The sequence below is a fragment of the Leptodactylus fuscus genome, chromosome 2 (genome assembly GCF_031893055.1).
Source record: "Leptodactylus fuscus isolate aLepFus1 chromosome 2, aLepFus1.hap2, whole genome shotgun sequence".
In the NCBI taxonomy this organism is placed as follows: domain Eukaryota; kingdom Metazoa; phylum Chordata; class Amphibia; order Anura; family Leptodactylidae; genus Leptodactylus; species Leptodactylus fuscus.
Window position 1 is genome coordinate 96,417,958 of NC_134266.1, and position 72,089 is coordinate 96,490,046.

At 42.4% G+C, this 72,089-nt stretch overlaps 1 protein-coding gene across 1 annotated transcript; it reads right to left on the reverse strand.

Annotated features, from left to right (window-relative positions):
• Window positions 1–22,561: 22,561 nt before the first annotated feature.
• Window positions 22,562–33,200, reverse strand: PROK1 (prokineticin 1). Its single transcript, XM_075263095.1, has 3 exons — window positions 33,129–33,200; window positions 25,683–25,808; window positions 22,562–22,684 (listed from the first exon to the last, which is right to left on the reverse strand). The coding sequence occupies exons 1-3, from the start codon at window positions 33,198–33,200 to the stop codon at window positions 22,562–22,564; spliced, it is 321 nt and encodes a 106-aa protein (XP_075119196.1).
• Window positions 33,201–72,089: the final 38,889 nt, after the last annotated feature.

Here is a 72,089-nt window from a genome sequence, read left to right on the forward strand (position 1 = left end):
TATTAGACCCCCTAGGGTTCTTGAACCTCAGGGGGTTTGATCACTAATGCAATGCATTACAATGCTAGTGCAAAATACCAGCATTTCTATTGCAGGTTTGCGCCGTATGTCAGCGATCCCCAGCAAAATGACAGCTCCCACACGCTGCTGGTAACATGGCGCCTTGATCCGCTTTGACCAAAGGCACCAGAAGGGTTAAAGGAATCCTATCATTAAAACGCATTTTTTTTGTGACTAACATGTAAGCTATTCTTCTCCTACCTTTAGATGTCTTCTCTGTGACGTCATTCGGTAGAAATCTCGTTTTTTTTTGTTGTATGCAAATGAACTCTCTCGCAGCACTGGGGGGCGAGCTGCAGCGCTCAAACAGCACTGGGGGTGTCCCCAATGCTGCGAGAGAACTCTCCAGCGCCGCCTCCATCTTCTTCAGGAATGGCCTCTTCATGCGTGACCCGGCACTTGGGTCAAACTTTTAGGCCTCAGGCAGAGCTGACTGCGCATCCCACAGGCCACAAGAAAATGGCCGCTTACTTGCTGTGTATGCTGTTCTCAGCATACTGTTCAGGCTGGTAAGACTGCGAATACAGAGTTTCAGTTTTATGGGGGGTTTTTTTTTGGAAAGTCTAAAAAGAAAATTAAAAAATACTTAACTATTTATTTATTTTTTGTGACCTAGATGGAGTAAAACTAGGGATTGAGTTAAAAAAAGGATTGTCTAACGCATGCTATAAAAATGTTTTAAAAATAAATAAATTCACCTTTTTCACTATCTTTACTGAACCATAAGTGGTGACATTTTAATTGTGTTCAGATCACGACAGCAGTCTTCTGCGTTGTTCACATGTCGCTCGTGTTCAGACTATCATTGAGAATTCTCTATTTCGTTATGGTAAAGTAAGCTGTTACATGAAAAACACTGTTCAATCTTCAGGCAACATCTCAGCACAGAAAGAGCAGAAAAGGCTATCTTATCAGTGATTGACAGCTATCTCTGTATGCACAGTCATAGAAGGGAGGTTTGATCCCAATGGAAGTGCTGGTATAGACAAGCAATGCCTAAAGTGTCTGACCACCCTGTATTGTGGAAAATGGCACAACGTTTGATGCTAGGGTCACACCTGCATTAGGGTGAATTCACACTGAGTAAACACTAGCTTATTCTGAACGTAAAACACGTTCAGAATAAGCGGCGTCTAAAGCAGCTCCATTCATTTCTATGGGAGCGGGGATACGAGCGCTCCCCATAGAAATGAATGGGCTGCTTCTTTCACTCCGTGCAGTCCCATTGAAGTGAATGGGGAGTGCCGGCGTATACGGCAAGCTCTGCTCATGCCGGAGCGTACACGCCGGCACTCCCCATTCACTTCAATGGGACTGCACGGAGTGAAAGAAGCAGCCCATTCATTTCTATGGGGAGCGCTCGTATCCCCGCTCCCATAGAAATGAATGGAGCTGCTTTAGACGCCGCTTATTCTGAACGTGTTTTACGTTCAGAATAAGCTAGCGTTTACTCAGTGTGAATGCACCCTTACACTTAAAAAAGCAGTTGCCCGAGGGAACCCATGGACCCCATAGACTATAATGGTGTCTGCCGGGTTTCCACTGAAAAGGATGAGAAATGTGGAGAGAAAAGCTGCATTCTCTCTGCATTTTTTAAACTGGTTTGGGGATGGAAATCCTGAATGGAGTTTAAGCCCTAGTGTGAACTCAGCCTGACTTGCTTGTCAAAGCATAGCAAAAGTTGTGCAACAGTAACTGACACGTCACCTTGCAGCTCTAGCCTTAAAGGGGCTCTATCAGCAAAATCATGCTGATAGAGCCCCACATATGCGTGAATAGCCTTTAAAAAGGCTATTCAGGCACCGATAAAAAAAAAAAAAAAAAAAATGGCCTGGGCGCATGCGCAGTAGCTGTAGTAGAAGCCGCATGCTACTGCGCATGTGCCCAGGCCATTTTTTTATATCAATGTCAGTTCGCGAGCGGCGGAGGAGGACGGGACCCGAGGACATCGGAGGAAGAAGAGGCATGGATGAAGAAGACACACCCTGAATGCCCGCCCAGCGTGCACGATGCGTAAGTAGATGACATTCTTTTTTAGGGTTTTATTTTAAAACAGGGGGGTAGTTTAATATAACTTTTACGGTGTCTGAATAGCCTTTTTAAAGGCTATTCACGAATATGTGGGGCTCTATCAGCATGATTTTGCTGATAGAGCCTCTCTAAAGGGAGTCTATCATAATATTAGTCACAGTACCACAGCGTTGGATTCCCATTTCTATATAAATTGATATTTTATTCATATGTAAATAAGTGAAAACTGTGTTTTGGGGCATATCTTAGTTTGCCTGGGCTTCAGTCTCTAGATTCTTGGACAAAGCATTGTCTATCAATTGCATATGAATAAATGTCAATTTACATGAACATGGGTCTCCAAAGCTGAATAACAGAGTTATAACTGGAAACTATGGAATCACAACTATAAGGTACTGTGACTAGGTGTATAACCAATTGACTGCTGACAGACTCCCTTTAATCATTAGGCTGGGTTCACACAATGTATTTTGTCACGTAGACGCCACGGGAGGTTTTGCGGGCCGTATACGCTCCCATTGTTTTCAATGGGAGCCGATACCGTATATGCGGCGCTATTTTGCGTCTATGTGCCACATTACGTGCCAAAATACATCGTGTGAACCTGGCCTTAGAGAAAATAGGAGCATCAGGTTTAAAGGTAAAGTAAGGCCTGCTTTGCCTCCTGATGAAGCCATCCTAGGCAAAATGTGCGTCAGGCGTTCAGCAGTTTACTCCCATCTGCGCGGTGCAGTGGTCTCTGTTGCTCACTATTTTGCTATCTCTCTGGGTATGTAATTTTTGATATATGATGTTGCTAATTAACCGGCTAGCTGCTATGTTTCCTGGCTGGAGTGTTATACGCACATACTTTGTCTCAGAGACTCTCTAGTATACACCTATGACTAGGAGCTGCTGATTTATGTGTCTGCTCACTATTTTTAGTGAGTTATTTTTGTATGACTCCCCGTGTTTTTTTTTTTTTTGTTTGTTTTTTTTAACTATTTGGTTAAGATATATTTTTCATACTTTTTATATATATTTATGCCTTTATCATGTTTTCTTTGGTTGTTAGTACTTCTTAATTATTCCATTTTGGGGAAATGCTATTGCTCTGATCACTTTTTATTCAAATATTTATCAGAGGCAAAACAGTGAAAAAATGGCAGTTTAGCACTGCAGGGTTTTTTTTTTTTTTCCCGATACGGCATTTACTGTACAGGAAAAATATATTTATAGATTTGTAGAGTGGCGTTTTAGGACACAGGGATACCTCATGTATACATTTTTCACAGTATTTAAGTACTTTTATATGTGTTCTAGGGAAAGGGGGGTGATTTGAACTTTTATTATATTTTTAATGTTTTTTATGCATTTATTAGACACCCTAGGGTTCTTGAACCCTAGGGGGTCTGATCACTAATGCAATGCATTACAAAGCTATTGCATTACAATTTGCATAAAACCGTCAGTTCTATTGCAGGCTACATAGAGTAGCCTGCAACAGAACATATTGTATGACAGGTCTAGGAGCCTTCTCAAGGCTCCCGGCTGTCATGACAACTGGTTGCCAGCCCTGGAGCATGCTGCAGGCGCCGGCGATCCACGGGAAAATGGCACCTCGGACAGCTTTGACTGAGGCGCCTGTGGGTTTAAAACAGCAGACACCCGGTAGCTATGGCGGCCACCATAGTTAAACATTCGGCATGCTCCGCACTAATACGGCGGTTGTCAGGTTTAATATGTGCGACTTCAGGAAAGCTGACTATAAAAATTCCCCTACTGATAAACCTTCCTATATAATATATATATATATATATATATATATATATATATATATATATATATATATATATAATTTTATTTTGCTGCAGCTGTAAAATCATTTAGTAGCGCTGCTAAAAAGTTGTAGTGTGGCCCAGACCTCATTCACACGTCAGTGATTTGCATCAGTGATTGTACATCAAGGATTGTAGACACAGATACGGTAAAATGGAAATTGTTGCACCTGTGTTTTTAACTATTGCCTAGTTTTGGTTTTGTCATACAAACACTGACCTAAAACAGTGATATGTGAATAGGGCCATATTCTGATGCAGTAGAAACCACTTCTTGGCAGAAAATATGTGATTCCTGCATGAAGTAATACTATGTCCTCTATCATCTGTGTTACTGACACGAGGCCAAATTGTATTTTTCTTTCTACTCACCCCAAGTTCTCTTCATGGCCACACTGGAAAATGTATATTATTTGTACAGGTGTGAACACACACTTGTGAACAATACACCTAATAGGACAGAAAAACACGGTAACATCTCGGTATTTCAAATAAATAGTACCCAGCCACATCCTGTTCACATGTATTCTCCCTTCTGTGCATCGGATTACCATATTATTTACTGCTAGCAAAAAGTCTAGGTAGCAGTCATGTATTATTTTCCACAATCTGAAGGCACTGCATCTCACAGAACAAGTTTGACAACATTTGTTAGTCTTTGTGAGATGCTGTTGCCCTTAACACAAGTAATACAATTTCACTCTTTAGGCCTGGTTAATATCTGCATTTGGTATTCTGTTCGGGAAGTCCACCAAAGGGAATCCTGAACACATTGGCAAGCGGTGAGCTTATGAAAGCACACGGACCCCATAGACTATAATGGGTCCGTGAGTTTTCCACGCAGTGTCCGCACGAGTCATGCAGACAGGAAAGTATTTCATGAACTACTTTCCTCTCCGCGTGACTCATTCGGACACCGCTCAGAAAACACACGGACCCTAGTATGGGATCCATGTGCTTTCACTACGCACTGCTTGCCAATGCGAACTTCCCGAATGGAATACTGAACGCAGATGTGAACCAGGCCTTAGCATATATGATTATCTAGAATATTGGGATCCCAAACCTATGTTTTTTTAGAGATTTTTTTTTTTTTTTTTGATTTTTTTTAAAACAGTTAATCTGTGGTTATATAGCCTAGAAGTCTCCTGATGTGCTATTCTGATCCGGCAAGATGGACTAGAAAACGGCATGTTCTAAGTTCTATTTTGTGACAAGGACCAAAGTTTCTCTATAAAATGCCAAAGTGTTTATGGCCCCATTCACCTGAATAAGCCCAGGTGTAGTTTGATACTATTCCGCCATACTGGGACTGTACCACAAATGTTTAATGTCCATGATCTGGACAAAGCACAGAGGAGGCTGCGAGAGGTGTAATATAAAAAAACCTGTCCCTAGTGCTCCTTTATCTGCCACCACTGTCTGGTCTTATGCTGTGCCTTCACCGCCAGAAGTCCTACATCCCACGTGACTGCTGAGACTAATCGGTGGTCTCAGAGGGTGCTGGGGAAAAAAACAAAACAATGATCTATATGTCATTGATACCTTTCCAGCAACCACTGATTGGTCTCAGTGGTCACGTGGTATGTAGGACTTGTGTTGATGATGGCGCAGCGCAAGACCAAATAAGACATCGGCAGTGGACAAAGGAGTGCCAGGGACAGGAGAGTTTAAGTGTCTCTTTTGTTTTGTTTGAGGTTACATTACCTCCAGGCTTTGTCTCAATTCTGCACATCCCCTTTGAATTCAGTCTTCTGAATGGGTCATTAAAGAGTTGTCCAGACAAAAAAAAAAAAGATTTTTTTTTTTTTAAGTTGGCAGGGGAAGGTGAAAGGGGAAGGTGAAAAAATAAAAAAAAAAAAATAAAAATCATACTCACCTGGGCCTCATGTGGTCTAATCCTTCTGCTGGACTGTCTTCTTGAAGTGAAACTCCTCATCAGCTGTGACTTCCAGAATCCCTGCCGTTAAAGCCTCGGCATTGGCCTTGTTCACGTGCGGCAGGGACTTCTGACAGCAGACAATAATGGACCAGATCGTGCAACGCATGCAGCATTTTCTTATTTGTCTTTAGCATCAATAATTATTACCAATTACTGAGTTTTCCTGAATTTGGCCCGACATAGCACTAACCCTGGTGACCAATTGCTGCGTAAACTTGTGGGATAAACTGAAGTATTACACTAGGTTCACAGTATATTGCAGACACACACAGAGACCCATGGATGTCTCTCATTTTAGAACTGAAATGGGGAGGGAAAACCTTGCTGCAGGACTTTTTCATCTACAGATTTCCAGCGCAGATGTGACCTGTGTCCTAACTCAGTTGTGACCAAGGTGGGTGAGGCAGAGAATTTTTTATTGGTGTGGAGAAAGACACCATACCACATAGACACCATTGTAATGTCCCATAGCCTCCCTTCCACACAGTATAATGCCCCATAGTGGCCCCTCTACATAGAATAATGTCCCATAGCGTCCCCTTCATACTGTATAATGTCTCACAGTGATCGCCGCACACAATATAATGTCCTATGGCCCCTCCTCTCTCACAGTCTATTGTCTCACAGTGGCCCCTCCACACAGTATAATGTTCCATAGTGACCCTTCTACACGGTATAATATTTTACAGTGGCCCCTCCATACAGTATAAAGTCTCATAGCGGACCCTATACACAGTATAATGTCCCACAGCAGCTCCTCTACACAGTATAATGTCTCTCAATGGCCCGTGCACACAGTATAATGTCCCATAGCTGCCCTTCCACACAGTATAGTGTCTCATGGCGGCCCATTTACTCAGTATAATGTCCCATAGTAGCCTCTCTGAGTGGCCCCTCCACACAGTATAATGTCCCACAGCGGACCCTCCACAAAGTATAATGTTTTACAGTGGCCCCTCCACACCATATAATGTGTCACAGCAGACCCCCCCACAAAGTATTCTTCATAGTGATCCTTCTACATAGTACAATGTTTTGCAGTGGCTCCTCCGAACAGTATAATGTCTTATAGCGGACCCTATACACAGTATAATATGTCTCGCAGTGGCCACTGCACATAGTGTGACGTCCCATGGTGGCCCATCTACTCGGTATAATGTCCTGTAGCAGCCCCTCCATACAGTATATTGTCCCGTGGCGGCCTCTGCACACATTATAATGTGCCACAGTGCACCCTCCATACAGTGTAATGTCCCATATTTCAGAAAGTTCTGTGTCTGTTCTGAGTATAAGGAGAAAAATAAACCAAAGAAAGGGGGACACTGACATAAGCGAAATTTGGGTCAGTAAATCTGGTAATATACAAAAAGTTGAGCATACTTGTCAACTGCTACCCACTATAGCTCATGACTGTTAAAAATGGTGCAGACACACACCTTAAACAGTTAGTCTGCTACACATGGAATAGTTAAACCCCTGTCCCAACTGTGCCTGTAGGCAGGGTAAGATGGCAGTGGTATTGAGATGGTGTGTCACTTCAGTGGCCTCAGTGAAGGGCACGTGATGTAACTACCCGTGGCGTCCTGGGGTCCCTTCCTGAGACCTCTGATTGGCCTCAGTGGTCACGTAACCGTTAAGACCAATCAGTGGCTTCAGCGGAAGGTATCTGGGAACGTCACAGCTGGGGAGCAGTTTCACTTTGAGAATACGCTGGAGCATCAGGGACAGATGAGTATGATTTTTTTTTTTTTTTTCACCTCCCCTGGGCCTTTTAAAAATAATTGTATTGCCCGAACATGGGTTAGGGTATATCTGGTGCTGTATTTGCACTTCTTCTATAATGTCTTGCTTATGTTTTATCGATTGATACAGATCATTGTGCGGTCAATGTTCTAGTACTTTCTGAAATGGGGATCATATGGGAATTTCATGTTGGTTTTTTTTACACTCTGGTCCGGTGTATAACCCAGTATGTAATGTATGGACACAGTGTAAAGGAGCATTATTGTTAAAATGAACAAAAGTTTCGCTGTATGCGCATGTGTGCATCTATCATTATAAATATACATTACACACAGTAGTAGTAGTGCCTCCTCCACTAGTGTACAAAAAAATCTCTGTTATTTCAGCATTTTTGGGGAGATAATTAAGCATTCTATGTGTGTATAAAAATAATATCTGGGGAAAAAACATGGCATGGGTGCAGACAAATTAGATTTTTTAGCTGGTTCATCTCAGTTACAGTAGGATATCGCATCCAAGACTGATGTGATCTTGAGTCAAGATTCTGTGTGTTCCCCCTCCGCTTCCTACGTAACATGTAATTTACTGCATTGCCTTTCTTGACTGTCAACTGTGTCTCCTTCGCATTCTTCAATGACACAGATCCTTAGTAGTGATCTGACACCTGCAGAGCAATCTATTTTTCCTAGTTAGTGCAGTCTTCCTCCTCATTTTGATGAGCTAGGACAGTCAGCAGTGTGTGCAAATAGATGTCAGCAGGAGCTAGGGAAAGAGTTAGAAAATGGATAAAAGTTCAGGGAAAGAGTATTACAAGTGTAGGGAAAGTATAGGGAGGAATTTAAAGAAGAATTTGGGGTGGTTGCAGCAACATTAAGAGCAAGAATTGTAATACATATTGCAGCACTCACTGACGTTTTACTACTGCTCATTACTCATACCTATGTGTTCAAGCTGGCATACAACAAGCCTTTTGCAGTGCAGTACAGCAAAAAAAGTGAATTCTCATCCATCTCACCCCCCCCCCCCCCCCATATGAGGTCTTAATGTTTAAGGGACAAATTTTTCTGCATGATGCTGCCATTAATTATTCTGCACAATGTAATGGGAAGCTGGAAAAAAATTCAGAATGGGGTGGATTTGAAGAAAAAGTGCATTTGTGCAACTTTTTCCAGGCTTTGTTTTTATGGCCTTCACTGTGCAGCCAGAATGACCTATCACCTGTATTCTATGTTTCAGTACGATTCCAGGGATACCAAATTCATATAGTTTTATTTACAATTTAACCCCTTAAAATAATCCAAAACTGTGTTAAAAAAAACTTTCTTCTAAAAGTTGCCATAGGGTGTCTTTTTTTTGCGGGGCCGGGTGCACTTTTTAGTTATACCGTTTTGGGGAAATGCTATTGCTTTGATCACTTTTTATTCAAATATTTATCAGAGGCAAAACAATGAAAAAATGGCAGTTTGGCACTTTTGACATTTTTCTCCCACTACAGCGTTTACCGTACGGGAATAATATTTTTATAGATTTGTAGAGCAGGCGTTTTCAGACACAGGGATACCTAATGTGTATGTGTTTCACAGTATTTAAGTACTTTTATATGTGTTCTAGGGAAAGGGGGTGTGGTGATTTGAATGTTTAATATTTAAAAAAACAAATTTTTTTTTTTTTAAACCTTTTTTAAACTTTTATTTTTGCATTTGTTAGACCCCCCCACTTCCCCTAGTGGTCTTGAACCACAGGGGGGCTGATCATTAATGCAATGCATTACAATGCTAATGAATTGCAAAATACCAGGACTTCTATTGCAGGCTACATTGAGAAGCTTGCAATAGAACAAAGAGAATGACAGGTCGGAGAGCCTTCACAAGGCTTCTGGCTGTCCTAGCAACATGTTGTCGGCCCCGGAGCTTACTCTGGGTGTCTGCGATCACAGGGAAAATGGTACCTCGGTCAGTTTTGACCAAGAAGCCAGAGGGGTCAATGCCCATGATCAGTATATAAAACAGCAGCAACCCGGCAGCTATGGCAGCAACTCAGTGGCTATGGCGGCCACCCGGCTCCCAAGTGACCACCATATTTAAACACACGACATCCGCCGTAATAGTATGGCGGATGTCGGGAAGGGGTTAAAGGAGCCACTTCCAGAGGCCTGAGCTCCCAGTATTAAGTAGAGGTTATGTCTTGACCAGAATCCCAACGGTTGTAGACTGGTTGACTCGGTCATCCACTTCATTCCAAGTCACATCAGACATCCCCAGCCAAAAGTCGGTGGGTTCGCCAGACACAATCCCAACGAAGTCACACAGGGGAGGACCTGCTTTGTGTTCTCAATCAAAGTTGAATCTGGTTGTCAAGCGTTTCCCTAAGTGTTCCACCCATCTGCAAGACATCCTAAAAATGTCAAGGAAACTTTGCATCCACTTCAGCCACTTGTACACAGCCAAGCACACCCTCCTGTGCAGCGGCAGAACGGCCTCCCACAAAATAGGTTGCTATGCGATGTTTCCACCTATTAGAATTCAACCCTCCATATGTTTGATCGACTATATGAACAGAGAAAAGCCATAAACGATTCCTTGATGATCCAAGTGGACAGAGTGTTCCTCTGTGTAACTTTAACGTTAGCCAGTGGCAGCTCATGCGTGTCACCTGCCATTTGCTCATCCCCTTTGAGGAGTTAACTTTGTTAGTCAATCGCCAGGACTATGGGATGAACAACGTCGTTCCACTGATTAACATGCTGGAAAAGATGCTTTTTAATTTGGCTGGTCAGGGGACTGGAGATGTGGTACCTACATCTCACGGCCACATCAGCTGTGTGAGGGCTGAACTGGAGGAGGTGGATAAGGAGGACACTGGAGCACAAGTAATGTGCAGCCAAATGGATGATTTTTCTACATGGGTGACAGGAGAGGAGGAGCAGGAGCACCCAGAAAAGCAATAGGGAGATGAGGAGGACAAGGCAGATGACCCAGACACACTTTGGCACGATGCAGTGGAGATGGATGCAGGGAATCCCTCCAAATCACTTGTTCAAATGGCCCAATGCATGCTCACTTGCTTGTGCGGTGACAGCTGAATTATCACCATTTGGCAGAGGGATGACTTCTGCCTCTCCACCATGTTAGACCTTCTCTACTAGGAAAAATGTAGGACTTTTTTATACTTGCTGAGAGGGAGGACAAAATGAACTATTATAGAGACATGCTATTGTAGCAAGTTGGCCAATATCAATTTGCGTCATCGTCCATCCTCTTGCATGTCTGACCAGGGGGGCCTTGAGCACTCAGTTTGGAATAGCATGGCAGCTGTGGAAGGGGCTTGGGATGGCAGGAGCAGCATTGTCTCCATCAGCAGCAGCCTGAGCCTAGAGTTACTGATGAGCAGCTTTCTTCACCTGCATAGTGAAGAAGCTGCTCACCAGCAGCTAGACACATAGCAGAACCTGAACCAGCACATGGTGGCATTTATAGAGTGTACCCTGCCACCCATCATGGAAGATCTGCCAGACTACTGAGCAGCCAAACTTGATTTGTGGCCACAACTGGCCAAGTTTGCCCTGGAAAAGCTCTCCTGCCCGGCCAGTAGTGTGTCATCCGAGCAAGTGTTTACTGGGGTGGGGGCCATAGTTACTCCAAGGAAAACTCGCCTGTCCACTCAAAATTTGGAGAGACTGACCTTTGTGATGATAAATCAGGCGTGGATGATTTCCATGCACTAATGCCTGATGCATCAGATTAAATGATCCATGCTGCCTCATCACACTTTATCACCGGGTCACACTATTGCCTCCTAAGGCTGCGGCAACCTCCACACTCTTCCTCTGGGTTACTGTATGTCCTCCTCATGCTGCTGTTGCCTTCCCATTCTGCCACTGGGTCACTGTCATGTTGTAGGGTTAGAACACGGCTCCTCCACTCTCCCCTAGTAGCTGCCCAGGACTGAAATTTTGACAGGCTTTATAGACCTTTAATGAGGCCCAGCTCCCACCTGTTCTTGAAAGTTCCTTCGTGCTGTAGGATAAGAAGTAGCTAAGCGCACAGGTGAGGTTTTGCTACAACTATGTGATGACCTCAGTCACCACACATAAGTGAGGAATGTGGGGGAGATATAGCGTCTTTCCAGTACTTTACCCTTCACTTTCTCACAATAGCTATAAAATGCCCTCCTTTCTCGCTTTTGTTGCTTGTCTGGATACCTCTAAGTCGGAAGCTTTACCTATCCGTATTCCTCCTTCTAGCTTTGCTGGCCTTCATGCTTCTTTCAGGTACACATGGCAGTTCTTAAATATCTAGGTATATATTTGACAGGTTCCTTTTCCCAGCTGTATCAAGCAAATTTCCTCCGCAATATAAATACATTCAAGCCCTCCTTACTAAGTGATGGGGTTGCCTATGTCTTTCTTTGGCAGTATGGCCGCTATCAAGATGACTGTTTTACCTAAGCTGCTTTATTTGTTTGAGACCATCCCAATACCGGACCCCTCCACGACCTCCGTGCGCTTCAGGGCTCACTCCTTCAGTTTGTGTGGGCCAGGGGGAGATACAGGCTTTCTAAGCAGATTATGATGACTCCTGGGGTGCAGGGTGGCTTTTCCTTTCCCAACTTAGGCTTGTATTACTGGACTGTCCAGTTGCCCAGGATCCCAGCCTGGTCTACTCTCCATGCCTACTCCAAATGGATGGAGATAGAGAAATTGTGGTTGGCCCCGCAGCACCCTTGCTCCCTGATTTGATGAAGTCCATACACTCCCCCTGGTTCTGCCCTTTTGGGTCCTATGGCACTCACCAGAGACATTTGGCGCACTTGTCTGGCTCGTAGGGAACTATTTCATCCTCGCACTCATCTATGACTGCCTTTCTCCTTCACCCTAACTATCCACCTGGACTCACTGGACCCGTGGCTGAAGGCGGGCCTATTTTGGCTAGCCAATATAATTGATTATAGCACTCAGACTCTCTTGCCATTTACCGAGCTCCAGTCTAGGTTTGATCTTCCTGGGTCCAGTGAGTTTATGTACATCCAGGTCTCCCATCTTGCTTTCTCTATTTTTAGGGGGCCAGTGGCACCTAACCCCACGCTTTTTGAGAGGCTCTGTAAGGCTGGTGCTGGGACGCAAGGGCTAATCTCGGCTACATATCGCCTCTTCTCGGATCACACTCGTGATGCTTTACTTAGACATTCCTACATGTCATCATGGGAGACCTATTTGGGACAGCCCATCTCGGATACTGATTGGTCCCTTATTTGGAATAGGCCTCCTAAGATTTCGAGTTGTGTTCTTAAAGAAAAAATTTTTTAAAATGTTGATGCACTGGTACCACACTCCGGCTCTTCTCCACTCTTTTGACAGGCCTTTCCTGGATTGTTGCTGGCATTGTGGTACCCCTCCTGCATATAATTTCCATCTTATTTGGGCCCGTCCTTCCATTCAGCCTTATTGGCACCAGGTTCAGGGCCTTTTGGAGCAGGTGCTGGGGGTTAGTCTCCCCTTGTCTCCTAGGACCTATCTCCTTAATCTCCCTCCTATTAAACTGCGCAAGCGCACTCTATGCCTTCTATTACTTCTTCTCACCTCTGCTAGTCATTTGATAGCCAAGCATTGGTGGCAGCTGACTCCTCCAGGACTTGAGGAGTTATACTCTAGGATGAAGGATGTGCGGTCACTGGAGTATTTGAAAGCTTTGCTTAATAAGGAAGAGGAGAAATTTCATGGTTTGGGATCTGTGGGACGCGTTCTGGTCTACCCAGCGTCTTTGACCTGCTAATACCTGGACCTCCCCCTCTCCTGTTGATGTTTCTCCTTGTCTTCTCCATCCTTTTGTTCTCCTGTCCCGTCTTACCCTTGTTTGTTGCAGATTGTTTTATCAATGTGAAATGTTCCCTTTGTTTTGTTTTTTTTATTACTCAATACTACTATGGCTGTGTATTGCACCACTATGTCCTTTGTACAACTCTCTGTTCGGATACGGTTTGTTGTTGTTTTTCTTTATTGAAAAATCCTTTAAATAAACAGTTAAACAAAAAAAACCAACAGCTATAAAATATGCAGCCTGTGATTCCCGTGAGTTTGGAGTTTGAGATTTTTTTTTCAGGTTATGTAATTAATGTACATTAATTTGGAGTGACATACTAGTGCATCTCAATAAATTAGAATATCATCAAAAAGTTTTTATTTTTTAGTAATTCAATTGAAAAATTAAACTCGTATTATATTGAGTCATTAGAAACAGAGTGAATGTTTTCAAATATTTATTTCTGTTAATGTTGATTATTATGGCTTACAACCAAGGAAAACCCAAAAGTCATTGTCTTAGAAAATTAGAATATTATAGAAGACCAACTGTAAAAAAAAATTAAAATTAATAAAGAATTCTTGGCCAAATGAAAAGTATGGACAGTAAATTCACTCACTACTTGGTTTGGGCTCCTTTTGCATGAATGACTACATAAATGCAGCAATGTGGCATGGAGGGATAAGCCTGTGACACTGCAGAGGTGTTATGGAAGCCCAGGTTGTAGGATAGTAGCCTTCAGCTCGTCTGCAATGTTGGGTCTGGTGTCTCTCCACTACCTCTTGACAATACCCCATAGATTCTCTGTAGGGTTAAGGTCAGGCGAGTTTGCTGACCAAACAAGCACAGTGATAGTGTGGTTATTAAACCAGGTATTGGTACTTTTGGCAGTGCGGACAGATGCCAAGTTCTGTTGGAAAATGAAAATTCCATCTCCAAAAAGCTTGTTGGTAGAGGGAAGCATGAAGTGCTCTAGAATTTCATAGTAGATGGCAGCACTGACTTTTGTCTTGATAAAACACAGTGGACCTACACCAGCAGGTGACACGGCTCCCCAAACCATCTCTGGGCTGTCCCCAGCACTCCACTGTCAGTGTCCATTCTGTCTCATGCTGGCACCTTCTTTTTGGGAGTCTTTCGCCTCACGTGACTGTTGAAACCAATTGAGTACAGGAGGTACAGGATTTCCAAAAAATGAGGCACTGCCATGACAGACAATGGTGGGAAACAACTGGGTACTGCGGACTGGTGAGTATGTTTTTTTTTTTTTAAATTTGTTTATTTCTTGTGTTGTTTTTTTTTTAAATTTTACACCTCCCTGGCCACCACAGGAATTCCTCAATTTATGGAAAACCTCTTTATGGGGCCATTATATTGTTTTGGGGGCAGTTATGGGGGCTAACATCCTGTGGGGGGCATTAGGGGGAATATTAAAGAGGTTGTCTGAGTTTAATTTTTTATAGCTTATCCATCAGCGGTGCAGAGCAGATTCCAGCTCTCATCTTGTGCACAATAAGATAATCTTTTAATAGTCCCACAGTGGGGAAATTTCAGTGTGTTACAGCAGCATGATAATACAGATACAGGATAACAAACAGTAATATATTACAGAAGAAGACACATAAGTTGAGAACAAAATACTATGAATCCATAGCAGCTAAGGAAGAAAAAGAAAGAAAAGAAGACTTCAGGATCATTTAGTTATCTATGCGGAGTGATCTTTGCTTGGTCTGATGTAGATTATGTAGCCTGACCGCAGTTGGGAGGAAGGACCTCCAGTAGCGCTCCTTCTCACACTTGGGGTGAAGCATTCGGTTACTTACAGTGCTGCCAAGTGCCGTCAAGGTCTCATACATGGGGCGGGATTTATTCTTCCACATGGAGCTCACCACGGACAGTGTCCTTCTGTCACCCACCACCTGTGCTGGGTCCAGGGGGCTCCCCAGGTCAGAGCTGGCCCTTCTGATCAGTCTGTCAAGTCTATTTCTGTCCCTGGTTGATATACTGCTCCCCAAGCAGGCCACACCGAAAAAGATGGCTGAAGCTGGGACAATAATATAGACGTATGGAGCTGTTGTAATAAGGGGTCAAAGTGAGGAGCCCCCCCCCCCCCCGATGGTGGAGTAGGGGCTCAACACTCCCTTATTCCCTCACAGCAAATTGCCAGGAGGAGTTATCTGAGATAGAAGAGTTGTTTACCTTGCAGCTTTCTTGTGAGTGCAGGAGGATGGATGGATGGATCTGTGATGCTGCAGGTCTGGAGTTGCAGGGTCTATTATCCTGGTTGTTGTAGCAGGCCACAAGCTTACACAAGGTGCTGGACTGGTACTGAGAGTTTCTTTGCTGGTTAGCCACGCCCCCTAGTTGGTTCTGTAGAGTTATAACACTTATCTATGTCCAACTCAGCATATAAAATTTAAATCTAGGTCAAGAGACTAAGGAGGTGCCCCGCGGTACAGTCACCACTAATTCAATTCAGAAAAGCAGCTATCAGGGAGCTCCAGAGGAAGGAGGCAAAATTCGGGGTTGGGAGTCCCTTTCGTTCCTTACATAAGAAGGCCAAAGGGTCCATTTGGTCTGAAATTTAGAAAAAATGTGCCCTTTACTGGCCAGCATACACTCCAGTATAAAAGCTAGGTTGAAATGATAGAACAACTTGTTTACAGTCAAACATAATGCTGATTTCCATTGTCAGGCAATCATGGACCTAGCCGCTAGGATTATTTGGCCCAAGACAACCTGCGTACCCATTGGAAAAGAGCCGGGGTCCAAGAAACACAACACTAACCCTGGGGAGGGAGGACTAGGGAGACCAACAATGGAAGACATGAACTGAAACACTGCTATCCAAAACACCTGAATTGGGGGACACTCCCACCACATATGAATAAATGAGCTCATACGACTGCAGCCCCGCCAGCATAGCCTTGATGTAGAGGAATTCATATGAGCCAATTGAACAGGAGTCCTATACCAGCGCAGCATAATTTTTTGCGCCATTTCCCAATGGAAAGCACCCCTGGACACCTTCTTAACAAATCCAAAGCCCTCATGCCACTCCATCAGGGGAATGGTTCTGGCTATTTCAGCTTCCCAAAGCAATAGGCAAAGGGGTTTGACCTGTGTAGATGGAGTCGAGAGAAAACTATAGAATGCAGAGGTGCCACCTCGGGCAGGGGGAGACTGTTTCCATAACCGAAAGGCTAGTCTTGGAAAAACAAGTCTCGAGGCTCCAAGAGTTTGTAGAAGGTGCCGAATTTGGAGGTACTTAAAAAAATCATTGCTAGGGAGATCAAACTCAGGACGCAACATAGTGAAAGATTTGAGGCAGTCATTATCATATAATTGTGAAATCCTATAGAGACCTCTATCAATCCAACCATGGACTTTCAGCTGGGGAAGGAATGCGGTCATGTAAAGCAGAGGCATTTTTATCAAGGGGACCAGGTTGTCAATGGCAGTGTGTGACAGGAGATATCTCCAAACCCAAGTAGAGGCTTTAATGCTCAACAGAGGGGCCTGGATACAGGAAGGACTGGAGTCCCTGGAGTGAAGAAGACTCATGAGCGGGGCTTCCAACAACGTTTCCTCTATCTCTGCCCATCTCCAATCAGACGACTCAGCCCAGCTAACTTTGAGCTGTTCCAGGACTGTTGCTGCATAATATTTTTTAAGATCCGGGACTCCCGCTCCCCCACAAGACCAGGGCCTGTACATGACATGGAGGCAGATTCTGGACCTTTTATCCTCTCAAATAAAGTGAGATAAAATACACTGGAGTTTCGTTGAGTAGGAGTCAGGAAGGGGGATTGCCACGGTTCGAAACATGTACAATATCAAGGACAACGCCATCATTTTGACAATGGCTATTTGGCTTGCCCAAGTCAACATGGGTTTGGAGAATGGTGCCAGAAAGGAAGATTCCTTATTCAAAAGTGGGACATAATTCATAGAGTACAAATGAGAACTTGGGACAGTCAGAGCAATACCAAAATATGTAACACTGTCTCCTTTACATTGTTAGGGAAAGACGGGGCGGAGGACCTCCCGTAGGGAGGGGAGCACTACAATAGACAGGATCTGGGATTTAGTGGGGTTCACCTTGTAATAGGTGGGAAAATTCCATTAGTGGAAAAAAAAAGCTAGCAGAATCCATTGAAATCAATGGGAGGCTTTTTTTTCAGCATGGAAAATTCCTCACCGTTTTCCTCCGTGTGAATGGACCCTAAGATGCGAAAACAGAAAAAACTCATCCGAGAAATTACTACGATATTAGGAGAGGCAAAATCCACAGCTTGGTACATCCTGAGAAAGAAAGAAATCACTGGTGAACTCATCCGTGCAAAAAGACCTGGACGCCCATGTAAGACACGAGTAGTGGATGATCACAGAATAATTTCCATGGGGAAGAGAAACCTCTTCACAACAGCCAACCAAGTGAACAACACTCTCCAGGACGTAGGCGTATCAATAACCAAATCTATGTTAAAGAGAAGACTGTATGAAAGTAAATACAGAGGGTTCACTGCACGGTGCAAACCACTCTTAAGCCTGAAGAATAAAAAAGCTAGATTGGACATTGCTAAAAAAAAAATCTAAAAAAGCCAACACAGTTTTGGAAGAAGATTCCTTGGAGAGTTGAAACCAAGATCAACCTCTACTAAAATGATGATAAGAAAAAAGTATGGCGAAGGTGTGAAAAGCTCATGATCCAAATTATGATCCTCCAGTGATCTCATCATGGCATGGACGCTCCCCAGGCCTCATTCATCACCAGATGGCTACAATAAAAGGACCATGTCGATCTGGGGTCTGTTATGCCTCCTGAGGAAACCTTTTAGAAGGCGCTGAGGTTTCTCTCTCGCCGGTGTCTCTGGGCAGGCAGGCGGTCATTATGACATCAGGTAAATTCTATGCTACTTGGCATTCCTTTGCATGACTCATGTGCTTCAGGGCTTCTCCCTATGCCGCTTCTTACTTTCATTGACATTCACTTTTGTGTGGGGGTATTGGTATGTTATAGGCAGGGGTATTGGTACTATTGCTTTTTGTTCATTATTATTATCCAATGGCCCTTTGTACTTTGTTGAGTCTGTCAGGTAGCTTCTTTTATGCTTTCATTGCATGATATTATGTACCATATCTCTGCTTTATATTGGCATAATCTTTAATTGTTCTTTAATTTAATTTGGATGTTACAAGGCTTACAAGTGTAACAGCAATTTTCCAGGTTTACAAGAAAATTCCCCAAACTAATTTTTTAGGGACCACTTCAGTTCTGATGAAGATTATAAACTCCTATATATTTGAAATCCCCATATATCACCCCATTTTCAAAACTGAACCCCTCAAATAATTCAAAACAGCATTTGGGATGTTTATTAACCCTTTAAGCACTTCACAGGAATTAAAACAATATGGAGGTGAAATTTAGACATTTATTTTTTTTTTCACTAATACATTCATTTAGCCCTATAATTAACACATTCACAAAGAGTTAAAGGAGAAAATGCATCTTGCAGTTTGTTATACAATTTCTCCCGAGTACAGAAATACCCACATGTGGGTGTAAACTAATGTTTGGGCACACGGAAGTGCACAGAAGGGAATGAGTATCACTGGGCGTTTGAAAAGCAGATTGTGCTGGAATAGTTTTCAGGTGCCATGTCTCATTTGCAGAGCCCTTAGAGTACCAATACAATGGGAATCCCTCAAAAGTGACCCTATTTTGGAAACTACACCCCTCACAGAATTCATCAAGGGGTATAGTGAGCATTTTGACCCTACAGCTGTTTCACAGATTTTACTAACCTTGGGATGTGTAGGTTAAAAATTACTAAAATGTCACATTCCCAAAGTTTTCATTTTCACAAAGGGTTAAAGGAAAAAGGCCCCCCACAGTTTGATAATTGCTCATGAATGTGGCAATACTCCATATGTGGTTGTAATCTGCTGTATGGGAACATGGCAGGACTTAGAATGGAAAGAGCACTTTTGGGGTTTTGGAGGGCAGATTTTGCTGCAATAGTTTTCAGGTGCTATGTCGCATTTAAAGAGCCCCTAAATTACCAGTACAATGGAAACCCCTCTAAAGTGACACAGTTTTGGAAAACTACACCCCTAATAGAACATATCAAGGGGTATAGTGAGAATTTTAACCCTACAGCGGTTTCACAGATTTTATTAACATAGGGACTTGAAAATGAAAAATTTACTTTTTTACCAATAAAATGTCATTTTAACCCCAAATTTTTCATTTTCACAAGAGTATAAAGGATAAAAACCTCCCTAAAGTTTGTTACACAATGTTTTCTGAACAAAGAAAGGCCTCATATGTGGTTATAAACTGCTATATGGGAACATGGTGGGGCTTAGAATGGAAAAAGCGCCTATTTGATTTTTAGAGGGTGGATTTTGCTGGAATAGTTTTCAGGTGCCATGTCCCATTTGCAAAGGCCCTAAAGTACCAATACAATGGAAACCCCCCCCAAAAGTGACCCCATTTTAAAAACTTCACCCCTTAAGAAATTTTTCAAGAGGTATGATGAGTGTTTTGACCTTACAGCTGTTTCACAGATTCTATTAGCATACGGATGTAAAAATGAAAAATTACTTTTTTTTTTTCCAATAAACCGTCCATTTAGGTAGGGTTCATACTACTGTTGGTGTCTGTACAGAAGGTGTCCATTTAAATTAAAAAAAAAAAAAAAGACACCTATCATAACGGACACAAACGGACAGTAACTGATGGCTATCAGTTACTGTCCGTTGCCTATAAACCTCAATGTTAAAAAAAAAAAAAAAACTGACACTTGCTGTCTGTTTTTTCAAACTGACAGAAAAGTCCTGCATGTAGGATTTTTTTTTGTCTGCTTGAAAAAATGGACATGTTGTAAATGGACACTTAAGGACAAAAATGGGCACTAAAGGACAACAGATAAAATCTCATTGAAATTAATGGAAATTGTAACGGACACAGCTACTGTCTGTTGCTAAAATCTTGAACGAACAGTAGCTATGGACATTGCTGTCGGACACCAACGGTAGTGGGGATGCCACCTTAGCACAATATTTTTAATTTTTACAAGGGGTTACAGAAGAAAAAGCCCCCCACAGTTTGTTACACAATTTCTCCTGAGAACAGAAATTTCCCTGAAATGCCAGTAAAGTGGAATCCACAGACGTGTAGTTTCCAAAATGAGATCACTTATCAAGAGATTCCACCTTACTGGCATTTCAGGGTTCAGCAAAAGTGGTATGACGTCCAAAAAACAAAATGTCTAAATCTGTGCTCCAAAGTATCGCTCCTTCCCTTCTGTGCCTGGCTGTGCCCAAACAGCAGTTTATACGGCGGTGTCATACTTGTGGCATAAACTGCAGTTTGTGCATACAGCAAGGCGCAGATTTAGATGTTTGGAATCTAGATGCCATGTCACATCTGCAGAGCCTCTAAGATACCAGAAAAGTGGATTCCCCAAAGGAGTGACCCCATTTTGAAAACTGCATCTTTCAAAGAATTTCTCAGTGGGTGTAGTGAGCATTAGTATCCCAGATGTGACTGCATAGCGGATGGTTAGAGTGAATATGTAAGCTGTGCGGAGTACATTGGGAACAGCAAATTCCCTACTATATCCCCAGTAGCTCCTATGATCGGGGGGGGGGGGGAATTCTGGCGTCTTTTCCCTTGTAAGTTCTAAATCTCATTTGTCCCCCGATATGCTCAGACACACAGGCTGACTTCTTCCATTGCAGGCAGGATCAACCAGGTACTTGGGGGTCCTGGCAGCCTGGGGTCACTGGCCAGACCCCAGGCTGCAAATTATAGATGCCAGCATCCCCTGATCTCCGAGGGGCAAACTTGACCGAACCCTTTGGATGCTGTGGTCATGTTTGACTGTGGCATCCAAGCTCAACTCCAGTGGGGGGATAAGCAGCAGGGTGTTAGCTGTCAGATATAGCTAACACTGCTCCTAATGCCACCTGCGGCATTCAGGGTCTCTGACAAACCCCTAAGATGTCACGATCTCTATTGATCGCGGTATGTTAAGGGTTAAACAGTGGGGATCAGTGTTATCACCATCCCCGCTGATGCAGCGGGAGCCCGGCTGTCAGATACAGCCGGGCTCCAATGGTGATCGCACCGGCTATGCTTCTGAGCCCCTATGATAACCATCACGTACATGCACATGGGGATGCAGTAAGTAACCACATTCTCCCACGCACATGTACGTGAGAATTATGTGAAGGGGTTAAGGAAGGCACATAAGAAAGAAAGAATTAGTCAAGATTGTGGATGTCCCATCAGCTAGAACAGGTATACAGAATTGCCTTTAAACTATAAGTGTCATTTACTTCCTTTTATTTAGAAACCTCTTTACTTCTCCTTAGAAACCCACTAACTAAATAGTTGTCAGGTCAAACATATGTATTGCCAGCATCTACAGATGTAGCAGTTGCCAGGAAGGGAGGGACAGGGGGGAGGGGGCAGTCACTTCAAATAGTTGTATTTCTTTTATACAACCTAAAACAGTGGTTCTAGTGTTATATGAAAGCAGTCACAGTAATAGCTATAAAGAACCCAGAGACAGCAATAACTTAAAACACTGTTGGGAATATGAGCTTTATATGCATCTCTTTATGCTTCATATAAGAAACTGAGTCTTCAACTAATGATGAGCATCCCATCTTCCATATGACACCAAAACCACTATTCTAGGAAATATAATACTGGAAATACAGCTGTTTGAAGTAACTGGCAATATACTTGTAGGAGATTCACTTAATTAGAGCATTGCTAGGGAGAACTATAGAGCCAGTTTTCTATTGAGTTTAGAAGGCTAATAAAGTATATCCCAAAAATGTTCATTAAACACTATTTTAATACAATAGTAAAAAATAATAATAATTAATTATGCTGCCATTATATAGACAACACAATGTTGGACTGCTTCTTTAAACGTAAAATATTAAAAAATGGAATATTGCTACACAAATATTTGCTGCACAATCTACACCTGGTAAAGATACCAAATGCATTTTATTAGAGCTGCAAAATATAACTTGCAAGTGCATAAATGGCAATATTGCAATATAATATTCTTCTTCAACATTTGTGTACAACAGCTTTTAAATGAATTACCCACAATATGGAATAAACCAGAGGTGGATCTTTATTGAAAGTCCATATTCTTGAAATCAATTGAACACCGGTATTTTCCATTAAGAAACTTTGAACAAACAAGGCTTGGGATGCAGGGACACGTGTGATGTAGACGTTTACCATGGAAAGGAATCTGTGACAAAAACAAAACAAAACATAAAACAAAGATTTAAAAACTAGAGAACCATTTTAATGAAAACTGTCTACAAGAGAAACTGTCTTTGTTGCCCATCACTATCGCAGTACATCTTTCATTTTTTATGGAGCTTTTGAAAATTAAAGCTGCATTGTGACTGCTACAGGAAACTAAGAAGTTTCTTATTTAGACAGCTCTTATCAAATTTTGTCCATATGCAAACATATGGTGGTAAATATCCAGGTAAATATATCATATACTGATACCTGTATATAACAATAATATAACATATCCTGGTAAATATATTAAAGAATAAAGATGGATGGTGTGAGTGCATTACCTACTCAATTGTCAACACATCTAGCTAATTTTCATGGCAGACTCTGTCTAGGGCCTATATAATCGTATGACTAAGCAAAGAGAAAATATCAGAAAAGATTATTTTATTTCATGTTTTGTCCAAACACTGAACTATTCCACATAAAGAGGAGTCAAACTTAATTTGAGTTACCCTAATCATACATAACCCTGAAACTATAAACCACAGATATGGAATCTTATATAATAAGAAAATGTTTTGGCTGTATACTGGGGCGTAACTACCGGGGTAGTAGCAGTAGCAGCTGCCACAGGGCCCGGGACATCAGGGGGCCTGGCAGTAGCCGCTACCACTGCAGATTTTTTTTCTTAATAGGCCGTTACCTGCTGAAGTAACTCCAGCAGATAACAGGCCCTATTTACTTACTGATCTTGGCTTATTGGCTCCAGTATCAGTATGTGAGGCCGTGGGCCCGCGAACCCCACAAACACTATCATTATACTCGGGTGGGTCTTTTCAGACCCCCAAATATAATGATCGGAGGCCCAGGGGAGAGAAAATAAACACTGTTAATTACCTCTTCTGGCTCTGGGAGGCTTCAGGACTACTTGTGTGACGTCCTAGACGTCACATGTAGAGATGAGCGAACAGTGAAATATTCGATATTCGTTTCGAGTAGAGCCTCAATATTCGACTACTCGATTGAATATCGAATCCCATTATAGTCTATGGGAAAAAATACTCGTTTCAGGAGAAACCACTATTCGACTAAAGGAGAGTCACCAAGTCCACAAATCGCAGGAGGAGAGTGTTTAGGAGGAGCGCTGTGCAGTTAAAGCACAGAGACCCCTTTATAGTCTATGGGGTCCGTGCGCTTTAACTGCACAGCGCTTGCAGTTGCGCTGATATAAAGTAAGCTCCCTCGTAACCGCAAGCTGCCAGCTCTCCCAACTAGCAAAGATGAGCCTGTGGCAAATCAATGCTGGTTCTGCAGCAGGCTCATCCTTGCTAATCGAAAGAGAGCTGGCTGTTTGCTGTTACGAGCTAACTTTTTCTCATAGGAATGAATTGACCAGTGTTGATTGTGGTTGATTGGTACAGCATTCGGCCAATCAACGTTGGTTCTGCCGGAGGCTCGTCTATGAGGAGGCGGAGTCTAAAATCGGACCACGATGGAGACTGCACTACACAGTTAATTACTATAATTGGCTTTTGGAGGGCAATTTTTTTGCAACAATTTTTCAATACCATTCGCATTTCCAGAGACCCTAAAGTACGAGTACAATGGAAACTCCCAAGAGTGATCAAATTTTGGAAACACCCCTTGAGTAATTAATCAAGGGTTATAATGAGAATTTAGATTTTGATCCATAACAGGCAAAAATAGGACATGACCGTCAAAAAATCAGTTATGTGAATAGGTCCCATTAACTTACAGTGAATTTAATGCAGTTATAGGATGGCTGTAAAGAAAGGCACCCATCACAAGGCCAATTTTCAGTGTCATGTGAATGTAGGCTAAGAGTACGCAGTGATATAGCAGGTTTCGCACACCATTAATTGCAGGAGCTAGCTGTATTGTACAGCCAACGCCACGCTGTAACAGCTTGAATCAGAGATGCTGTAGTAACCCCTACTGAGACCAAAGAGCACGATTATAAGAAAAAGTTTTTAGAAAACTAAAAAGTAAGTTTAAGTTCCAAGTTTTAAAAAAAATCCCACTTTTTCAGCTATGACAAAAACTTATAATTGCATTCAAAGCAACCTATGCAATAACATAAAAATGCTATTTATCCTGCATGCTAAATTACATAAAAGGTAAGTCTAAAAACAGAAGTGATGATGAATGTTCATACCTACAACACTAAAGTGAATAAAACTTTATATATCATATGTACTGCAAAATAGCACCTCTGAAAACTACAAAAAATGAGCACACCATTACAGAAAAACAAATTATTCAGAAAACCAGTCTTTTATTGTGTATAAAGCAGTAAAACAAACAAACAAAAAATATGATATTGGCATAATTGTAATGACTCTCAGAATAAAGTTAAAAGGTTTTTCCCATCTCAATCCTTCACAAGCTTATCAGCTCAATTCTTTCTTGTTTAATCCCGTGTGTGGGTCACAGACTGACCGGTATGATGGAGTAAACTAGTTAAAGAGGACCTTTCATGTCCTCGGGCATATGCGGTATTATTTACCGCTAGAAAGCGAACAGTGCAATGAATTCAGCGCATTATCAGCTTTCCCATTATGTGCCCCTGGTGAAGAGCTATCGGTGCCATTACCAAAGCTCTTCAATGTCAGAAGGGCGTTTCTGACAGTCTGTGAGGAATGACCATAGCAGAATCCATAGCGCTGTACTATCAGAGGAGGCGTTCCTTAACACCCAGCCATGACGCTGAGGGGTGAGGAACACCCCCCAGTACTAGTCTATGAACGACTACTGTCAGGAGGAGGGGGGTGTTCCTCACCACTCAGCATCATGGTTGGGTGTAAAAACCGGTATTTCTACCAAACGGTAGGAGATGAATAGCCTTTCTTAAGGCTATTCCGACATGTCAACTAGAAAAAAAAGTGTTTAAATGATAGGATCCCTTTAAGTGTCAGTAGAACTTGGTGTCTGTTTAATTATTCATCAGTTACATTACAATAGTGGGGGCAGGATACCTTGTGGCTGAATGGATGACATTCCTCCCCTTCCTGTCCCATTGGAGTGCACATTCTTAGTCCACGTAACCAGAGGCTGATGGCACAGCAAGATCCAACTCCACATTGTAGATCTCTTTCACATGCCTGATACAATTCAAAATGATATATATTGTTTAAGATGCACTTTGTCACAAACCATCAGCAAATGAAATCAATACCTATTCAGGTCCTAAGAAATGGATAGAAATCAAAAAAGTATACTATTACTAATGAAGTAGAATGGATTGCAGCTTTTTAAAGAGAACCCGACATTAAAAAGGCATGCAGCAGATTGTAGAATAGGTCTGACCTCAGGAATTCGTGGATAGTCTTACTCAGTTATTGATAACAATCTCTGTATGTGACCTCATATAGGAAAGACTAGTTCACAGAGTGGGTATCCAAGGAAAAACAAATAAAACATATTAAAAGGCTTCTACTTGGAAACCCCCAATACCATTGGGAAGGGAAGTCATGAAATGTCTACTATTCAACCCCTAGTCACTCACTCTACTTGCCTGATATATACAAATGCCCCACTAACCACATATAGGGTAACTAGTGTTGCCAGTATGGTTAATAGTGAACATAGACCAATAAATCTAGTTCCCTAAACCAGTACAAGCTGATACAATAATAGCTGCTGACTGGGTATAGATAGAGCAAAACCCGTACCGATATTGAGGTTACTAGAGTTCCAAAATAAGGGAACTGCTATTAGCCAGACTGTACTAGATCGGTGATATTACTGGATAGTGTTCTGCGGGACCGACTGAGTAAATTCTCCAATGCCCCACTCACTACTTCCTACCCCGTCCAGGAACACTAATAAAACATCCCTGGGCAGTCTCCCAACTCTCTCTACGCATTAAACTTGCAGGATAGTTACAAGCTCATCAGGTAAAATCACCCCAAGAATCAGGTAAGAGAAGCTGTTAATGTGCCGTAAAAGTGGCTTTTCAGATTCAAATCGGTTAAACCACTGGGTCTCAATGATGCTAATTCCTTCACTCCATTTATTTAATGTGAAGGGTTTGTCCAATACCCGGAGTGGTGTGCTATGAGTTGTGTATGTCCCTAATACTAATGGGGTCTAACCTAAAGAAGTATTCCAGAGGCGTAACGAACATGTAAAGTAGGCCCTCAACTTGGACATGTTTGTATACCAATACTATCAGTATACGTTGAGCATCTAGTGATATATACTGGCTCTACACAGGGCTCTGCAGTCGATTTAGGTGACTACAGTACAGTAATATTTAGTGACTTACAGGTGTCGTCTCTGACTAATCATTCACATTCCCCATCTCTTTCATTTGGACGGCCATGACCACTTCTTCCAGTCTTCTGTAAAGTTTGCAGCACACACATCTTTGGCTTCTCACTTTTCCAGACACCTGACCCATATTGTCCTCACCTACACAAAGCCCGTCCCGTCCTCCTCCGGCGCTCACGAACTGACACAGATAAAAAAAATGGCCTGAGCGCCTGCGCAGTAGCCGTAGTAGAAGCCGCATGCTACTGTGCATGTGCCCAGGCCATTTTTTTATATCAATGTCCGCTCACGAGCGCCGGAGGAGGATGGGACCCGAGGACATCGGAGGAAGAAGAGGCGTGGATGAAGAAGAAGACACACCCTGAATGCCCGCCCAGCGTGCACGATCCGTAAGTAGATCAGATTCTTTTTTAGGGTATTATTTTAAAACTGGGGGGTAGTTTAATATAACATTTACGGTGCCTGAATAGCCTTTTTAAAGGCTATGCACGCATATGTGGGGCTCTATCGGCATGATTTTGCTGATAGAGCCTCTTTAAAAGGAAAAAAAACCCATGAACCATGGTATCTATGTAAGCGCTATGACCCCTCGTCTATTTACAATGTCATTCATTTCATAGCGGCCATGTCATGTAACTACAGCCTCATCCTATACAAGTTTATGTGACAAGACTGTAATTACATCACACGGTCACTATAAACACAGCGTGTGATGTACACAGGCGCCATGGCCTCTTCATACAGCTGATCATTGGGGAATCACTGATTTATTGATGTTTTATTCTGAGGATAGATCATCAATAAAAATGAGCTGGAAAACTCCTTAAGGCTAAGGCCCCATGTGGCAGCAAAAAAGGGCTACGGGAAAAACCACGGCGGTGACGCATCGTTTTTCTCCCCAAAGCACTTTGCACAGAAAGTTTGCAGAGGTTTCCTCAGACTTTCTGCTTCAATTATATCTACAGGGAAACCGCTGGCATTTCCGTAGGTATAATTAACATGCTGCGATTTCCAAAACCGCAACTGTTTTGGAAATTGCAGAGTCTCAACTGTACATATTTTACTGCAATGTGGGGATTGGATGAGGGCCCCATGTTGCAAAAAGTCCATGGGAAAAAAATGGGCATTCTAGCTAATCCCATCCACAAATTACAGAAAAATATGTGCATCAGACGCACTGCAATTTCCAGCATGTTACCACTGCAGTTTTTCCTGCAGCGCTTTTTTTGCTGCGGCCCGCTAGGTGGGGCTTTAGTCTTAGTAAAGTCCAAGTGCCACTTTAATTAAATTCATTGACCCCCTCATATTCTGCCCGATTCCCCCTGACATAAATACTGTGCCCCTAATGACCCCTTATATAAATGACCAACCCCTTATGTTCATAATGCCTTCTAATATAAATGATGCCCCCTATTGCCCCTTATATCAATAACCTCCCCCCTTGTATTTATAATATCCCGTAATAACCCTTATGTAAATGACCTTCCTTTTGTTCATAATGCCCCTTATATAAATGACCCTCCCATCATCATGATGCCCCCTAATGAATCCTTCTTTATAGTTATAATTCCCTCTCATAACCACCCCTTATACTATTAATATACCCACAACTGCGCTAATAAAAACTGCGCTTGAGTCCTTGGATCGAGTCTTGCCAAGGACAACATGTACAACGAGTTTGTATGTTCTCCCCGTGTTTGCATGGATTTCCTCCAATATTCCAAAGACATACTGATAGGGAAAATGTAGTTTATGAGCCCTATATGGGGCTCACAAGCTATGTTAAAAAAGAAAAAAGGTTATACTCACCTGTGAAACCTGTGATTCTGATGAATGGAGCCGCTGCCTCCTCCCTGTCCACACACAGGACGTCTGTGTCTTAGCACAGGAGCAGTGATGTTGTGATGTCATCACGCCGCTGAGAACCAGATATCCGTCTGTGGTCTTGGGGTCTTATAAACTGCAGGCCTGTATTGGCTTGTGGTTTACAAAACTGTTAAGTTGCAGGATAGGTTTTAACTAGATTGGTGTGTGCAGAAGTAAAGGATGTATTAATGGTGACCCCAGCGTGGGCCCCACAGAGTCAGTGGGCCCAGGGTAGCCGCCCCCTTTGCCCACCCCACTAGTTACACCTCTGGATTACTCCTCTCCAGACATTTACAGTGGGGCAAAAAAGTATTTAGTCAGTCACCAATAGTGCAAGTTCCACCACTTAAATAGATGAGAGGCGCCTGTAATTTACATCATAGGTAGACCTCAACTATGAGAGACAAAATGAGAAAACAAATCCAGAAAATCACATTGTCTGATTTTTGTAAGAATTTATTTGCAAATTATGGTGGAAAATAAGTATTTGGTCAACTACAAACAATCAAGATTTCTGGCTCTCACAGACCTGTAACTTCTTCTTTAACCCCTTCCCGCCGATGGCATTTTTTGATTTTCGTTTTTCATTTTTGACTCCCCTCCTTCTAAACCCCATAACTTTTTTAATTCTCCGCTCCCAGAGCCATATGAGGTCTTAATTTTTGCGGGACAAATTTTTCTTCATGATGCTACCATTAATTATTCTATATAATGTACTGGGAAGCAGGAAAAAAAATCAGAATGGGGTGGATTTGAAGAAAAAATGCATTTCTGCAACTTTCTTACGGGCTTTGGTTTTACGGCGTTCACTGTGCAGCCAAAATGACATGTCCCCTATATTCTGTGTTTCGGTACGGTTCCAGGGATACCAAATTTATATGGTTTTATTTACTTTTTGACCCCTAAAAAAAATTCCAAAACTGTGTTAAAAAATTTTTTTTCTAAAAGTCGCCATATTCCGACGGCCGTAATTTTTTTATACGTAAGTGTACAGGGATGCATAGGGTGTCTTTTTTTGCGGGGCCGGGTGTACTTTTTAGTTCTACCATTTTCGGGAAATGTTATTGCTTTGATCACTTTTTATTCAAATTTTTATCAGAATCAAAACAGTGAAAAAACGGCGGTTTTGCACTTTCGACTATTATTCCCGCTACGGCGTTTACCGAACAGGAAAAATATTTTTATAGATTTGTAGAGCGGGCGATTTCGGACGCGGGGATACCTAACATGTATATGTTTCACAGTTTTTAACTACTTTTATATGTGTTCTAGGGAAAGGGGGGTGATTTGAACTTTTAATTCTTTTTATATTTTTTTATATTTTTTTTAACTTTTTTTTTAATTTTTTTTTTTGCATTTATTAGACCCCCTAGGGGTGTTGAACCCCAGGGGGTCTGATCACTAATGCAATGCATTACAATGCTAATGCATTGCAATGCATTGCAAAAAAGCATCCTTTCTTTTGCAGGCTGCATAGACCAGCCTGCAAAAGAGAGGATTTGCAGACAAGCCTGGGAGCCTGTACAAGGCTCCCGGCTGTCATGGCAACAGGACGTCAGCCCTGGAGCATGCTCCAGGAGCCGGCGATCCCGGCCAAAATGGCGGCGCCCATGCGCCGCTGGGAAAATGGCGCCTCCGGCGCCTTTGACCGCGGCGCCGGAGGGGTTAATGCCTCTGATCGGTCCAGGGACCGATCGGAGGCATTAGAGCCGGTTGTCTACTGCTTAAAGCAGTAGACACCCGGCGGCTATGGCGGCCGCCCGGCTCCCGGGCGGTCGCCATAGCTACAGACCCGACATGCGCCGTACTATTACGGCGCATGTTGGGAAGGGGTTAAGAGTCTCCTCTTTCCTCCACTCATTACCTGTAGTAATGGCACCTGTTTAAACTTGTTATCAGTATAAAAAGACACCTGTGCACACCCTCAAACAGTCAGACTCCAAACTCCACTATGGTGAAGACCAAAGAGCTGTCAAAGGACACCAGAAGCAAAATTGTAGCCCTGCACCAGGCTGGGAAGACTGAATCTGCAATAGGCAACCAGTTTGGATTGAAGAAATCAACTGTGGGAGCAATAATTAGAAAATGGAAGACATACAAGACCACTGATAATCTCCCTCGATCTGGGGCTCCACGCAAAATCTCACCCCGTGGGGTCAAAATGATCACAAGATCGGTGAGCAAAAATCCCAGAACCACGCGGGGGGACCTAGTGAATGAACTGCAGAGAGCTGGGACCAATGTAACAAAGCCTACCATCAGTAACACACTACGCCGCCAGGGACTCAGATCCTGCAGTGCCAGACGTGTCCCACTGCTTAAGCCAGTACATGTCCGGGCCCGTCTGAAGTTTGCTAGAGAGCATTTGGATGATCCAGAAGAGTATTGGGAGAATGTCCTATGGTCTGATGAAACCAAACTGGAACTGTTTGGTAGAAACACAACTTTTCGTGTTTGGAGGAAAAAGAATACTGAGTTGCATCCATCAAACACCATACCTACTGTAAAGCATGGGGGTGGAAACATCATTCTTTGGGGCTGTTTCTCTGCAAAGGGGCCAGGACGACTGATCCGGGTACATGAAAGAATGAATGGGGCCATGTATCGTGAGATTTTGAGTGCAAACCTCCTTCCATCAGCAAAGGCATTGAAGATGAAACGTGGCTGGGTCTTTCAACATGACAATGATCCAAAGCACACCGCCAGGGCAACGAAGGAGTGGCTTTGTAAGAAGCATTTCAAGGTCCTGGAGTGGCCTAGCCAGTCTCCAGATCTCAACCCTATAGAAAACCTTTGGAGGGAGTTGAAAGTCCGTGTTGCCAAGCGACAGCCCCAAAACATCACTGCTCTAGAGGAGATCTGCATGGAGGAATGGGCCAACATACCAACAACAGTGTGTGCCAACCTTGTGAAGACTTACAGAAAACGTTTGACCTCTGTCATTGCCAACAAAGGATATAGAACAAAGTATTGAGATGAAATTTTGTTACTGACCAAATACTTATTTTCCACCATAATTTGCAAATAAATTCTTACAAAATCAGACAATGTGATTTTCTGGATTTGTTTTCTCATTTTGTCTCTCATAGTTGAGGTCTACCTATGATGTAAATTACAGACGCCTCTCATCTATTTAAGTGGTGGAACTTGCACTATTGGTGACTGACTAAATACTTTTTTGCCCCACTGTATACGTGTGACTCTTTGACTGCTAGCCTTATGATGAAGAAAGACAACTTAATCTCTTACAGTACAAGCAGCAGCGTAAGGTGCCTCTGTTCTCTCAATATCTGAGACGTGGAATACTAATACAACGGGAATACCCACCCATCATTTACACCATAAATGGTAGATCAGCAAAACAGGTTTCAGATGGGGCTATTACTTTACATTTTATTGCAGCTCTTGAGATTGGTACAATTTGATAAAATACACACTCCAAAAAATGATGCAGCTCTGCTCTTAAAAAGAGCTTGGAAGGAAATACAACATACACTTATAACTCAGTAATGAAACAGAATGCAGTAATATGTAGGCAGACAGGCTTTACAGTAAACACAGATACTGCGCATGAAAGTTAACTTAAAAAAACTAAGTATTGAGTTCAATGGAATGTTATTGTGGGCATGTACACTGACAAGTGCAGACGCTGCTCAGACTCGTATACAATCTCTTTCTCATATCATTACATATAGTAGTGTGCTACCAGCATTGTGAAATTCTGCAATCACTTAAGCACAGCTCTATAAAGATAACAGGTTTATATTGCTGCAAGTTATTTGTATTGATCACCTTATAAAAGACTATGGCATAACAGGAATAGGTTACACTACTGGACAACCAGAAACAAATTCAGCTTCAATAGACAATACAATCTAACCGTTTACCATGGTAATATTTTATGTCAAATAAATGGTTTTGTTTCAGCTACTGTAAATAGTGCATACAGTTGTATCTGTCAATGTATAAATAAAAGTACAATATAATAACATTAAAAAAGTATGTAATAATAGAAACCATCAGATTTTTTGCAAAGTTAAGAATCTAAATGTCAAATATTCTAAATAAAAATAATTCTAGTAAACTCAATAACATTTTTATTCACCCTGGAGATGGAACTTTTTTTTAAAATTTATATATATATATATATATATATATATATATATATATATATATATATATATATATATATATATATTCTAATTCATTATAGTGAATGATTAAAATGACCATTATGAACCATTAATAACAAGTCAGTAAGAATAAAATATTGCAATACTTACCCCAGTTATGACAGCACACTTTGAAAAAGCCACAATGAGCAAAAGGAAAAAAGCATGTGTTATCATTTTCATTTCTTGGTTGGGGTACAGGAAAATTCTCTTAGATTACTTTGTGCTGTCTGACAGCGGTTTCTTCAGCCCCTGTATATATGCCAGACAGTTCTTCAGTTTTCCCACTTGATCTGATGCTCCTCTGAATCTATAATGAACATTAAATAAAAAGGAGCCTCTGACAGGTCTGTCTATCGAGTGGCAAATAAGAGCCAGTGGTCGTAAGCGCTATCACAGCTCTGAGATGGTGACAATGAATAAACATATATATATGGCTTTTTACTACTCTTTTAATATTAAACTCATTTTGCTTTTGTGTTTGTATTGAATATTTATTCTATGATCTATTGCTATATGTGATTACATATTTCATTGCTTTTTTGTAAACATGAAAGTGCCAAAAAAGTGATGAACACATCCATTCCAGTAGAACCAGGAGATGCTACATTAATTAGAGCCATAGCAAACCCTAGTAACTATAACAGTTTTACGGAAAGATCTGACAGTATATAAAATCGTTATTTTATGTAAATTAGAAACACACATCAATATGCATATCATAAACTAGCAGGAGGACCCAGCTTCGCACGGGTATATTTCATTTTTTGTTTGTGTAGTGGTCCCATAACAATTGTCTATTTTTGCACCAGTGTATTTTGTTTGTCTTTGTTTGTCCTTTGTGTGTGTGTGTCTATAAGCGTCATGTGATCATGTGTATCTCATTTTGGATATCAGAGAAAAACCTGCGATCGGTTGTTATGGAGACCTGGAGTAAAGCTGTGTGAATATGACCTTGTGTATCAGTGTCATCCACAGTGCCCTGCTTCTTTAAAGCTGACATACAGCAGTGAAGAAAAATAGCTGGGTTGCTGTGGAAACCTGGAGTAAAACTCTAATGTGTGGTACTCTGTGCAGAGCCACATATCTAATCCTCTGGCGTGTGGTACTGTGTGCACTGGCGCGTATCTAATCCTCCGGCATGTGATATTGTGTGGAGTGGCGCGTATCTAATCCTCCGGTGTGTGGTACTGTGTGCAGAGGCACGTATTTAATCCTCCGGCGTGTGGTACTGTGTGCTGAGGTGCATATCTAATCCTCCGGCGTGTGGAACTGTATGAAGACGCACATATCTAATTCTCTGGTGTGTTGAACTGTGTGCAGATGCGCGTATCTAATTCTTCGCTGTGTGGAAGTATGTGCAGATGCGCATATCTAATCCTCTGGAATGTGGAACTGTGTGCTGAGGTGTGTATCTAATCCTCTGCCATGTGGAACTGTGTGAAGATGCGCGTATCTAATCCTATGGCATGTGGTATTGTGTGAAGACGCGCTTATCTAATCCTCCGGCGTGTGGTACTGTGTACAGACGCATGTATCTAATCCTCCGTCGTGTCGAACTGTGTGCAGACATGCGTATATAATTCTTTGTCGTGCGGAACTGTGTGTAAACGTGCATATTTAGTCCTCTGGCATGTGGAACTGTGGGCATACGTGTGTATCTAGTCCTTTGGCATGTGGAACTGTGTGCAGATGCTCATATCTAAGCCTCTCCGTGTGGTATTGTGTGCAGTGGTGCGTATCTAATCCTCCAGCATGTGGTACTGTGTGCAGACGTGTGTATCTAATCCTCCAGCGTGTGGAAATGTGTGCAGAGGCACATATCTAATCCTCCCCACATTGTATTGTGTGCAGTGATGCTTATCTAATCCTCCAGCATGTGGTATTGTGTGCAGACGTGCGTATCTAATCCTTTGATGTGTGGAACTGTATGCAGATGTGTGTATCTAATCATTCGGCGTGTGGAACTGTGTGCAGATGCTGTATCTAATCCTCCGCTGTGTGAAACTGTGCAGACGTGCATATCTAATCCTCTGGCATGTGGAACTGTGTGCTGAGGTGCGTATCTAATCCTCCGACATGTGGTATTGTGTGCAGACTGGCATATCTAATCCTACAGTGTGTGGTATTGTGTGAAGACTCATGTATCTAATCCTCCGGCATGTGGTACTGTGTGCAGGCCCATGTATCTAATCCTACAGTGTGTGGTATTGTGTGAAGACGCACGTATCTAATCCTCCGGCGTGTGGTATTATGTGCAGATGCTTGTATTTAATCTTCCGGCATGTGTAACTGTGTGCTGATGCATGTATCTAATCCTCCAGCATGTGGAACTGTATGCAGACGTGTGTATCTAATCCTCCGGCGTGTGGAACTGTCTGCTGATGTGCATATCTAATCCTCCGGCGTGTGGAATTGTGTGTAGACACGCGGATCTAATTCTTTGGTGTGTGGAACTGTGTGTAGACGTGCATATTTAGTCCTCTGGTGTGTGGAACTGTGTGCTGATGTGCATGGACACCATGTGGCATGGAGGAGAAACCTGCACGGAAGTGTGGACTTCTTCTTTCAAGGAGATGATTTTTTGGGTCTATTGCTGATGTGTGAAGATGCCTACAGCTGACTGGTATTTCTTTATTTTACTGTGGACACGTGGGACTCTGTTACAGCCTGGGAACCTACCATCACCCACCTACCCATGTGTTTATGGAAGCTTGGCAAGAGAGCAGCACCCTGTCTACCTGGATGGCTTCAGACCTCTCTGGGCAGTAGAACACAGTGATAAGACGAAAGGAAGAGGAGGGCTTGTGGTGAAGGATATTTGGGGCATTTTTTTGTGGTTAATGGACAATAGCGCTGATGCAAGATACCGAACTATCAGCTGTGAGCATGAGATCTCACCACCTACCAAAGGAACTGCCACATGTTATCATGATAGCTGCATATGTCCCCCACCTCTGGAAAAAAAACAAGGTTTTTTTGCCTGTTATATCTACATGCTGTGACCCCCCTCCTCATGTCCTCCAACCACGGTCGGGCTGTATTATTAACATCACTTCACACAGAGAACTAAATGATCCTGCAGTGTGTCTGTGTTTCTTTCTTTTTAGTTGCTATGATTCCTAGGATTTCTCTATCTGCCGTGAGCTTGTATGTGTTTTTCTCTCTTGTTATATGCTACTGTACCATCTATGAAACTATATCACTGAAATTTCCCCATTGTGGGACTATTAAAGGATTATCTTATCTTATCTAATCCTCCAGCATGTGGTATTGTGTGCAGACGCGTGTATCTAATCCTCCCCCTTGTGGTATTGTGTGCAGTGGCACTTATCTAATCCTCCGGCGTGTGGTATTGTGTGCAGTGGCGCGTATGTAATCCCCCAGTGTGTGGTACTGTGTGCAGATGCATGTATGTTATCCTCTTTTGTGTGGAACTGGGTGAAGATGCACGTATCTAATCCTCTGGCATGTGGAACTGTGTGCTGAGGTGCGTATCTAATCCTCCGAAGTGTGGTACTGTGTGCAGACCCGCGTATCTAATCCTCCGGCGTGTGATACTGTGTGCAGACCTGCGTAGACTTGCAGATTTTTATTGGATAATTGGGGGTCATTGTTTTGGGAATGCTGTATCTCAGCAATGGTAAGTCCAAGCGAGTTGGGGCCTTGTCTTAAACTTTCCTGGACACCTGAAGTATCTGTGTACCAAATATGGTGAAGATCGGTCCTGTTGTTTGCTCACACATAAAGAACAGACAGACAGACAGACAGACATAAATCCATTTTTATAATATAGAGAGACTAGTAAAAATATGTGAATTAGTGCATCACTTTGGGTGAAGCTAAAGATAATTAAAGGTAGTCTGTCAAGTCGAAAATGCCTCCCTGAACCAATAATAATGCCATGTAGGAGGCCTTGGAGGCCACAAGCCAATGTAACAATAATGAGATAATTACCTTTTTATAGACGTGGCAGGGCCTGATTTATCAGATCTGCCTGCACATCATCAAAATGCTGTGAAAGTCCTCAAAAATTGCTTCCAGTATCACCCCTTTAGTAGTGAACTACATTTTTCAGCTTTTGCCCTAGTCCCAGCTGTCTGTAGTTAAATTTGCCCCGATGCACTTGAGGCAGTATGTAGTCACAGAGGTAGGTTTCTGCTTGTATTAAAGGTCACTACAAAGCACTATTATTGGTTTGAGAGGCATTTTGGAACTGACTAACTCCCTTTATTGATGGTCCTATTACTGATGTACACATTCTAATTTGGTGGTAAAATTGTGCCTTTTTGCAGAGCTACATGTACTGTACTGCGGTCAACCAATACTAAAGTACTTGTACTGAATTACTCTCTATATGTAATACGTGTACTGTATTACAGCCTGTGCCAAGACCTGCTGCCTTTCAAATACCAGGCAAATGTGACTCCACTTTATGTTTCCAGAATTATGTATACTATGTAAGACCTAGAAAATGGATTCTTGTAGTTATTTATTGTCCAGTCCTTATATGTATGGATTGGCTTTATTTGCATTAGTTATATACATATTATTTTTTACTCTTCACTAGAGATGAGCGAGTAGTGAAATATTTGAAATTCGATTCGAGTAGACCTCAATATTCGACTATTCGTTCGAATATCGAATTCCATTATAGTCTATGGGAAAAACCATGCTCGTTTCAGGGAAACCATAATTTGACCAATTGGAGTCACCAAGTCCACAATGACACCCCAAGAAATGATGCCAACACCTCTGGAATGCAAATGGGACAGCAGGGGAAGCATGTCTGGGGGCATCTAACACGCCCAAGTCCCAGTATTATTATTGCTGCTGCTACTGATTTAGCCAGCCAATGACTGTATACGTTTTTCTTCAATTCCTACGTTGTCCTAGTTCATGTCCCACCCCCCCTGCATAGTTATTGGTGTAAAAAAAAAAGCGCCAGGGAAGGTGGGAGGGGAATCCAATTTTTACTGCGTTTACCACATGGTATTCAACGGAGTAAGAGTATTTAGAATACTGTAATATTCGATTGAATACCTACGAGATCGAATACTACTCGCTCATCTCTACTCTTCACTATTTTTTATTTTGGGGTGACGTTTTGGTAGATTGAAAAAAATTTCTGGTTTCCCATAAAAGTTCTAAAATATTAAAATTTCATTGGCCATTCTAGAACAAAGCACTATTGTAGCCACTGCACCGCACCATAACCTGGTCAATTCTGGGAATTGCTCTTGCAGACAGTAGTAAATCTGTTTCCCAAACTGTGGGTTGCAACTCCCTGGGGGAAAGGGGGGGGGTGTTGAAATATACTGGGGGGTTGCGAGCCATGAGTGATGTTTGCACTGTTAGGGCTAGTTCACACACAAATTACGTGTTGCACAAATTACGTGTTTCCAGAAAAAAACCTCTTCCTAATTAGGAAGTGGTTTTTGGACCTTGCCACATTTTTGGAGCATTTTTTGGTAAAAAAAAAAAAAACGCTTAAAAAAAGACAGGCAGTTTTCCTCTCCCCTAAAGTGAATGGCCGCAAAAAAAAAAGCGTCGTGGTTTCGGTCGCTTTTTTTTTGCAAAAAAAGCTAGGTTTTTGCACCTCCCATTCACTTTTATTGCCTTTGCTCAGGTGGAAAACGCCTAAAGAAAGGTCATGTCACTTTTTTTTTTTTTTTCTGCTAGCATTAAAAAAAAAAGCTAGCACTCTACATAGACCACCATTGTATGGAGGCAGATTTTGAGGCAAAATCCGCTGTCAAAATCAGCCTCCATAGCCCCATGTGAACCAGCCCTTAAAGCACTGCAGTCTTGATATTGCCAATAATAGGTTGGGTCACTTGATTTTTGTGCCCTTGTGATTCGCACAGCTCTGTTTGGGGCATGGGAAATGGTGGGTGAGTGGGGTAAGTAAATGGAATAAATAGGAATAGGGAGCAAAATGGGAGAGCGGACAGATGGGTGGAATGAATGGGCACTCTGCTGGAGGGAAGTAACAAAAGGATGAGGGGACACAAGAGCCAATGAACATTCATCTCATATATTTTGGCATTGAGCGCCCTGGGAAATGTAGTCCAGGAGGTGCTCCTTAATAATGGAGCTTCCTCTGAACTTAACTACATTTCCCAGAGGGCCAGTGGAATGTCTCTGCAGGATGCCTGGTCCTGCATGAATCAGAGCAGTCATTATGGCTTGAGTCTGTACTTTCACTAGAAGTGCTCAACTGCACAATCCAGTGGTAAAAACTAGAATAGGCAGATGGATATAGTACTAGGCTAAGTATGCTGGCGAGAGTCTCAAATAAAATTCTCATCAAAAAGAAGGTCCTTACCTCAAAGTTTGTGAACCATAGCTCTAGATAATCTGCAGTTTATTACTTCTTGACTACTGCTCAAAGACGAAAATGTCAATACTATTTCTAGCCTTGTCATAGTTGCCATTACTAATTCTAAAGTTAGATGCCTTTTCCTTAAGAAATCATTGTAACAATGGAATAAAGTGGACTGAAGTAATTACTAAACAAAGGTGAGGTCTATGTTATACCCAGCAGATTTGTGGCAGAAATTTTAGTGACCTTCCCATTCCCCAATTTAATTAAGTTTACAGGAATCATGCAAGAAATTATCTTAGGTGTAGGAACACACTAAACAACTTTGGACCATCTCCATATAGTATTAAAATCTGCATCAGAGGTAAGAAGCAGGATTGAAATGACAGCTTTGTGCTTAAACTCAGCTGACCTTCTGTATTTTATACTTCATTATGCATAGATTATGATAAATGTGAATTATAAACCTTCACATTGCTTTAATAACATAATAAAGAAATGGCATGCGCCAAAAAGCACAGCTCCTCCAGTTATTGCTGAGATAAATCAGCAGTGATATGCAGATCTAAACAGCTGAATGATGAAATACAGATTTATAAAGCCGCAAAAATAACGTATAAAAACCCTTGACATGGACTGAATAAAAATTGTTATATGTATCATGCTAAATGTGTTGATGATATAATAACCACTGGCATATGCAAATGCTTTTTGGAAAGTATTCCATGTCACTTTTTCACATTTTTTATGTTGTGGCCTTGTGCTAAAATACAAAGAAATCAAGTCTTCCCCATCATTCAGCACTCAATGCTCCCTACTGACAAGTGAAAACAGAATTGAAAAGGAAAAACTATTGACATACAGTAATAGCCCCTGAAAATGTAGTATTTCTCACAGAAAATTATTATCTCTGTTCTTTATTGGCTTTGTGCTGTATCAGAGTGCTGCTATACTTTTTTGTTTATATATACAGTGTGTGTATATATATATATATATATATATATATATATATATATATATATATATATTATATATATATATATTCAGAAGGGAATAGATTCTATTGCAGGCTGTGTTAGACAGTCTGCAATAGAAGAATAGGTATTATTCAATAGGCTGCCCCCTATACCCTCCCTTGTATGCTCTAGCTATCACCAATCGCTTTCATCCTCACATTATGGGGGTACGGATCGAGGACCATGAATATAAAACTAACCTCTTTGCTGATGACATGCTGTTGATCACCACTAACCCCTCATTTTGCTACCCTCTCCCATTTTGCTCACTTGTCAGGCCTTAAACTAAACACCTCTAAATCTTAAATAATAATAATAATAATAATAATGCATTTTATTTATATAGCACTAACATATTCCGCAGCGCTGTACTATTTGTAGGGTTCAAGTACAGACAAAAAGATACATTACAAAGAAATAGTCACTTCTCACAATGGGACTGAGGGCCCTGCTCACAAGAGCTTACAATCTATGAGGTAGAGGGGTGACACAAGAGATAACAGGGGCAAAATTGGAGGTAGCATTTCTTATACAATGGTCAGACAATTTTGTAATAGAGGTTACTGTCATTATACAAACATAAAACTGTATGACGCTGGGTTCACACCGTATCAGGTTTCCGTCTTCTGTCGGCAGAAGACGGAAACCTGTTAGACCAAGTGCGGCAGTAAGCGCCAGTGAGCGTTTTATGCTATCCGCGGCTAAACCATTTTTTTGAAACCGGACACAGAAACCTGCATGTCCAACTCTGTGTCCAGTTAAAAAAAACAGGTTTTGCTGCAGAGAGCATAAAAAATTAATGGGTTTGAAACATGACTGCAGGTTTCCATCTCCTGCCCAGTTTTGTGCAGGAAACGGAAATTTGCAGAACGGAGACCCCGGACGCAGATGTGAACGAGCCATGAGCCGTCACCAGTCGTATCCTTTAACGTGCAGTTGGTGCCTGGACATATAAAGTTAGTCTGAAACAGCCTCATATCCTGTAAAGTTCTGTGGAATATGTTTACTAGAGATGAGCGAACACTAAAATGTTCGAGGTTCGAAATTCGATTCGAACAGCCGCTCACTGTTCGAGTGTTCGAATGGGTTTCGAACCCCATTATAGTCTATGGGGAACATAAACTCGTTAAGGGGGAAACCCAAATTCGTGTCTGGAGGGTCACCAAGTCCACTATGACACCCCAGGAAATGATACCAACACCCTGGAATGACACTGGGACAGCAGGGGAAGCATGTCTGGGGGCATAAAAGTCACTTTATTTCATGGAAATCCCTGTCAGTTTGCGATTTTCGCAAGCTAACTTTTCCCCATAGAAATGCATTGGCCAGTGCTGATTGGCCAGAGTACGGAACTCGACCAATCAGCGCTGGCTCTGCTGGAGGAGGCGGAGTCTAAGATCGCTCCACACCAGTCTCCATTCAGGTCCGACCTTAGACTCCGCCTCCTCCGGCAGAGCCAGCGCTGATTGGCCGAAGGCTGGCCAATGCATTCCTATGCGAATGCAGAGACTTAGCAGTGCTGAGTCAGTTTTGCTCAACTACACATCTGATGCACACTCGGCACTGCTACATCAGATGTAGCAATCTGATGTAGCAGAGCCGAGGGTGCACTAGAACCCCTGTGCAAACTCAGTTCACGCTAATAGAATGCATTGGCCAGCGCTGATTGGCCAATGCATTCTATTAGCCCAATGAAGTAGAGCTGAATGTGTGTGCTAAGCACACACATTCAGCACTGCTTCATCACGCCAATACAATGCATTAGCCAGTGCTGATTGGCCAGAGTACGGAATTCGGCCAATCAGCGCTGGCTCTGCTGGAGGAGGCGGAGTCTAAGGTCGGACCTGAATGGAGACTGGTGTGGAGCGATCTTAGACTCCGCCTCCTCCAGCAGAGCCAGCGCTGATTGGCCGAATTCCGTACTCTGGCCAATCAGCGCTGGCCAATGCATTCTATTAGCCCGATGAAGTAGAGCTGAATGTGTGTGCTTAGCACACACATTCAGCTCTACTTCATCGGGCTAATAGAATGCATTGGCCAATCAGCGCTGGCCAATGCATTCTATTAGCTTGATGAAGCAGAGTGTGCACAAGGGTTCAAGCGCACCCTCGGCTCTGATGTAGCAGAGCAGAGGGTGCACAAGGGTTCAAGTGCACCCTCGGCTCTCCTACATCAGAGCCGAGGGTGCGCTTGAACCCTTGTGCAGCCTCGGCTCTGCTACATCAGAGCCGAGGGTGCGCTTGAACCCTTGTGCACACTCTGCTTCATCACGCTAATAGAATGCATTGGCCAGCACTGATTGGCCAGAGTACGGAATTCGGCCAATCAGCGCTGGCCAATGCATCTCTATGGGAAAAAGTTTTTCTCACAAAAATCACAATTACACACCCGATAGAGCCCCAAAAAGTTATTTTTAATAACATTCCCCCCTAAATAAAGGTTATCCCTAGCTATCCCTGCCTGTACAGCTATCCCTGTCTCATAGTCACAAAGTTCACATTCTCATATGACCCGGATTTGAAATCCACTATTCGTCTAAAATGGAGGTCACCTGATTTCGGCAGCCAATGACTTTTTCCAATTTTTTTCAATGCCCTCGGTGTCGTAGTTCCTGTCCCACTTCCCCTGAGCTGTTATTGGTGCAAAAAAGGCGCCAGGGAAGGTGGGAGGGGAATCGAATTTTGGCGCACTTTACCACGCGGTGTTCGATTCGATTCGAACATGGCGAACACCCTGATATCCGATCGAACATGTGTTCGATAGAACACTGTTCGCTCATCTCTAATGTTTACATTATATAACTAAATTGTATTAACAAAACAAAACTATAGACATTCCCTAAAATGGTATAAATAAAATGTACATCTGGAAATGCAAAAAAATGCCTTATGCATCCCCGTACATGGAAATATAAAAAGTTACAGCTGTCTATATATGGGAACTTTATGAATTTTATTTTTTTATTTCGAATTTAGCAAAAAACAAAACAATATAAATTAGGTATTCGCATAGTTGTACCAACCCACAGAACACATAAGACATGTCATTTTGGCTGCACAGTGATCACCGTAAAAAATTTGTGCAAACACAGCTTTCTAGAATTTCACCCCATTATGATTTTTTTTTTCTGGCTTCCCAGTACATCATACATAATATTAAATTGTGCCATTCTGAAATACAATTTGTCCTGCAAAAAAAACCCCCTTTGTATGGCTCTGTGAATGGAAGAATAAAAAAGTTATTGCTTGTGGAACGTGGGATTAAAAAACGAAAATTGGAAAGTTACATATTTATATAGTAGTCAATTTAAGTTTACAACATATCATTTCCTCCCATATCTACTTTTCATCTTGTTACCCTTTTCCTTGCCACTTTTCTTTCCATGTTATTATGGGGTACAAAGCCAGAGATTCATCTCCACAGCTCATCAAGGCTTAGTGTGCACGAAAAAACCTCCCGGTCTAGGCTAACAATCCAAACAGTGTAGTATAAATTCAGCACAACCAAGCCTTTAAAATATAACTTTTAATAGTCCATAAATATCCATAAAATAGAAAAAAGAATCAGCAGATACAAAAAATTATAAAAAATGGTAAGAGAAATCTTACATAGACATCAGTACAACGTGTGCATATGTGTGGAGCACCAGGATGGAAAGAGCCTACGCGTTTCGAGGCGTATGTCTCTTACTCAAGGTAACCACATGGTGCGCCACACATATGTACACGTTGTACTGATGTCTATGTAAGTCTTCTGGGTGTTAGCTCCACTCTGCGTCCCTGGTGTTTTTGCTGTATTGCTATTTGCTTCTGACTCCAATTCCTGCCTGCCAATTCTGTACCTCTGCCTGCCTCCTGATGTGACCTCTGCTTGCCTCCTAGACCACTTCTCCTTAATCAATGATTCTGTGCTGCGCGACCTCCTAATACTGACCCGCCTTGTTTTGACTTTGCTAACGTCTCATCCTTTAGTGACTGCGTGACCTCCTGATACTGACCCGGCTCGAACGACTATTCTACAGTACTGCTGCCATCATCTGGAGAATTCCTGCTACTGCATCCTCCTCTGCTTCAAGCCTCCACCTGCCTCCACAATTGTTCAGGTGAGCGGTTTTCGAGTTTCTGGGTCCTGCTGCGACTTGTGGTGCATTCAGAGCTCTTTGGGCGGTTGCGGTTCTGGCCGAAAGTACCAGCCAGGTCATTCTCCACCATCATAAGCTCTGGTAAAGACCTCTGGAGGCTGTTTCCACTGCGGCCCGGAGGGGAGTGCAGTGCGGAGGGGAGTTTTATTATCTGTCTTGCACTGCATTTGGTTCATAACAATGGTATACACATAGGTAATTACTTTGGGAGTAGTACTGTGCTCCTATACGTAGTAATATATTTATAGATACCACAAATATTATTATACCTCATATACACATATATGACAGTTTATTCTAATAAGCCACCTGAATTGACAGATTGGCAGCTAGTGTATTCTTCACTAATATAGAGAAGGAAATCACTATATACCCAATCTCAAAGTAAATGTCTATTTTTATTTTTATTTTAAATGTATTATAGGTAGCCGCAGTGCCCACTGATATCGCTGTTAAGAAAAATCCTGCCACTTCAAAAGACAGGTTAATTGTCTCAAGATGCATCCCGATAGCTTATTGGTCAAATTGTGGAAGGAATGTTGTACTTTTGAATGTAATCTGCACACATAAGTAAAGAATTATAACCTTAAATATAGCAAATCAATAACCTGACACAGCAAGTAACACTAATTGAAGACCTGTAAAGATTATCCATCAGTAAAGGTGAAGAGGCAAATGCTGAAATGTAAATATATTTATATTAACTGAGCTTTAATTTATTTTTTCATGTCAATAAATTTAATCTAAAACCAGTATTAATTCACCATTTTACTGCATTAAATCATGACACCGTGACAAGCAGAAGGTGGTATAGTACAGCTTATATATTGGAGTAGGCTAGTTTAATAAGAATGCTACATATAAAAATTACATCTAAAAGTACTGTACTCTTAGCCCACATTCATGCAAACATTCAAAAATATACATTTTTCTTAGCCATCTTGCACCAGGGGGTGTACATTTTAAAGCGATCCTATCATTCAAATGCATTTTTTTATGACTAACATGTTGGAATAGCCTTAAGGAAGGCTATTCTTCTCCTACCTTTCGTTGTCTTCTCCGCACCGCCGTTTGCCCGAAATCCCATTTTTGTTGGTATGCAAATGAGTTCTCTAGCAGCACTGGGAGCGGACCCCAGTGCTCAAACAGCACTGGGGGCGTCGCCAATGCTGCGAGAGAACTCTCTCCAGCGCTACTTCCATCTTCGTCAGCCATGGCCTCTTCATCTTCTTCTTCCGGCATGCAGTGGGTCAAAATTCAACGCATGCGCAAGTCGGCTCTGCCAGCGAACCACAGGTAGAGCCGACTTCACATGCAGGTGGCCAATTTTTTGTGGCCGCTTACGTGAGCAGGCGCAGTATGCTCCTGTAGTTCTATGGAGTACAGAACGTACTGCGCCTGCTCGCGTGAGTGGCCACAAAGAAATGACTGCCCGCATGTGAAGTTGGCTCTGCCCGCGGCGCACAGGCAAAGCCGACTTGCACATGCGTTGAATTTTGACCCACCACGTTCCGGAAGAAGAAGATGAAGAAACCGTGGCTGACGAAGATGGAGGCGGCACTGGAGAGAGTTTTCTCGCAGCATTGGGGATGCCCCCAGTGCTGTCTGATAGAACATTATTTATGTTTTGACAGTCCATTAAAACATACCATCAAAAAATTGGGCATGTGGATAGTCCCATCCACATACAGTGAATTAAATTTGTATTTATTTAATACAATTATTTAAATAATAATTAATAATCACATTGCTTCTGTAGCCTCTAGATTTTAGCTAAAAAAAAATGCATAAAAATCTGCAACAAATAAAGCTGTGTTTCCACAATGTGGAACCTCAGCCTTAAAGGGGTACTCCCACGTCGCATACTTACCCGTCTTCGTTCCTCTAAAATCTTCTGTCTTCCGGCTTTGTCTCGTCATTGGTGGGCGGGGTCACATATGCAAAGCCAAGCGGCGAGATGCCGCCGGCCCTGCGTGCGCGCTCATACACCAGTCTACCCTTCACAATGCGAATACAGACCCGACACCCTGCGGGTCTGTATTAGCATTGTGAAGGTTAGACTGGTGTATGAGCTTGCGCGTAGGGCCGGCGGCATCTCACCGCTTGGCTTTGCATATGTGACCCCGGAGCGGAACAGCATCGCTTCTGCCGCTGCTGTCTTCATGCAGGGCAGAAGCATAGTGATGTACCTGTGCCGGTGTCTAACAGTCCCCAGCATCCGCCTATTACAGCGGATGCCGGGGAGTTAGATGCCGGCACAGGTGAAGCCAGCAACATCGCTATGCTTCTGCCCTGCATGAAGCCAGCAGCGGCAGAAGCGATGCTGTTATTCCGCTCCTCCGCCCCCCCGCCCCAGAATAGCAGCATCGCTTCTGCCGCTGCTGTCTTCATGCAGGGCAGAAGCATAGCGATGTGCCTGTGCCGGCGTCTAACAGTCCCCAGCATCCGCCTATTACAGCGGATGCCGGGGAGTTAGATGCCGGCACAGGTGAAGCCAGCAACATCACTATGCTTCTGCCCTGCATGAAGCCAGCAGCGGCAGAAGCGATGCTGTTATTCCGCTCCTCCGCCCCCCCCCGCCCCAGAATAGCAGCATCGCTTCTGCCGCTGCTTGCTTCATGCAGGGCAGAAGCATAGAGATGTTGCTGGCTTCACCTGTCCCCCAAAGGGTAAACTACCCCCCCCTCCAGGCTCGCTCCCGTGTACTTAGCCCCTCCTCCCTCCCCCCTGAGAGTAGCACATACATCACTTGACTCAGGAGCAGCTAGGTCAGGGCTGTGGCCACAAAAAAATGAATAAAGTGAGATAGTGGCCAAACAAAGCAGTTTTGCTGAAGCAGTGTATTTAGGAAAAGTCTTACATTCACATTTACAAGCAGTATAGATAGGATCCTTGTGACGGGACAACCCCTTTAAATTGATCCTACAAAAGCTTGGTGAGAAGCTCTGAATTTGATTTTTGGTGTTGTTAACCTGGCGTGAAAGACATTTACTTTCTTATTTCCTACTGAAGCTTGAAGATACTGTATGTGACTATATATGTAAATATAATTTTTCAATTTAAGTGATGATAGTAACTGTACGTCCTGGTTCACATAAGGGCTAAGCAGAAGCTTTTCATTACGGAATTTCAGTACTTTACAGTATAATGATCATTTTACGTCAAAAGATTTTTGGTCAAATCTTTGGCTAGAACCAGTTACAATGCGCCTCTGCATATCATCACAAGACGCGGTGGAGAGTAACGCCTCTCTGAAACTAACCTGTTTCCTATGGTGACTAAACCTAAAAGCAAATTATATCTGGCAATATACAGTTTATAAAAATGCTGGATGTCACTGGCCATGCCATATATATTAATATGAGCACATTATGGTGATAATGTTGGTTTGATCTACAATGGAATGATCAGTCACCACTCTATAATCCACAAAATGCTTCTCCTTGAAGTCAAAGATATCTTATTATATTCTTTTTATTCATGACCAAGCAGCCTAAGTGTTCTTTATTCTAAGTAGAATAGACACAGTGGATTTTCATCTTAGTGTCCAGGCAAATCTCAATATTTCTGAATGAATTGCTTTTATCTGTGGGTGAATTTATGGCCTTAATGATGGCGTAGAATTAAAATACTAATATAGTTTAGTCTTACATATGAATAGACTTCTGGAATACAAAAGTGTATTCAAGGATACATTACAAATAATGTTTGTGTGTAAACAAAGTACACCCTCAATCAGCATGGTAAATGATCACATTCTTGACAGTATAATTATTAGAATGCTGAACAAGTATGGCTTGTTTGGAAGGATTGCCAGAAGAAAGCCTCATTGTTCTAAAAAAACATGGCAGCTTCACTTAACAACAGATTAGACCTGAACAGGCCACAAAACTTCATGAACAATGTCCTCTGGAAAGACGAGGCTAATTGACAAGAGATTGTTGGTCATAATTTGCAAAAACCCAACAAAGCATATCAGCACAAACTCCAAATTTTCAAGCATGGTGGTGGAGCGGTCATGATTTGGTTTTGTTTTGAAGCCACAGAACCTGGGCACCTTGCAGTCATTGAGTTGACTACAAACTGCTGTATATAGCAAAGTAATCTAGAGTCAGATGAGAAGCTAAATATTGGCTGAAGTAATAGAGAATACATGATATCAAGGTCCTGAAGTCAGGTCACAACCCAATAGTACATATCAGAAAGAACTAAGTACTCACAAACGTTGAATGCAATTAGTTGTTTATCCTATTAATATTATAAATGTGAAAGTTTGTGGGTTTTGGGTTTGTGTGTTTGGATGTTTGCATGTTCGGATGTTTGTTCCTCAATCACGGAAAAACCGCTCCACCGATTTGGCTGAAATTTTCCACAAACATAGTTAATACACCCGATTAAACAATAGGCTACTTTTTGTCACAATAGCGCACATACGTTTTTCCCAGGACCCCCACAAAAACCAAACTCACACCACTATCTCTGCAATCTCACACACTTTGGACCCCGATTTGGCTGAAATTTTCCACAAACATAGTCCCTACACTCGATTGTGCAATAGGCTACGTTTCGTCACAATAGCTCACATACGTTTTTCCCAGGACCCTTTGGATGTTCGGATGTTTGGCGGTCAATCACGCAAAAACCGCTCCACCGATTTGGCTGAAATTTTCCACAAACATAGTCCCTACACTCGATTGTGCAATAGGCTACTTTTCGTCACAATAGCGCACATACGTTTGTGCCAGGACCCCACAAAACCCAAACTCGCACCACCATCTCTGCAATCTCACACACTTTGGACCATAGCAAGCCACAAAATTCATATTGCCCTCTACAGCCTCGCCCCTAACCCCACACAATCACATATACATATACTTTACCACTTTGCCCCTCACCTTAACGATACTCCAGGAGGCGCTCTATAACGCTCCGGAGCAGCCATGATTGCCCATGTCAATACCCCTAGGCGGTCTAATAAATGCAAAAAAATTTTTTTTAAAAAAGTAAAAAAAATATAAAAAAATAAATAAAAAGGATTAAAAATTCAAATCACCCCCCTTTCCCTAGAACACATATAAAAGTAGTTAAAAACTGTGAAATACATACATGTTAGGTATCCGCGCGTCCTAAATCGCCTGCTCTACAAAGTTATACAAATATTTTTCCTGTTCGGTAAACGCCGTAGCGGGAAAAATGGTCAAAAGTGCCAAACTGCCATTTTTTCACTGTTTTGATTCTGCTAAAAATTTTAATAAAAAGGTGATCAAAGCAATAACATTTCCCAAAAATGGTAGAACTACAAAGTACACCCATTCCCGCAAAAAAAGACGCCCTATACATCCCCGTACACGCAAGTATAAAAAAGTTACGGCTGTCGGAATATGGCGAGTTTTCAAAAAATAATTTTTTAACACAGTTTTGGATTTTTTTTTAAGGGGTCAAAATGTAAATAAAACCATATAAATTTGGTATCCCCGGAATTGTAACGAAACACAGAATACAAGGGACATGTCATTTTGGTTGCACAGTGAACGCCGTAAAACCAAAGCCCGTAAGAAAGTCGCAGAAATGCATTTTTTCTTCAAATCCACCCCATTTTGAATTTTTTCCCTGCTTCCCAGTACATTATATAGAATAAATAATGGTGGCATCATGAAGAAAAATTTGTCCCAGGAAAAATTAAGACCTCATATGGCTCTGGGAGCGGAGAAATAAAAAAGTTATGGGGTTTAGAAGGAGGGGAGTCAAAAACGAAAATCAAAAAATGCCATCGGCGGGAAAGGGTTAACTTCAAATACTTCTGTCCCAAAGTCACTATGTAAAGTTTCTCACAACACCGTATAGCAGCTCTAATACAAAGTAACTGCAACACAAAAGTCTCACGTATTCTCTGAATTACAGCAAAAACAAGATACAAACTTACATTTCAGATCCCATTCCTTATACACACTACGAAAACCTTACCCCCGCCTGTATATACCCACTTCTACAATCACCGCAGACGAAGTCGCGGGTACCAGCTAGTACAAAATAATCCACAGACTTAAGAGTGATGTTTCAGTCCACAGGATCTTCATCCCTCCTTTGTTTGGTGGAGGGAAAAGCTAACAAAGAACAAGTAATTGTCCTGAGTTCTTTCTCATATGTTCTAAATCTCGGTCACACATGGGTCATGCAACACGACAATAATCTGAAGCACACCAGCAAATCTACAATTCAACCCAATTGAAATGCTCCGGTGAGACCTTAAAGAGGGCCTTTCCCCACCTCTACCAGTTCTTAGTATCTGTTAATAGGCAATACTCCACCAATTCTGGTGTAGTTGGAATCTTTCTCTAGCCCCCACTGTTCCCAAGCAATCAATGCTGTTAGCTTTGGTGATGGATATGATAATTAGGTCCTGTACTGTCTGCAGGGCAGTGTCATGCTGGAGTAAGCAAGTGGTGTGATTCTGAACTCTGACACTGATTGCCTCTGATTAGAGGTCTGAATCACACCCCCTGTCTGACACTGCCCTACTGACATTACAGAGCTTAAATAGCGAATCAGGCTCCAAAGCTAATGGTGCTTGTTGGTCTATAACCATTGTGGGCTAGAGAAAAAAATTCCAACTGCAATGGACTGAATCAGTAGAGTAGTGCCTATCAACAGATACTAAAAACTAGAACTGGTGAAGGTGCTGAAAGTTCCTCATTAAGAGAGGAACACCAACCTTAATGAAATGAAACAGCATTGTAAGAAGATGTGGCCAGAATTCTATAGAATGATGTCAATTCATAAAGAAAATTAACCTATTGAACTTAATGCTCCTAAAGGTAGTTAGGAAGTGGCTTAACGAGCTTAAGCTATACTTCAATAGATTCGACTCCAAGCCATGCTCCCTCCACCAGCATGTCAGCCAACCCCCCTCTCCTCACACACCAAGACCCAACCCCCACTGACCGGTGGTAAACTGCAATATGACTATCTGACCCTGCAGGAGTCTCTAGTGTGTAAGGAAATGAAGAAGATTAAAGCAGACAAAGCGGGAGGACCTGATGGTATAAGCGCAAGAGTTCTTAAAATGTGCAGTAACCAGCTAGGTGGCATTATTACGCACATGTACAATATGAGTCTAAAGCTGGGAGTGGTACCTCAACTGTGGAAAACATCTTGCATGGTACCAGTCCCAAAGAAACCCAACCCGATGGGCTACAATGACTACCGACCTGTAGCACTGACATCCCACCTGATGAAGATCCTAGAGAGACTGGTCCTGACACACCTACACCCCCTAGTGAGCTCCGCTCTGGACCCCCTCCAGTTTGCCTATCGGCCAGGCATTGGGGTGGATGACGCCATCATCCACCTTCTTCATAGAGCTCTCTCTCACCTGGAGAAACCCGGGAACACTGTGAGAATAATGTTCTTTGATTTCTCCAGTGCGTTCAACACCATTCAGCCAGAGCTACTGAGGGAGAAGCTGAACCTTGGTGGAGTGGACCACCACCTGTCCAACTGGATACTAGACTACCTGACAAACCGCCCTCAGTATGTGAGAGCCCAAGACGGTGTGTCTGACACTGTGATCTGTAGTACGGGGGCACCACAAGGTACAGTTCTTGCTCCATTTCTCTTCACACTGTACACTGCTGACTTTAGGCACAACTCATCCAGCTGTTACTTACAGAAGTACTCCGATGACTCTGCTATAGTAGGCCTTATCACTGATGGCGACGATAGGGAATACTGAGACCTAAACCGGGATTTTGTTGAATGGTGCCAGCAGAACCAGCTCAGTATTAATGCTGGGAAGACCAAGGAGATGGTGGTGGACTTTAGTAAACGGAGTGGTGCTCCAACCCCAGCGGAGATCCAAGGAACATGTATTGAGATAGTCAGGACCTATAAGTATCTGGGCTTGCTCCTCAACAATAAACTAGACTGGGCTGATCACCTGGAGGCACTGCACAGAAAGGGCCACAGCAGACTCTACCTGCTCAGGAGGCTGAGGGCCTTCGGAGTCCAGGGGACACTTATTAGGGCCTTCTTCAACTCTGTGGTTGCCTCAGCCATCTTTTTCGGTGTGGCCTGCTGGGGGAGCAGTATATCAACCAGGGACAGAAATAGACTTGACAGGCTGATCAGGAGGGCCAGCTCTGTCCTGGGGAGCCTCTTGGACCCAGTACAGGTGGTGGGTGACAGAAGGATACTGTCTGTGGTGCGGGAGAACAAATCCCACCCCATGTATGGGACCCTGATGGGACTTGGCAGCACTGTAAGTGACCGTCTGCTTCTCCCCAAGTGTGAGAAGGAGCGCTATCGCAGGTCCTTCCTTCCAACTGCGACCAGGCTGTATAATCTACATCAGACAAAGCGAAGATCACTCCGCACAGAGAACTAATGATTATGACGATGACCATGAGGTCTTCCTCTTTCTCTTCCGTTTTTCCTTAGCTGCTATGGACTCCTAGTATATCTTCTCTTCTCAGCTTATGTTTGTCTACGTCTGTAATATATTACTGTGTATTATCCTGTATCTGTACTACTATGCTGCTGTAACATGCTGAAATTTCCCCAATGTGGGACTATTAAAGGATTATCATATCTTATCTTATGCAATGTATTGATTCATTGGGTATACCCATGTCTCTTCCAATTTGGCTGTATTTTTATGGAATAAATAATGAAATAGTGGAATCAGTTGTGTACTGTTCTATTTAACAAAATTTTATAGACCTACTTTAAGGGTATGTTCACACGGAGGTTTTTGCAGGCAAAAAAAAAAATCGGCTTCAGGAGTTAGGAAACGGTATTTTGATGGGATTTTTGACAAGAAGCGATTTTTGACATAGTTTTTTAAGGTTTTTTTTCCCCTCCACCCCATTTTTAATTAGCCAGCTCACTGGGCATGGCCAAAAAGACCATTCCTTTTCTCTTAGGCACCATTTTAGCCCACTGAAGTACTTGTGGTAGTTCTACATAGCTCTACATAGACTTTTTGGTTAAAAATGGACCAAAATGAATCTTCAACCTCCTCAACAGCCCCAGCGCCCATGGAGGGCTGAATAAAGGTGCGGAGACAAAAAATGCGCCTCCAACTGTTGGTCATTGTCAGTATAGTTTGTAGACGTAGATTGCAGCGGGAGGTAAGTACTGAACATACATGTTTCAAATATATTAAACAGTGTAACTTCAAATTACACTAGGTTCACGCTACTAGTGTTCAGTTTTCACTTCTTTTGGGTCTGCTTGGGGACCCAAAAAACAGAAACCCAATCTGGTTACCTGCAGAAAACCATGGACCTCATAGTCTATGGAGACCATTGAATTTCTGCCTGATTTCTGTCTGAAAGTATAAAACTATTTATTGATTAAAATTATGGTTATTCGGTGATATTGTCGCTAATATTCTAACATTGATATTAGTTAGGTTCCGTGCGATATTTCGTAGGTATCATATATTGCATATACTCTAGTATTGAGACTTTTTGGTACGTTTAATATATACAGGACATTATACTGTGTGACTGGGCCACTATGGGACATTATATTTTATTGAGGGGCCATTATGGGACATTATACTGTCTGGAGGGGCCACTGTAGAACATTATACTGTGTACACTATGGGACATTATTCTTAATTATATTTTTTTTACAGATTTCCAGACAAGTTCCTGTCATTTGTCAGAATTGCCATTCCGGCATTTGATGACTTTCTTTGAATTCTTGGCGAACATCTACGCCATGAGGACTTGAACTTGAGGAAGGCCATCAGTCCAATGGAAAGGCTGCTCATCACGTAGTGGTAGAACATAGCTGCATCAGTATTATGTCCCATAGCCGTCCCTGCACATGGTATATTTCCCAGAGCCACCCCTGTACACAGTATTATGTTCCATAGTGGCCCTTCCAAATAGTATAATATTCTAACTTTAATAAAATTCCAATTTGTGCCACTAACTAGCTTTTATTATACTATGGAGTTTCTTCAGATCCTAGTGTATAATAAGCAGAGGGCCAAGAGACTAAAATAAAAATAATGCTACTCACCTTCCCTGTGCTCCGGAGTCACTCCGTTCTCTTCGGTGCTTCCTCCTGAAGTCAGTGACTGTTGATTGGGTCTCGGGGTTACGTCAACTGCTGAAGTGAATGTGGGGGACACTTTTCATGTAAAAGTGCCACCCCCACAGTTAATAACATTGCTTATGTTCGGGATGAGGCTATTTTATTACCTGTGGGGGGTGCTATTAGAGCACTATTACAGTAATAGTGTCCCCCACAGCATTGGTTATGTGAAGGGACACTATTACTGTCATAGTGCCTCCCACATTTAATAAAGTGACTTATGTACGGGAAAGATTATTGCCTGTGGGGGGTGCTATTAGGACACTATTACAGTAATAGTGCACCCAGTGCCGCACCTCCCATGAGGCGACCTGAAGCGAGCGCTTCAGGCGGCACTATGCCAGGGCCTCAGGGAGGGCGGCATTTTTGCTTCCCTAAGCCAGTCCATGACAAGCTGTCCTGGACTGGCTTATCACCGAGCGGTGGTTTGGGGAGGCCACTGGAGCAGCGCTGCTCCAGCAGCCTCCCCTCACGCTCAGGCAGAGAGCAGGCAGTCTCCGGGCCTACTCTCTGCTGGCGAACGGCGTTAAGCCCTGCCCCCTTCGCTCGGCCACGCCCCTGACCCACCCGTCCACGCCCCTGATCCGCCCCCTCCTCCCAGCGGGGGGGGGGGGCTTTCTGCAGTTAGTCTTGGGCGGCGAAAGGAGCAGGCTCACCCGTGAGTGCACCCCATAGGTAACAACATTACTTATGTGGTGGTGGTGGTGGGGCACTATTATGGTAATAATACCCTCCACACAGTTAATTATATTGCTTATGTTGGGGAGGTGACTATTACCTGTATAATAGGGCACTATTACAGTAATAGTGCTCCCCCCACAGGTGATAGCATTACTTATGCGGGGTGCTATTACCTATATGGGGTGCAAGCACAGTAATACTGTAATCATACCTCAAGAGTATGATTAGTGGAGGCCCATGGAAGGTGAGTAAACATAGCAAACAGTGTTACCTCACCCGGGCTCAGACGCTGCTCCCGATGCTCTTCTGGCCAGGACTCGCTGAAGCCTGTGACATTATTCTGTTACAGGGATCTTATTTAACAGCCTGAGGCTCATGGTAACCTTAATCCACCCAGGGGTAAGTAATGAATTGGAGGCCATTTTATTATATGTGGGTGGCACTGTGGGGATCATTATTTACATGTGGAGGCCATTATATTAATTGTGGGGACACTGTGAGGGCCATTATACTACATGTGGGGCCAATTCATAACTGTTAATGAAGGCCCTAAACAAAACCTTATTTTATTAATATTTACTAGTGACCACTAATTTGGGGGTATTTGGCTGGGACATTTACTCACTAGTGGGCGCTTTGGTTAAAAAAGTTGAGAACCATTGCTCTAGGCCAGTGATGGTGAACCTTTTAGAGACTGAGTGCCCAAACTTCAACCCAAAACCCACTAAATTATCATAAAGTGCCAACACGTCAATTTAGTCTTAATACTGTGTGGATCCACAAGTGTGGACAATTGTGAACCCCCAAAATACAGTTGTTTGAATGGGGCTTTACAGAACCTTCAATTATAGAAACAATTTTGTACTGCATTTTGTATCATTTTGAACAATTAATGTTCACTATTTACATAACACAGATCTGTTTTATAGTGACTGAGCAATTTTATGATAACCTGTAGTAATATCACATGTCTGATATAAAATAGACTGTGTGATATAAGTAGTGAAGGAGCCCCCACTCAGTATAATCTGCTCCACAGTGACCCCCACACAGTACAATTTGCTTCACAGTGGCCCAGACACAGTACAATCTGCTCCACAGTGGCCCCCACGCAGTACAATCTGCTCCACAGTGGCCCCCACACAGTATGATCTGTTCCACAGATGGGTGCCCACAGAGAGGGCTCTGAGTGCCACCTCTGGCACCCGTGCTATAGGTTCCCCCTCACAGCTCTAGCATCTCTTCACACTCCAGAGTATAATGTGCAGAGGTCCAGGAGAGGAGAGTAAACATAGCAAACAGTATTACTCACCTTCCCCTGGACTATGACATAGGTCCCTTTGCTGTTCAGACTGTTGATAATCTGCTTATTATACTCTGGGGTCCACTATGGGACATTATACCATGTGAATGGGCCACTATGGGACACTATATATAGAAATGTAGGTATAATTGACATCAGTGGCATAACTAGGAATGGCAGGGCCACGACCGACCCCGAAGACCTTGACCGACCCCCTCCTACGCATTCCTGCGCACTCTATTATGCCCCATAGTGGCCCCTGTACACAGCACTATGCCCCATAGTGGCCCCTGTACACAGTATTATCCCCCGTAGTGTCCCCTCCACACAGTATTATGCCCCAAGAAACACATTATGTGTCGGTATAAACCCTAGTAATTCTAGGATGAAAATGCCGTGGTCCCTAAGTCGAGTCCCCCGGGTCTCCAGGAAGCGCCCCACAGCCCCACACCACTTGTCATGGGGGATGGAGCTGTATAGCGCCTCCTCATCCAAGGTCGCAAGGACCACCCCAGATGGTACATGGATGCCCTCCAAACGTCGGAGGACATCCATGGTGTCCCGGACATAGGATGGGAGCGCAAGGACGAAAGGACGTAACACTCTGTCTAGATATTCACTTGCCCCATGCGTCAACCCCCCTATGCCGAGACTATGGGGCGGCCCTTGAGGGGGGGATACCCTTTGTGGACCTTGGGTAAGGTGTAAAAAGTTGGGACCCAGGGGACAGTTGGGAGCATGTACATCCACTCCGCATGTGAGATATGGCCACTCGCCTTGGCTCTGTCCAGTGTTTCTTTTAATTCTGCACAGTATTGCTCAGTGGGATCTCGGGGTAAACCTCGTATCCCGTCATGTCAGACAAAATGTTGTTACACATTTCTACATATTGTTCCCGATCTAGGATGACGAGGTTACCCCCTTGTCCGAGGCAAAAAAAAGTAAAAAAAAATATAAAAAAAATTCAAATCACCCCCCTTTCCCTAGAACACATATAAAAATAGTTAAATACTGTGAAACACATTCATGTTAGGTATCCCTGTGTCCGAAATCGCCCGCTTTACAAATCAATAAAAACATTTTTTCTGTACGGTAAACGCCGTAGCGGGAAAAGTAGTCAAAAGTGCCAAACCGCCGTTTTTTCACTGTTTTGATTCTGATAAAAATTTGAATAAAAAGTGATCAAAGCAATAACATTTCCCGAAAATGGTAGAACTAAAAAGTACACTAAGCCCCGCAAAAAAAGACGCCCTATGCATCCCCGTACACGGACGTATAAAAAAGTTACGGCTGTCAGAATATGGCGACTTTTAGAAAAAAATTTTTTTAACACAGATTTGGATTTTTGGGGTTAAAATGTAAATAAAACCATATAAATTTGGTATATTTAGAATCATAACGAAACACAGAATACAGGGGACATGTCATTTTGGCTGCATAGTGAACGCCGTAAAACCGAAGCCTGTAAGAAAGTCGCAGAAATGTATGTTTTCTTCATATTCACCCCTTTCTGAATTTTTTTCCAGCTTCCCAGTACATTATACAGAATAATTAATGGTGGCATCATGAAGAAAAATTTGTCCCACCAATATTAAGACCTAATATGGCTTTGGGAGCGGAGAAATAAAAAAAAATATGGGGTTTAGAAGGAGAGGAGTCAAAAACGAAAATCAAAAAATGCCATCGGCGGGAAGGGGTTAACAAGTCTGATCATTTTTTCCCTCACTTGTCAGTCACTACATTGGTTGCCTATTCAATACAGAATAAAATATAAACTTCTCACCCTCATCCACCTCCCTACATTTCCTCCCTAATCTCTACCGCCCAACTCAATGACCTAAGACTAATATGCTCTAATATCAGAACCTCCCACACTCATATACAAGACTTCTCCCGAGTTGCACCACTTCTTTGGAATGTTCTACACCGGACAATCAGATTTACTTCCAATTTCGGCAGCTTTAAGCACAAAATAAAGACACATCTTTTCAGATGAGCGTATCACAAATCCTAATGAAAACCCTTTTGCAGTTAGAATCCCTACTCTGATCATGCTCCCACATTACCCCACAGGATATGATGCCATCTCAGACTATCTTTATATGCCAAGGCACCATCTGCACATTAAAGGACACTAACTGGTCATATACCTCATATAGCGTAATGTGTAATGACAGTAACCTCTATTACAAAATTCTTTGACCATTGTATAAGCAATGTTTCCTCCGATGCCTATACCTCCTGCTACTTCTTGTGTCACCCCCTCTATCTCATAGATTGTAAGCAGGGCCCTCAGTCCCATTGTGTAAATTGACTATTTCTTTGTAATGTATCCTTTTTGTCTATAACCCTACAAATTGTACAGTGCTGCGGAATATGTTGGCGCTATATAAATAAAATGTAGTATTATTATTATTTGATACAGGTCACAAGTACTCCCTTTAAAGTTCTTTGTATGGTATATTTTTTCATGAGTTTTTTTTTTAGGTAATTTATATGTATAAATATATACATATAAATATATATTTATATATTCTACAGCCTATCACAATTCCTAATGTAAACTCTTTTACAGACTTTTTTACGTCCCAGTGAAACGTTTTGCATTGAAGTTGTGCTGCCGAGTAGGATAAAAGTTTTATTGTATGCTGAAGCCTGGGATTGTGCCTCAGCAGTCATTTGGGTTGTGCCCATATAAATGTAATGCTGTGGGCACGGTCCATGTGACTACTCAGACCCAAAAACAGGCTTCAGCTGTCCCTGGAGGGCACTGACATTCAGAAGTCCAGAAGATGCCTGAAGGGACTGCAAGTTTACTCACCATCCCTGGGCCTCAGCGTATTATATTCTGTGACGTGAATAGACACCAGAGTATAATAGTAGTTTGTGCGTGGTGATCCCCAGAAACTTCAGATTCAACTAAAAGTGACCAATCCAAGAATTGTAATTTCATTTCTAGAACACGTCACAGGAGGGTTATTCTTATCTATGTATGGTATAGTCACAGCATATGTCATAAATGTCTGGTACATGCAGGTCCCAACCCTGGGACTCACAATGTTCTCTCAGATAGGGTCCCACAACCCCAACCCATCCTGCCTGATGCTATGACCAATGTAAATGGAGAGGTAGCTGCCTTTGTAAAAAAAAAAAAAAAAAAACATCTATCCTAATCACGAACAAAATATGAATGTTAATATGTTATATGCACATTTTCAGAAAATAGAGAAATTGCTAAATCCCCCTCTCTTCACCACCCAAAAATAAAAGCTAATTAATGATAAATGTTACATCTACCTCTAAATAGTTATATTAAATAATATAACGTTTCCTAACTTGTCCGACCTTAACAAGCCCTCATATGGCTACATCAATGTCAAAGCAAAAAAAAACCCATATGGCTCTTAGAATTTAGTAAACTAAAAAACTATTTTTATGAGATGTGCTCTTATGTTACAAAAAGAGAGAGACCACTAACAATAAGTCCATACATAGTAATGCCTATAGAAAAACAGGCCTTTATACTAAAAAGGTATTGGTACTTAAGGGGTTAAATCAGCTGTATATGTCACCATGGTAACTGCATCCTCTTACAACCAATAGGATTGCTGGATAGGAATTTGAAAAATCAGTTGTGTGCAGTCAGTTAGTAGATGGAGAAGACGCACGTCTATGATTCCTCTCTGCAGCCGTCATGGACTTTGTGGCGATGTCTTTGGTGAGTGACCGGGATCTAATCCTAATACTGAAGATCTTAAGACATGACCGATCATTACACAGACTGTATTACAGGTAACAGCTAGGGGGCGACTGTTAATAAATGACCAGTATTAGTCTCTGTGCACATGAACTTCTCTCTATTCTCCCCCATCATTCATATAACAAATAGGAAACATTTCCATTAATGTCTTTAATCATTTATAATAAGATTTCTTCCTATGTGCAATGGCTTCAGTTGTCATCAGTTATCTGCACTCAGTCAGGGATGGGTTGTTATGGGGCAGACAGAAGAGCGCAGTCAGCTCTGCTATACTGTATAGTTATAAAAGTGAGAACCTGACGTCCTGATTTTATATTTCTACCAATAAAACCAATGATGTCTGTCCTGCCATCTACTTTCATCTATTTGCCACCATTTAATACATGGAGTAGGAAACACTCTCAGCACATAAGCAAAATATATCAGCAGGTTGACAGATGTCATGAGCATGGCTGCCGTGTACTTGTAGTCAGTTTATAGACAGTAGGATTATTTTCACTGTGTGGGAAAGTGCAGGTAATATGTACACTGTAATATTTATTTCTAGAAGGGCGGCCTATGGGTGATATATACACTTGTGAGGCTCGCAGTTACATGCATTAGCCACTAGATGTATATATTAATAGTATATTCAGACATGTGGGTCATATAGACACCATGTGAGTAATGTGAACAGAATCTTACCACTATTAGCACTGCGTACAAGGGTTAATACCATTCTGATTTCATAAAAAACCACAATGTATATAGCTATTGGACCAGTGACTTATATTGTGCAGAAAATATTCTGTTTGGTACAAATAATTGATCATACCTGGTACCTGATACAACTGTCCCTAATATAAATAGGCATTTTATGATACCTTATTATATTCCTTTTTATTTCTTCAATATGTGTTAAAGTACAGTGAAGGGGTGGGGTCCCTGAGTCCACCAGAGGAAATTATTGTGAATATTTACCCTCTGTCCACACACAACCTTTGTATGTTATATATTACTCCTATCATAAATGTTGTTTGTAGCTGACATGTTTTTATCCTTGTATCTCTGCACGGCAAAGAAAAACTGATTTATTAGAGGAATTTAAGGTACCATACATGTAATGTCTATATGAATGATGTCCGTGATAATAGCAGGTATGTCCATCTACATCATGTGTAAGGTGAGTATGTTATATTTGAATACACACACATATATACATTAGGGATAAACAAGCAATTTATAGGTTTTCCAAAAAATTTTAATTTGGGGAGTTCTCCACCCTCATGCTTATATACTCTGTAGTGTATTCTGTCCTCAGAGAATAATAAGCAAAGGTCCAGGTGAGGTGTGTAAATATAACTAACAGTCTTAATCACTTCTAGGCTCCGTGACGGTGTCTGGAGCACAGTGAGAGACCAGGAGAGGTGAGTAATGCTATTTTTTCAGGTTATACATCTCCCCTAAGCCCAGGAGAGGGGAGTAATACTGTTTGTTATGTTTATGCACCTGCCCTGGACCTTACTTTTTTAAATATCTGGGGTCTGAAGAGACCCCAGAGTATAATAACTGCAGTTGTTTAATCGACTGAAACTGCTGGGAGAGCCTGGCGAATAATCGCAAGATAAATTTAGCAGGGTTAACCCAACACTAATGTACATATATATATATGTTATATCACTTAAGTATCTCTGTTGTCAGTATGTGAAAGTGTAAATGTAGTTATAGATGCAGTTTTTAACATTAAGTCTGGCATGATATGCCAGTCTTAATTGCCAGAAGCCTTGGCATGAGCTGCCTCTCAATGCAAATGAATTGCCAGGCTGCGCCAGCCTCTCTCCTGCAGTACAACCCATTTTCTTCTACCTAATGGCAAAAACAAAAAAAAGGAATGTCATTATGGCAGGAGAGGAGAGGTGGGGTAAGACAAAAGGAGGGGTAGAAGATGAGATGAGAAGAGGGGTAGGAAGAGAGACAAGAGGGGGTAGGGGGAAAAGAAATGGAGGAAAGGAGGGTACAAGGAGAGGAGGCAAAGGAGAAGAGGAGAGTCTTGGGAGGGTCTTGGGTTGAATTTTAAGTCAGCTTTTGGAACAATTCATATTCTTACCCTGTACGGTATTGCAGACTATTTCCCACAGACAGGAATTTATCTTTGTATATACACAGATTGTACCTATGGGTATAATGTTTGCTTAGGTAGATGGTTAATAATTCTGGAGAAGAGGAGAGTTGCAAGGAGAGGAGGAACAGGAAGAAAGGAGAGAAGTAGGAAGAGAGCATAGGTAGGAGGAGAGGAGTGATAGGACAAGAGAAGAGTAGAGGTAGGTGTGGAGGAGGGGTAGGAGGAGAAGAAGGCTAGTTGAAGAGGTGCGGCATGAGGAGAGGATGAGGTAGGAAAAGAAGAGTGGAGGAAGTCATTGAGAACACAGTGGTAAGAGGAGGGGTAGGAGGTGAGAAATGGAAAGAAAAGGTGAGAAAAGAGAAGAGGAGAAGAGAGGTGGGGTTGGATGAGGATAGAGAAAAGTAGAGGAGATGAGGAACACAATGGTAAGGAGCAGAGACAAGCTATACCAGAAAAAAAAAGTAGGAAAAGTGAAAAGGAGAGGTAGGAAGCTTGAAGGAGTAGTAGGGAAAAGAGAAGTGTCATGGAGGGGTAAGAGGAGAGGAGGAGTAAAGGGACAAGAGTGATATAAAAAAAGAAAAGAGGTAAGAAGAGAGGAGGGAGGACGCAGTATTTTCATAGAATGTGTGTACAGACCGTTTTTATGATCATCTATCAATAAAAGTGTAGTCTTAATTTTTCACATCTACCGTGCTGGATTACTTTTTATCCATAGAAGAAGAGACGAGGGTTAGTGAATTAAGTGTGGTATGAGAAGTGGAAGTGGTAGTAAAATAATAGTGGAGAAAAGCATGGAGAGCAGAAAGTGGAAAGAGTGCAGGAGAGGTAGTTGGAGAGGTGGTATGAGGAAAGGAAATGGTAGGAGAAGAGTGGAGAAAGGAATGGAGAAGAGATAGAAAAGAGAAGGGATAAGAGAACAGAAGAAGTGAGGTGGGAAAGGATGAGAAGAGAGAAAAAGAGAGGGGAAGAGGGCAAATGAATTGCCAGGCTGTGCCAGCCTCTCTCCCGCAGTACAACCCATTTTCTTCTGCCTAATGGCAAAAACAAAAAAAACTTGGAGGCACAGTGGAGGAATAATATATCACTATATAATTGGCCCTATTCATGGCGTCAATGATTCTGTGATTTTGCCTATTTGAATTTATTACCAGAGGAAGCAGCAGGAGGGAAGAGAGTAGTGAGATCCAGCATTGCAGGTGGATTGTGCTAGTGCAATCCACCTGTGACTGCATACATTTATACTTACACTGCAGATTCTCTATATAAACAGCAGCATGCGTATGTGTATGTAATTTTAATGGAAAAGTATGAATAGAGGAGGTGTACTGGTAGAGAAGAGGACAGAAAGGATAGGAGTTGAGGTGGAAAGAAGAGGAGGAATAAGAAGTGTATTGGAGGGTTTAAGGAGAGGAGAGTAGCTGTAAGAAGAGGAAGGAATGTTAGGAGGGCACTCATTAGAAGGAAAGGAGATGAGGGATAAGATAACAGGAGAGGAGAAAGGAGTAGGAAAAGAGAGGGGAATAACCGAAAGTAGAGGAAAGTAGGGGTAGGAGAAGAGGAATGTCATTATGGCAGGAGAGGAGAGGTGGGGTAAGACAAGAGGAGGGGTAGAAGATGAGATGAGAAGAGGGGTAGGAAGAGAGACAAGAGGGGGTAGGGGGAAAAGAAACGGAGGAAAGGAGGGGTACAAGGAGTGGAGGCAAAGGAGAAGAGGAGAGACTTGGGTGGGTCTTCAATTTGTATTTTAAGTCAGCTTTTGTAACAATTCATATTCTTACCCTGTACTGTATTGCAGACTATCCTGGGGGTTCAGACTTAGGCAGGTAGCAAACCAATTTAGGTAGCTAGAATTTTTACAATACTGTCGTTATATCTTAGACGCTGGTAGTTTTAGTTGTGTGTTTCTACTAAAAGTTATGTTTTAGGAATTTATCTTTGTATATACACAGATTGTACCTATGGGTATAATGTTTGCTTAGGTAGATGGTTAATAATTCTGGAGAAGAGGAGAGTTGCAAGGAGAGGAGGAACAGGAAGAAAGGAGAGAAGTAGGAAGAGAGCATAGGTAGGAGGAGAGGAGTGATAGGACAAGAGAAGAGTACAGGTAGCTGTGGAGGAGGGGTAGGAGGAGAAGAAGGCTAGTTGAAGAGGTGCGGCATGAGGAGAAGATGAGGTAGGAAAAGAAGAGTGGAGGAAGGCATTGAGAACACAGTGGAAAGAGGAGGGGTAGGAGGTGAGGAATGGAAAGAAAAGGTGGGATAAGAAAAGAGGAGAAGAGAGGTGGGGTTGGATGAGGATAGAGAAAAGTAGAGGAGATGAGGAACACAATGGTAAGGAGCAGAGACAAGCTATACCAGAAAAAAAAAGTAGGAAAAGTGAAAAGGAGAGGTAGGAAGCTTGAAGGAGTAGTAGGGAAAAGAGAAGTGTCATGGAGTGGTAAGAGGAGAGGAGGAGTAAAGGGACAAGAGTGATATAAAAAAGAAAAGAGGTAAGAAGAGAGGAGGGAGGACACAGTATTTTCATACCATGTGTGTAGAGACTGTTTTTATGATCGTCTATCAATAAAAGTGTAGTCTCAATTTTTCACATCTACCGTGCTGGATTACTTTGTATCCATGGAAGAAGAGACAAGGGTTAGTGAATTAAGTGTGGTATGAGGAGTGGAAATGGTAGTAAAAGAATAGTGGAGAAAAGCATGGAAAGCAGAAAGTGGAAAGAGTGCAGGAGAGATAGTGGAAGAGGTGGTATGAGGAAACAAAATGGTAGGAGAAGAGTGGAGAAAGGAATGGAGCGGAGACTGAAAAGAGAAGGGATAAGAGAACAGGAGAAGTGAGGTGGGAAAGGATGAGAAGAGAGATAAAGAGAGGGGAAAAGGGCTAAAAGGAGCAGTGTGGTGAGGAGTGCAGATAATCTATACCAGAAAAGAAAGAAGGAGTTGGAGGAGTAAAGAGGAGAGGTAGGAGGCTTGAAAGATTAGGAGTAGAGGAGGCTTGGTTTTAGAGGAGAGGTGAGAGGAGGGAGGGAAAGAGCAGTGTCCTGAAGGGGTAAGTGTGGAGGAAGAATAGTAGGAAGGGATGGGTAAGATGAGTAGAAAAATAGGAATAAGATAAAAGGAAAAGGAGAAAGAAGTAGGAAAGGAGAGGGGGGATAAACTAAAAGGAGAGGAGAGTAGGGGTAGGAGGAGAGGAGTGTCATTATAGCAAGGAAGAGAGATGCCAGCAAAGATAAGGGTTAGGAGGAGATGAAATAAGAAAAGGGGTAAAATGAGAAAGAAAAAGTGGAAGGAGGGGAGGAGGAGGACAAGGAGAGGAGGGACAGAAGAGGTGAGATTTGGGGGATCTTCAAATATGTATATTAATTCAGCTTCTGGGATAATTAATATAGGTACACTGTATTGTACTGCAGACTATCCTAGGATTTAGAGGTAGCAAACCAATTTAGGTAGCTATAAGATATTGCAGTACTGTCATTATGTCTCAGTCACTGGTAGTTTTAGTTGTGTGGTCCTAATCAAAGTTATGTTTTAGAAATTTCTCATTGTATCTACAAAGATATTATTTGTGGGTAAAATAATTGCTTAGGTAGATGGTTAGTAATTCTGGAGAAAAGGAGAGGAGGAAGAGGAAGGTGTAGAGTATGGGTAGGAGGAAATGAAGGGTAGGAGGAGAGGAGGGCTCGTTTAAGAGGTGTAGTATGTAGAGAGGAAGCGGTATGAGAAGAAGAATGTAAAAAGGCATGGAGAGAGGAGTGGAAAGAGGAGAGGAGGGTTAGGAGGTGAGGAATGGAAAGAAAGGAGAGATAGAAGGTAGAGGAGAGGAGTGGAATGGTAGGAGGAAAGACAGTGCTAAAAATATAGAAGGAGATAAGGAGTGAGACAAGGAATAAGAAGAGAGGTAGGAGGAGAGTGTGGATAGTCTGACCCCTGAGACCCCCACCAATCCACAGTCCTAATGCCTACATCTTGGCTGTATTCACAACATAGTGAAAACTTCCAAGTTCTCCGGATCAGTGGGAGTCTCAGTGTTCAGGCTGCCAGCAATCTGCAATTTATCCTTGTGGAGAAATACTGTTCATGGAATAATGACTTTAATACTATAATCCCTATCAATATCTATGTAAACAGTATATGTAGGTGTTTGTGTTAATTATATATAACATGTCTATATTTAGTTAAACTTATTTTATTTAACTTAATATCCAATATGTGTCAGGTTTTTGTTCTGTATATAATTATTGTCCACTTATGTAATAGGCATATATATGTACAGTAAGCTAGTATATATAGACAAAATAGAATATTTACAACAATGTGTATATATGAATATCTATAGACAAAAAAAATGTGGCACTAGATAATGGGAGAATAACCTACTATAGATTCATTAACAATACCTTGGAGTGCTGCTTGTCGTTCCATATTGTTGTTTGTCCATATTCAGATTCGGTAAGGTGTGTGCCGTATGTATAAATTTTCAATCATGAAATACTTTATATTTAGATCTTTTGTCTTTTAGTTGTACCAATTATGTACCAATTGTGCCATTTAAACACATTTAATTTGATAAATAAAAATTTCTATCTGTCATAGTCTGTTATATTACTAGTATATTATAGTATATTGTTATGTATTAGCCATTGTGATGTAATAGCACATTTTTTGTATGACATGTTTCAGCCCATCAACCACCTTAGTGGTCTTATTAGGATGGGTCCCTACAATAACACTTTACATATGGGGCAAGAGATAAACTTCTTAAAGATTCACTGTTACAATGCAGTTTTTAAGAATTTGATCTCTGGGGTCTTGTCTATAGATTAGAAGTGGGGGAGGGGGTTAGCATGTATTCTACAAATAAAGTCTTAGTGTAGGGACCCATCTGAATGAGGTCGCCGTGACGTGGCAGATGGGCTCGCACAATTCCCCAAACTGTGCGCTAAGAACCTCACATTTATAACTGTAGTCAGTAATACATGAAAGTGTAGTCCAAGAATTTTATCATATGAAGCTCCGCACCAAAAGTATCAACTCACTTGTCAGAACTGGGTCTAGGCCTTAGTCTTTGGTTCCCCTATAAACTATTCTGGGTGTATCAGTTCTCATCTAATTTACCTGTTTTTTTTACTTTCCCTTCATTAACCTCTTCTAGACCGCCCACAGACTATCTACCTACGGGTCATCCCTCTCTTGTTCTGCAAGGACGTACAGTACATCCTTGTAGTTTTCAGCAGCTGCACGAAATGTGTAAGCTTCTGAAACAGGGAGCCGACTACAACTACAGCTGGAGCTTCCCTAGAGAAAGCAGGGATGGTTTATTACCGTCCCTGCCTTCCCGATTGCTGTGTACACAGAGTTCAATGAGAGCTGGATACAGAGCTATGGGCGCTGCCATGACGCGGCTCCACTCAGACCCCACAAATTGGCCCAGTACAGAAGAGGTTAAAGAGGTCCTTTCAGATCTTCTAATACAGATCATATTATTGATCGTTGCAAAGCTGCAGTTTTGCAGATATTTGTCCCAATTCCAGAGACGTTGTTTTATACCACTGCACTGTCAGAAGGGCCGTGCTCACTGCTCTCTGTCCTCACAGGGTGGTAAGGAACGCCCCCCCAGTTCTAACACTTCTATATTCTTGTACTGTGAAGAGGGGCATTCCTCTCCACACAGCCATAATGCTGAGCTGTGAGTCTGACCCTTTTGACAGTGCAAAGATATTAGTAGCCAATCTAACGTCACGAACATCACGGACCACTGAGGCCTGTTATTGTGTCACAATGCCACATGTCCCTTACATCAGTCAGAGAAGCTGGAGACAGCAACAAGTCACGTAGGAGCCCAGGAAGGGGAGTAACACTGGTTTATTGTTTTTGCTCGCTCACCTCTGAAGAGACCCCAGAGTATAATGATAGCTGTTCTATTTGGTTTTGGTAAGTCCAAATGAAACTGCAGGTAGAACCTCGCAAATATTTTAATAATTGAACCAAAATAACCAACATAAACAAAATAACACTGGTTATTTTGGTTTCTGTTCGGCTTTGGTTATTTTTCGATTACTCACCCGGCCCTATTCTCACTGCTGACAAATTAATCTTCAGGAAATTGAAGCTGAATTCTTCTCGGTTACCTAAAGCTGAGATCACACAGAGTTTCATGGACCGCCTCAGAATCCAGCTCAAAAAAACGCCTCCCATTGAGTTCAATGAGAACTGTTCACTTCTTTTTTCCGCTAGCGTTTTTTTCCCCATTTTTTTTTTCCTAATTACATCCTGGAAAACAGATTTGCATATTTCCCATAATCCTCCAGTGGAGCAAAAATGGCTCTGTAAGTCTCTATACACCTGCAAAGGTGCTCTCTGCGCAAGGAGTGGTATAATCCCCAAAACCTGTACAGTACCATACTAATACCACCATAGAGTGCCATACTAAAACTGCCATACAGTGCCATACTAATATTGGCGTACAGTGTCATACTAATACAGCCATACTGTGTCATACTGATACTGCCATATAGTCACCATTACTGACTGATGAGTATATAGAACATAACACATGGCAGTATGAGCACAGTATATATGACCAAAGCTTCAGCTCCTATAGGCTCCGCCCCTTTCACCCTTTCACGCGTTGCTATGGAGAATGTGACGTCACAAACCAGGTATAATGGCTACCTGCAAACAATAAGTCCAAAAGACAGTAGTCTAGAGTCTGAAGAAGGGGAGCGGCCAAAAAGAGAGGAGGAGGAGCTACACCCAGGGGGAGGAGTTATATCCAAGAGGAGAGCACTGGCTGTTGGTAGGAGAATCCACAGCCAGGAAGAGGAGCTTGTACTCCAGATATGGAGAGAATACATTTAGACAGCAGCTCCATCTAGAGGCCGCTGTGTAGTATGGCAGCATTGGGATCTAGTTACCAAGTAATGTTAATGCTGAATGAGCGGAGTGTTATATAGTGTCAGCACACATGTCCTATAGGGGGCGATGTAACCAGTCATTTGCCAGCATTTATAATACAATGTGCCAGGTGTCTGCTCTTACCCAGCATTCCGCACACTAAGTTCCCCCCTACCTCACCAGTGGCCGCCATTCCAAGGAAATCTATTAGAAAGTTGAGTCTGTTTGTTCAGCAATTTCTTTATTCTCTGTAAATCCTGCCTGATGTTTCCTTTTGCGTAATGGAAGCCGGGACATGATGTACAGGGGGGGTAACTAGGAAAGACTGGGCCGATAGAAAGCTGTTGTCTGGAGCAACTCATGTAAGAAAATAAGGAAATGGCGAAGTGATGAAAATGGAGAGTGCGCAGATATGTGCGGCGTCACTTACACACTTCTGTTCGCTCATACTAGTGAGTCCGACGGACCAGGGGCATAACTATCGTAGAGGCAGCGGAGGCGGCTGCCACAGGGCCCAGGCCATTAGGGGGCCCAGTGACAGCCGCTACCGCAGCGGTTTTTTTTCAATAGGCTGTTACGGGCCCTATTCACTTGCCGATCCTGGCTGGGCCGGGATCGGCAAGTGACACCGCGGGCCCCACAAAGACTATCATTATACTCGGGGGTCTATGCAGACCCCCGAGTATAATGATCGGCGGACTGGAGGTAAGGGAACATAAAAAACTGTTACTTACCTCTCCACGATCCTGCCAGGCCTCCGTCCTACTTTGTCTGACGTCTCTGACGTCACATGAACCCAGCATGCTTCCCGGGTCATGTGACATCCGACGTCATTAAAGAAGGACGTGAGCGGCGGTCGACAGCGTAGGAGCCGGGAGACAGGTAAGCAACAGTGTTTTTTAAAAAAATGTTTTTATTCCCTGGGTCTCCGATTATTATACTCTGGGGTCTGAAAAGATCCCAGAGTATAATAATTGTTTATGGGTGTCCACAGAGGGACATAATACTGTGTGCAGGGGACACTATTGGGGTTAATACTGTGTGTAGGGGCCACTATTGGGGATAATACTGTGTGCAGGGGCTACTATTGGGGTTAATACTGTGTGCAGGGGCCACTATTGGGGTTAATACTGAGTGCAGGGGCCACTATTGGGGTTAATACTGTGTGCAGGGGACAGTATTGGTGATAATACGGTGTGCAGGGGCCAGTAAGGGATATAGTACTGTGTGCAGGGCTTACTAAGAGATATAATACTGTGTGCTGGGCTTACTAAGGTACATAATAGAGTGCGGAGGAGGGGGTCGTTCGAGGTCTTCGGCGTCAGTTGGGATAAGGGGGGGGGGGCACCATGTCAAAAGTTCGCCACTGCGACGGACTCACTAGTACTGCAACCTACCATCTTGGCCGCAGGAACTGCAGTTCTTACTGCAGTTCTTACTGCAATCCTTTTTTATTTTTGGATATTTCAAAACTATACTTATCACTCTCCTGATGAGCTAATGGCAAAACACGTTGAGAGAACATAATATAGGGGTATGGGTATCCATAAGGGTACTCTTACATAGTAATGAGTTTATCACGGGTTTATATGCCGTTTATTTGCTGCGGACTGAATCTATCAGCCCTGGTGAATATAAAAGGACCTGTGTAGAACCGACTCACAGGTGTCATTATTGGGTTTGGCTTCCTAATCAGTTTCACTAAGGCAGCAGTCTATTCACATTGGCGTTTTATTGTATCTACCCGTGGACTCACCTAGTTATACTATCTATAGTGTGTGAAATATCAAAGGTGGGGGAATGGAGGTTGTAGCCCTCTCCAGCTGAAGTTGGCCTATATAGTTATTTATGTGGGGTGTCAACCCAGCTGTGTATTAGGGGCTCTCCACCCACTACATCAGTTATAAACATTATAATAGGTCTAGTTGTATTTATAGAGTCCTATCGCTTGGTTTTTATGGTGGGGACACGAAAGGAATAAAAAATTTTAATAGAAAGAAATAAGTCATGTTTTAGCGTTATCACTTTGACAAAGGGGTACCCTTTTTGATTTCAGTTTATTCATGGTACAGCCAACCCAGTGTGTACTCGCTCATACTGTACATGATAAGGGGGGACACCAGCTCTCCATTCTCATTATTGGTGGGGCTCCACTTTATACAGAAAATATTACAGATTGTTTTCTATATATATTTCTATGTATAATATACCAAGGAAACAGCTGGCAGAAACTAGAAGAGCGTATGCGGAAGATATAGGGGAACATTTACATTATATATACAGTCTTTGGGACTATAGACATTGCTTTGGCTTTTTCATTGTTAATGCCCGCTTTTTCCCCTTTTAACGAGGCCAACCATACATGCACATGCCTCCCTCTCCCACTATACAAGATGTCTTTGCTGCTAAGGATACTAAGTACTAAATACTTATCTATCCTATAAAATAACTTTGTCATGGCAGCCCAGAGGACAAGGGTCCTTTGTGAGGTCATCGCTTCTGTCTGGTTGCCAAGGAGATTCAATGTGACATGTGCAGTATTCTGTCTGTATGAAGGCCTAGTGAATAACCTTGTACCTTACACCAGGAACCTGCAAACGATAAGTCCAAGAGATGGCAGTCTAGAGGCTGAAGAAGGGAGAGCACCCAAAAGGAGAGGAGGAGGAGCTACATTCTGGAGGAGGAGCTACCTGGGCCCAAGAGGGAAGAGAGATGCCGGACGAGGCTGGAATAGGCAGGCGCCCGGCCC

What these genes read in the sequence shown, in the direction of transcription:
- PROK1 (XM_075263095.1), bottom strand. Translation starts at nt 33,200, where the DNA reads ATGAAAATGATAACACATGCTTTTTTCCTTTTGCTCATTGTGGCTTTT. An exon ending in AGTGTGCTGTCATAACTGGG is followed by an intron (nt 25,809 to 33,128) that starts GTAAGTATTGCA and finishes GAATTGTATCAG; the next exon opens with GCATGTGAAAGAGATCTACA. An exon ending in GTCATCCATTCAGCCACAAG is followed by an intron (nt 22,685 to 25,682) that starts GTATCCTGCCCC and finishes TTTTTGTCACAG; the next exon opens with ATTCCTTTCCATGGTAAACG.